The following is a 72,089-nucleotide window of genomic DNA, read 5'->3' as shown; positions in this document are numbered from 1 at the left end:
TATAGGTGACTGCATGCGACACCTCCATAGGGATGGGTTCTATGGGTGACTGCATGTGACACCTCCATAGGGATGGGTTCTATGGGTGACTGCATGTGACACCCCCATAGGGATGGGTTCTATAGGTGACTGCATGTGACACCTCCATAGGGATGGGTTCTATAGGTGACTGCATTTGACACCTGCATAAAGATGGGTTCTATAGGTGACTTCATGTGACACCTCCATAGGGATGGGTTCTATAGGTTAACTACATGTGACACCTCCATAGGGATGGGTTCTATAGATTGACTGAGAAAAACAAGCTCACATGAAAGGTCTAGGGAAGGATCCAGTGTGGTCTGGCCACACAGATAGCACAAAGGTCTCCGGCTATTAACCACGTCTGCTCCCAGGCTTCTGGGTGGATAACAGTTTATGCGTCCTTTCGTTTGAAGAGACAACCCAGTGTGTTTAGCATTCCATGTTCCCATAGTGCTTTTATGGGACCACAAAGACCTCCATGCCTCCAACAATGGAGGGTAGAGACTTTCTCTGGGTAGACTGAGAATGATGTCAAATATTGGTTGCTATCTCAAAGAATCCAATGGTAATAACATTTAGGAAGGAGACGAAAATCAGGAAGCTGTGTCATTGAACAGTCAGTGGAAGGGGTTAGATGAAGGATATGCAAGGTGGGTAATGTTTAGGCTGACAGAGGGATTGCAACAGAAATATCTTAATAGAATGTTTGAGAAGATATTAATTTAATACCGTAAGTGTGTGTGTGTGTGTGTGTGTGCGCGCGCGTGTGTGTGTGTGTGCGTGCGCGCGTGCACAGGGAAGGGAGTGAGCTGATTGTGTGGTACATGGGAGGCCAGAGCTTAACCTCTATCACTCTCCACATTTTTTTCTTCTTTCAAGACAGGGTTTTTCTGTGTAGTCTTGGCTGTCCTGAAACTCACCCTGTAAACCAGGCTGGACTCAAACTCACAGAGATCTGCCTGCCTCTGCTTCCTGAGTGCTGAGGTTAAAGGAGTGTGCCAACACTGTCTGGTGCACGAGACGGGCTCCTAAAGCCCCAGGACTCACCTGTCTCTGCCTCCCACCATGGTGGGACTGTAGGCATGTGCTACTGCACCTTGCATTTCTTCATGGCCTGAACTCAGTCTTCACGCGTTCACAGCAAGCCCTTTGTCCAAAGAGCCATCCCCCAACCCATTCCATAAAACAGTAATGGTGTCTTGTTATTATTATTTACTATTTGGTCTTCACTATAATCTAGGACTGAGGTCAGACACAAATGTGCTTCTGTAAAAATGGTTTTCTGAAGAGATTTTGGTCAATTATTAACAAAACAAAACAAAACAAAACAAAATACATGAATGAATTAGTTCTGTATAGATGTTTGTTGGCATTGTGAATATTGGACGTATTTAGCCTAAGCTAAAGCGTAAGATAAAGAGTTGGGAAAGGCTTTAAAAAGGTGTCAGAATTGCCAAGCCGGGGATACTTTCTGGCCATGTACAAAAGGTTCTCCAGCCGGCTTACAATAAGTTTGGCATGGCCTTTGCTTTTTTGGCATCCAGAGCTGTTCTTATATCACCAGGTGAGAAGGAGTAGTTGAGGAACAGCCAAAATCCCTACCAAATGGGAAGAGGTTGCTCTCCAGTGGAGTTGATGCAGCAACCAGCAGCTGTGTCTAGTTTGTTAACTCTGCCCCCTGGGGGTTAGCTCCTGCAAATGCACTGAAATACATAGGCTCTATACAGGCCTGGCAAAGGGGGCCAGCACAGCTCTTAAAGAGAACCCACACTGAACTGACCAGACAGAGAGGAAATAACACTAAAAAGGCACCTACAAAAGGAGAATCCATTAAAATAATAAATTCAAACAAAAGAACGTTGTAATTTATTGGTAATTCTCATGCCTCCAGATAAGTGTGCACTATTTGCTGGTGAATAGCAGCACCTAAGAATGCTAAGGACTGACCAGGCATTGGCTGTGTGGCAGGTACAGGCAAATAATTGCCATAGGTCCATGCCACCACATACGTGGCGTGAAGGCTCAAGTCCTAAGCTCTGGACATATTTGTATTGACAACAGACAGAATCGGTAGAAGGAAAACGATTACCTTGTCCTTTTACTTTAAAAAGGAAAAGTAACCGTGAGAATGTAAAGGCTCAAAATACGAGAAAAGGCTGCAGGGAATTGTGGGTACAGAAGGACATGTCCTTGAGAGGGTAAAGTCTTCGGCTTGGGAAAGCGTCAGTTAAATTGCTTCAGAATGAACGGTTTTTAGTTGAAATAGTCATTCCCATTAGATCCAAGCACAGATCGTGAGAAAGAGGGTCCTTACTTGAGAGCATCGTCTAAAACCCCTCAAAGAGAGCTTCCCCTTCTAGTTCAGAGGTTCAGCCATGGTTGTCAGGACAAACCTGGGTACCCACACACTATCCCCAAGCCGGGCTGTTTGGTGGATGGGGTCTCACTGTGGGGAAAGGAGGGAAGGAAAAATGCCAGTATAAATACAGACACGACAAACAGAACCCTGTGGCGACGGGTGAGGAGTTTTCCATTTCGCTTAACCCCGGAAATTAAATAAAGGACAATCAAACAGAACTTAATCAAAACTACAAAGCCTGCCAGGACATTTTTTCGAACCTTTAAAAAAGCGTATGTGTATTGTGTTAGGCATTGTTGCTAAGATACATGACCAGCTCTAATGAATAATACTGTGTCGAGGGCCTGAAATAAGTGACTGTAAACGCTAATGAACGTTATCACTGAAACAAGGAGAGACAGAGGAGGGTGCCGCTGAAAAGATTGGAGCGGCAGGATGGAGCTTGGGCTGGGAAAGATCGTAGCAGGTTCAAGATTTAGAAACCAGGCTCTTTAAAGAGAGAAGGAAAGAAAGATTTGGTTAGAGGGAAGCAAGGCTGTACATACCTGCCATGACCAGAACACAGTGCGGCCATTCACCTAAGGCTTTCTATAGGCCAGACTGTACCTACCTGCCGTGACCAGGGCACCATGCGGCCATTCACCTAGGGCATTCTATAGGCTGGACTGTACTTACCTGCCATGACCAGAGCACAGTGCGGCCATTCACCTAGGGCATTCTATAGGCTGGACTGTACTTACCTGCCATGACCAGAGCACAGTGCGGCCATTCACCTAGGGCTTTCTATAGGCTGGTTCTCCTCTAGACTCAGAAGGAGCCTCGGCTCTCAGGTCCCACACATTCCAGGGCATTGTCAGTAGCAGGATATTGGCTATTGCTGTTTGCAGTTCTTCATGTGAGAGCTGTGTGAGGGGATGGAAGTACAGGTGAAATGGGGAAAGGAGAGCTATTGATTTGGGGTGGATGGGGAAGTCTCTAGCGTGAACTTTCCCAAATAGAGGAGGGAGAAGGGAAGGAGATCATAAAGGAAGAGAGTTTGGGTCATCAGTCTTTGGCTCTTTTTTAAGTTTCCTGTTAATTTTAGCTTTGCACTTGCTGTCTCTGTCAGGGGGATCCCCACCCCTGGAAACAGATTTGAATACTGGAGCATTATCGGGTCTGGATATTTTTCACAGAATCAGGAAACTGGAGGAAATGATACTGACAGAGGATGACGTCACGTGTGATGGTTTTAATATTTGCATTTTATTCAAATTCTTAGGAGTTACAGGGGCTGCTAAGCAGGGAAGGGAAGCTTTGGGAAATAAATCATCAACTAACTGCAGAAGCGAAGGGTGCTACTCTCGCTGCCTTGTATCCAAGTTATTTGTGCTTCATCTCATTAGTGTCTCAGCCCCTGGGGGGCTGCATCTGAGTCACTGTTCCAACCCCCACGGCGCTTCAGAGGGTGTTCAGCCATCACTGTGCTGGAATGGAATTTCCTTTAAAGACAAAAAAAAGTCAGTATCTGAGGGTAGAATAGGCCTCTCAAGACAACAAGCTTTCATTGGATTAAAATGATGCACAATAACCGCATTATCTATTATTGAATCTTTGTAAATGGAGCGCTAGCGCAGCCCGAACTTTCCAGAGCAGCTTTCCGAGGCTCTAATATTAGGTATAACCTAGGGGCAAACCAACATCTAAATACACTGGTGGAACTGGAAGAGGGATAGAATTCCTTTATGGTTTGCATCTGCAGTATCTCCCCGAGGCCTATGTTTTGAATCCTGAGCTTCTGGTCTATTTGGAAGCTGTGGAGCTTTTAGAAGGCAGGACCCCACTGGTGGGAAGAGATATTTTGGGGCAAGCCTTGGAGGTTTATACTGCCTTTGGTCTGTGATGGAGGAAGGTCATTGGCTAATAAAGGCACTGCCCTGGCCCATTTTATTGGTTAGAGGATAGGTGGGAGGAGAAAACAGGACAGAACACTGGGAGGAAGAGGAAGTGAGGTCAGAGTCTCGACAGCTTTCCTCTCAGGAGCAGACGCCTGAGAGAGACACCATGCCCCGCTCCCGGCATGAAGCTCCGACCCAGGATGGACTAGGCTAGAATCTTCCCAGTAAGACCGGTTCTCACAGATTATTAGAGATGGGTTGATCGGGATGTGAGAATTAGCCTGTAAGTGCTAGAGCTAAAGGGCCAACCAGTGCTTAAAAGAATACAGTGTCTGTGTAATTATTTTGGGGCATAAGCTAGCCGGGCAGGCGGCTGGGGTGTTGGGGACGCAGCCTCACCGTCGCCCTTATTACTTCAGGTCTGGCCTTTTATCATTGCTTCCTGGTATAGCTGTCATGCGAGGCCTTGGCCAAATGTTCCTGTCATCTTGTATTGTTCCTGTTGTCACGACTCCTCTGGGATGAATGAAAACCCTTCAAAAAACCGCGTCTAAAATGATCACATCTTCACTTCAGCTCTCTGTCAGGTATTTGGTCACAGTGATACGGAAGTGACCGATGCAAACCCCAACGGAAGACCGACATGCGATCCTTCTTATTTGTTTGCTTCCCGTAGCTCAGGCAGGCCACCAACTCACTCTACAGATGAAGATGACACTGAACATCTCATCCTCCTGACTTTACCTCCCAAATTTCTGGAGTTAGAGCATGCCTTACCATGCCCAGCTAGGTTTTGGCTTTTTTTTTTGCAACAGGGTCTTACTATTTAGCCCAAGCTGGCCTCAAACTCGTAACCTTCCAGTTTTTACCTATTGGGATTACAATTGTATACGATCACACGAAGCTCCGTATACAGACTTTTGCCTTCCATTCTTCTTTAATTTGATGGATACGTCCCTCCTATCTTGGTAGTTCCTTCCTTTCACACTCTAGTCATTTGCTTCAGATCTCAGAAGGTTCTGATATTTTAAATCTGCTAATAATAAAGTACCCAAGGAGTCAGGCAAAGAAAAGTTAGTAACTTTTCACCTAAGGGACTTAAAAACAGGAACGGAAAGGAGAATAGGAGCATTAGAGTCTGGAATATAAAGTAGATATTAATGTATTATTTGTGTGCATGTATGTTGAATATGTATGCATGTGTGCATGGAGGTGTGTGTGCACATATGTGTGCATGCGTGCATGACCGTGTGTGTGCACATGTGTGCATGTGTGTGCATATGTGTGCGGAGGTCAGAGAATGGCATTGGTATATTTCTCTACTATCACTTTCTACTTTATTTATTGTTTAATTTTTTTTCCAAGACAGGGTTTCTCTGTGTAATATCTCTGACTGTCCTGGAACTTGATCTGTAAACCAGACTGGCCTCAAACTCACAGAAATCCACCTGCCTCTGCCTCCTGAGTGCTGGTATTAAGTTTTGTGTTACTACCACCCTAGTTCCACTTTATTTTTTAAAAAGGTTTTTTGTTTTTATTCTTACATGATGGGTGCTTTTCCTACCTGTATTCCTATGTACCCTTGTGTGTAGTGTCTGCAAAGGCCAGAAGATGGTATTAAATCTCCGGAACTGCACTTACAGATGGTTGTTGCAGCCATGCGGGTTCTGAGAAGCAAACCTGGGTCCTCTGAAAGGTCAGCAGTGCTCTTAAACTACTGAGCCATCTCCCCATCCCCTCCACTGAATTTTTTTTTTCCAAGACAAGGTTTCTCTGTAGCTTTGAAGCCTGAAACTAGCTCTTGCAGACCAGGCTGGTTTAAAATTCACAGAGATCTGCCTGCCTCTACCTTCCGAGTGATGGGATTAAAGGCATGTACCACCACTGCTAGGCCCACTGAATTTTTTTGAGACAGGGTCTCTACCTAAACTTGGAGCTCACCAATTTCACTAAGCTAGCTGGCCATCAAGTCCAAGGCTCTTCCTGTCTCTACTTTCCAGGATTGGGCCCATGCAGCCCTGGGCCCACAGACACCCACTGCCTGGTGTTTTATATGGGTAGACTTCACGAACTCAGGGTCTGAACTCAGATTCTCATGCAGGTGGGCAAACACTCACCATCTGAGCCCTCTCCCCAGTCCTATATCATATCATTTTGAAATCAATACTGTTGCTATTGATTAATACTTTCCTTTGGAAGATTATCTCATTTATTACATGACATATTATTACATCAATAGGACCAGGAATTTCATTTTAGAAATAATAGCAAAAACAAAAGCAGGAGGAGAGTAACTCATATTGTTAGCATATCATCCTTGCATTAAAGAAACTTCTAGTCAGTATCAGCTTTAACAAAAAAGAAGGCTGGGGACTGGAGAGATGGCTCAGAGGTTAAGAGCACTGGCCGCTCTTCCAGAGATCTTGAGTTCAATCCCAGCAACCACAGAGTGGCTCACAACTGTCTGTGATACTATCTGGTGCCCTCTTCTGGCCTGCAGGCATACAGGCAGGCATAGCACTGTATACATACTGAAGAAATAAATATTAAAGAAAAAAGGCTGAAATGAAGACAGTGGAGGGAAGACACTAGAGTTCCTCTGAGGCTAGAGAAGAACACTCAGAAAAATAACAAACACAGTAATTACGATGTTAAACTTTGCTCTTCAAGGGCAGTTAGTTACTCTTAGCCTAAAGTTTAACAAGAGGCTGGGCCTTGGCCAGACTGTCGATTTGCAAACTGTAGGGGTTACAATGTTTGTTGAGACACTGGATGGACATAAGGGCCCCAAAGAATAGATATCCCCCCCTAGTATCAACACAGAGACGGCACTTAAAACAAGATGGATTGGTCACCTTAAATTCTCAGTTTCTCCCTCTGATTGAGGGAACTTGATGTTTCTTGGAATTGTTTCTGATGGCTTTAAAAAGGAAAAAAAAAGTTGGCTGAGTGTGTGGCACATGATTTAAACCCAGCACTCGGGAGGCAGAGGCAAATGGATCTCTGTGAGTTCAAGGCCAGCCTGGTTCACATACCCAGTTCCAGGCCAGTCAGAGCTACATAGTGAGAGCCTGTCGTTTTTATTTTTTATGTATTAGGGTATAACTGATACACCATACAATTCATCCACTCAAAATCCAAGGGTTTTAGCATATTCACAGTCACATATCCATCACAACCAATTAGAACATTTGTAGCACCCTGTAAACAAAGCTGGTACTGTTAGCAGTCGCTCTGTCTCTTCCCAGTCACCTCAGCCTCTGACCTATGCAACTATTAATCCACCTCTACCTCCACACGTCCGTCAATTCTGAACACTAATAGATATGATATAACACAATATGTGGTCTTTTGAGGTGATATTATTTTACTGTTTTCAAGATATTTCTTTTTTTTTTTTTTTTTTTGGTTTTTTTCGAGACAGGGTTTCTCTGTGGTTTTGGAGCCTGTCTTTTTTATTTGTGATATACCCCATTGTAAAGCTGTATTACAGCTTGCTTACCAGTTCAGCAAGAAGTGAACTTTTGGGTTTCTTTTACTTTTTTTTTTTTTTTAGGATTTATTTATTTATTATGTATATAGTATTCTCAGTACTCTGCCTGAAGGCCAGGGTTTCTTTTACTTTTGTTGTCATGAATAACGTTGTGGTTTGTGCAGCAGCTTCTGTGTGAAAATAGGTTTTCCTTGTGGGGTCTCCATTGCTGTGAAGAGACACGATGACCAAGGCAACGCCTATGAAAGAACACATTTTACTGGCGGCTTGCTCACAGATTTAAAGAGTTAGCCCGTTAGCATCACAACAGGGAGCAGGGTAGCAGGAAAGCGGGCATAGTGGTAGAGCTATGACTGAGAGCTGCGGTCCTGATCCTTAGGCAGAACCCCCCCCCACACACACACAGAGAGAGAGAAGGGGGAGCTGGAATGAGATTTTGAACCTCAAAGCCCATCCCCAGCAATTACCTCCTCCAACAAAGCCACACCCCCTAGCCTTTTCCAACACTCCACCAACTGGGTACCAAGGATCTATTAGCTTATGGGGACCATTCTTAGTCATATACCACCATACTTTGTCTTTCTATACAGCTACAAGTTCAATTGCTAGGCCCTAGGATAACTTGATATGTAACCTTTTAAGGGCCAGCCAGACTCTTCCAAAGCAGGCATGAGTTTTATTCTCCACCAGAAGTAGACAAGGCTCTAGATCCATCATGTCCTCTTGAGTACTTACTGCTCCTCTGGTCACAGACATCCTGGTAGGTGTAAATTGGTGTGTCATCAGGGTTTGAGTGACATTTCCCCAATGGCCAATTGTGTTTCAAATCTTTTATTTTACTTATTGATATTTTAATAATTTCTTTGAGAAATAGGTATTCAGATCCATTTTAATATTAAATTTACTTTTTATTATCATTATGAGAGATCCTTATGTGTTTTAGACACAAGTTCTTTATAAGATAAATGATTTGAAAGTATTTACTTTCTGTGGCTGCAGAGATGGCTCAGTAGTTAAGAGCACTTGTTGTTCTTCCAGAGGACATGGGTTTGATTTCTACATGGTGGCTCACAACCATCAATAACTCCAGTTTCATGAGCTCCAATACCCTCTTCTGGTCTCCACAGGTACCAAACATACATATAGTACAATACATACATGCAGGCAAAGTACATTTTACATGAAGTAAAATGAATAAATCCTGAAAAACTTAAAATATTTCTCTCCTTCTCTGTGTTGTCTTTTAAGTTCTTGATGGTGTCATTAGAAGCAAAACTTTATTTTTGATAAATTTGTCATTTTGAGAGTACTGATATTTTCCTATGCACTGTGGGACAATGATATTGTACTCTGTAAAGCTTTATCAGTTGTATTATTTTAGTAAAATGCTGATTGGCCCGTAGCCAGACAGGAAGTGTAGGTGGGGTGACCAGGTAGGAGGTAGAGGCAGGACAACCAGAACAGGAGAATTCTGGGAAGAGGAAAGAGTCAGTCTGCAGTCGTCACAGAGGAAGCCAGACACAGAGGAAGCAAGATGAGAATGCCTCACTGATAAAAGGTATCAAGCCACATGGCTAACACAGACAAGAATTATGGGATAATTTAAGATATAAGAATTAATAAGAAGCCTGAGCTAATAGGTCAACCAGTTTATAATTAATATAGGCCTCTGTGTGTTTCTTTGGGACTGAATGGCTGCAGGACCCGGCAGGACAGAAACCTCTCTCAACACCTATGGAATTGTCTTACCACCTTTACTGGAAATCACTTAGACTCTTATCACAACCTTTTGATTTATCTACCCATTATTATAATAATTATAATATAATATATTATTATATAATAATTATAATATATTATAATTATAGCATAAGGTTGTGATTTACCTTTGTTGTAGGTTTTAAAATCAGGATGTGGATCCTTAAAATTTTTTGCTCCCAAATTGTTGAAGTTATTCTGGGTCCATGCTTCTCTATGTTAGTACCGATTGCATTATTTTTGAGGTTTGTGTTGAACCTGCATAATTATTTGGGGACCACTGACAACTACCCAACCAGTCTCTCATTTATGAACATGTGTGTCTTTTCACTTAGTTTTTTAAAAATTTTCTTTCAACACTGCTATTGTAGTTTCAAGAATTGAAGTTTCACACTTGTTGAACTTATTGCACTATTTTATCCTTTGGGATGGCCTTATAAGTTGAATTGTTTTCTTTAGAGCTTGAGATCTAAACTCAAAACTTGATTTCTCAGAAGTTCTTTCCTCCTTCACCTGTTCTTGTCCTGTTTAATTGCTAACATATTGCTAGTTTATTTCTTAAGCACACTGCTTAAAATCGGTAATTGTCATATGATTGTATTGTTATCTGCTTTAGAATAACACAGAATGGAGAACTTCTTTCATCACTGTTTACCCAGTGACTTGTGCACAGTGGGACAGTGGGAACTTACAGTTAGTTTTTGTGTGGAAATGACTACATAGATCTTCTAATTACAAAAACATGTCATAAAAAAACTACTAAATCTGATGAAGAAATAAACAAATACACTGACCTCACACTTGTACATGCTTTTGATGGACAGACTTTCATCAAGATTTTTAGGTTGTGGGCCAGAAAGATGGACGAGTGTCTCAGTGGGTTAAAGTGCTTGCTACCAAACTTGACTGCCTGAGTTCAATTCCCATGACCCACAAGATGGAAGAAAGGAACTAATTCCCACTATTGTCCTTAGAATGCCACACACGTAGCCTCACTCATACACAGACACTAATACATAAATAAATGTAAAAAAATATTTATATGTTGCCAAAAAAGTGTTTTCCATTTGTTTCTGGGGAAGTCATTTAAAAAATGTGACCAAAAAGTCATCACAGCCTAAGTGACTACCTCTCTCATACAACATCCCCTGTCGGTCTTGGAAAGAGCTGCATCTGTATGCCTGTATGAGACATCACTTCACAAGAGACAGAACAGCCTGTGGCATGTCCAGATGTAACTGGTGGAACACTGACTTTGACCATGGACCTATTCATATCACATATTTAAACCCATGCTGAATTTAATATTTAAATATAGCTCTATAATTTTATATGTGAACTTCTGTTATACAAGACCTCTGTAGCCCCCATAGCCAGCCTTAGTACTTGATATTCTTTATGTGGATGTCTTATTCATTAAACATTGGATTTTTTTTTAAAAAATCACTGTTTGAGGAGTGATGCTCACACCAAAGAACTATGAGAATACAATTATGATGGTTGGTTGGGAAGACTCGCTCACAACCCTCAGAGTGACCTTGAAGTCAAGGCTCAGAATTGTTTCCCTACAGACATCGGTGAGTTTATATTAGAGTTCCTGTTTAATAACTGAGCTCTTACATGTCAGGCTTGTGTGTGTCCTTGTGCCTGTTTCTGAACGGATTTTTAAAATACATATTTTAGATTTTAGTACTTCAGTTCAAAATGATATAATTTGATTGTATTGTTCCATTGACCTAACATTTTGAAAACTTCTGTCTACTCTGGTCTTTATGGATGAATTTTGGGTGCTGGGAACTGACCCAGGTCGTCTCAGCTCCCCACTCTCTACTTTCTGTGCTTGGATTCATGCAACACCCAATTAACCTCAAATCACTTGACAAATTTTGTGAAGCAGAATGTTCTAGGCACTCAGGATACACGCCATTACTTCACTAAGTTAAAAGATTTGAGAGCATTTGAGAAGTTCAAGAAAAAGAAAATACAGGTTTTCATTATGAGCCCGATGCATATTTTATTTGGATTTTCAGAAACAGGGGATTGAGTTTAGAAGGTTGGGATTCTGTGGAAAGAGCAGCTTTGTAGTGAATTTTGCAGAAAGGCTGATGGGACTTCCTGTCCATGCAAATGATCAGTTTTAGTGCTGAGAAGAACACAGGTCAGGAAGGGCAAGTAGGAACCAGTCATCAGTGATGAACACCTGGGAGCCTTCAGATTTTATGTCTTAGAAAATTTAGCAAGACCAGCTGATTTGAAAGAGTTAACAGTAGCCAGGTGTGATGGCACATGTCTTTAATCCCAGCACTTGGGAGGCAGAGGCAGGCAGATCTCTGAGTTTAAGGCCAGCCTGGTCTGTTGAGCGAGTTCCAGGACAACCAGGGCTACAAAGAGGAATATGACTGAGTTCTCCCTAAAAGTGAGCCATGAAAGCGTACAGGCAGGAGACCTAAATTACTCAATATATAGGGGATTGTGTTTATTTAGAAAAACTTCAAACATCTCATATGACTTTCAACAGTTGTCCGAAGTGTTGGGACCAGTTTCAAGGGGAAATGGGCACGCCATTTTAAAGGGTTCAGCCAATAAAGGAGTCATGGAGACGCAGAACTTGGGCTGACCCTGATTTCCGTTGGGTGTACGATGTATCCACATCCTAGCTGCATTGCCGGTCCAGGGTTGTTTAGGGTTAGGTAGACTCTTTCATACCTGAGAACGAAGTCCCTCTTTTCCTTTGTGATTTGTCTGATTTTCACCTGCTCTGCTGATGTCGGAAGCGAGGAGCTTAATGCCAAGACCTCAAGCTGATGCCTGAAAATGTGAGTTGCGTGAAACAGAAGCACAAACCTCCCTGAGTTAGAGCTCACAGAGGCAGGCTGCTTTCTTCCTGATCAAAACACTAGCTGCTGTGAAGAGTGAAATAAGACACAGAGCCGCTAGGGCTGCAGGATTTAGATTACTGATTCCTGAAGTGCCGAGGGAGTTAGGTTGAGAGAAGGAAACAGGAAGAGGTTGATGGAGTGTAGCCAAAGAAGGAATTGCTCGCTTCCTGCTCTGGGCTGGGTGTTTGTGTCCTAACATGCAGATGATAAAAGTATCCTTAGAATGATGGCAGCCAGAGAAGAGGCATGGGTGACGATTAGGCCATCAAAGTGGAGTCCTCATGAATATGATTAATGACCTTAAAAAGGGAGGCCAAAAGAGACCCTTCATCTCTTCACCCATGTGAAGACACTTTGAGAGGTACCATTTACTTGCTTTTTGTTTTGAAATTTATTTTTATTTATTTATTTATATATTTTTGGGTTTTTTTTTTTTTTTTTAATTTTTCGAGACAGGGTTTCTCCGTAGCTTTTGGTTCCTGTCCTGGAACTAGCTCTTGTAGACCAGGCTGGCCTCGAACTCACAGAGATCCGCCTGCCTCTGCCTCCCGAGTGCTGGGATTAAAGGCGTGCGCCACCACCGCCCGGCTATATTTTTGGTTTTAAAGACAGGATCTCTGTGTAGCCTTAGCTGTCCTGGAACTCATTTTGTAGACTAGGCTGGCTTCGAACTCACAGAGATCTGCCTGCCTCTTCCTCCCGAGTGCTGGGATTAAAAGTGTGTACCACCACTGTCCGGCTGACATGCTTACTTTTAATCCAGATGACTGTGATTCTTTTTTGAGACAGTCTTACTATGTAACTATGACTATGACTGTAACTCACTCTGTAGACCAGGTTGGTCTCATATTCACCTGCCTCTGCATCCAAAACTCTGGGATTAAATGTAGATTGGGGATGGAAAAAATGCCTTAGTCAAAAGTACTGGCTGCTCTTCCACAGGATCTGGGTTTGATACCCACATAGTGGCTCACAACTGTCTGTAACTCAAGTTTCAGGGCTCCAATGCCCACTTCCAGCCTTCATGGCACCAGACAAGAGTAGGGTTCACAGACATGCAAACAGATCAAAACTCATACACATAAAATAAAATAATATGTTTTTTAAAAGAAGCAGATCTTGGGACTGATAACTATTTTTATGACTCCATTCAAGTTCATTTTTATTCTGATCTGTAATGCATTCTGAATATAACTGCAGGGAGAATATAAGGTAAAATATTTTTTCCAGGCATAATGGCGTATACCTTTAATGCCAGCACTCAGGAGGCAGAGACATGTGGATCTCTGTGAGTTGGAGGTCAGTCTGGTTTACGTAGTGAGTTCCACGACAGCCAAAGCTGCATAGAAAGACCCTGTCTCAAAACAAAACAAAAAATAAAGTAATTTTTGTAATTAGTGAACTATCAAATTCTGTGCCCTGACTTCCAGAGAGAACTTTCTTTGTGTCTCTCTTACATGCCGGAGCTCATAAACACTTCAGATGATGCTGAAGAAAGCCGAGCACATGTTTCTCATTAAATCCACTGGTAAAGAGAGACTTGATATTAAATAACATTGAACAAAATAAGTCCAACTATTGCTTCTGCAGAGACAGTGGGGAGGCCATGGCCTTCACCCTTTAATGAAGGACCTGGCGCCCAGAAGCACCCTTAGGCTGTCTCACCTGCTTCTTGAGAGAATACATGTGCAAGCCCTGTAGAGAAGGTTTCCAGGGAAACCATGTAACTTCTATTCTTTCCTTCTCCCTGAATATTATTAAGCACTAAACCTGCCTGTGTGTGCCTGGGGTTCTCATTTGAAATCAGAAACTGATGGGAAAACGTGTTTGCCTGAAACACACCCACATAACCAGAGATCATCTTTCTTCTTCCCTCACTAAATGTCAACTGCACACTCTGCAGGGGAACTAGATGACCTGGGTTCATTTGTGGAAGAAAGACAGGGAGATTCACTCCCGTTGCCTGCATCGCTTTCCTTCCTTGCTATGAAGGTGGCCGGAATGAGTTCTTGCCATGCTTAGATCAAGCAGTTGTGTCTTTCCAATTAGGTGCTAAATGGTAGAGAATGTGAGTCTCAGAGAATACCTTTATGTTCAATTTCGTTGGTTTGCTTTGTTTTTCGAGACAGGATTTCTCTGTGTCACAGTTCTGGCTGTCCCGGAACTCGCTTTGTAGACCAGGCTGGCCTCGAACTCACAGAGATCCTCCCACCACTGCCTCCCGAGTGCTGGGATTGAAGGCATGCGTCACTAAATTGTGTTAGTGTAATAGGAACATGACGTGCAAGAACAATCTCAGCTTGATCTTGTACCATGTGCCCTCCCCAATTATATTCAGGTGTATCACTGTTGTCTTTAAGAATTTTCTCCCTCCCTCCCTCCCTCCCTCCCTCCTTCCCTCCTTCCTTCCCTCCCTTCCTTCCTCCATTCCTTTCCTTCAGGCAGGACCATGTTTATTCACATGGTGAGGGGTCGTCTTTATTATCTATATGTGTGGATCCAAAATGTCTGAAATCACTCATGCTTTCCAATTACCTCTCAAATAAACCAAACTTCCTCTGCCCAGACAAAAGGCCTAAATTTTCCCTTCTTCCCCTTTGTTTCTCCATTGGTATTTCTCAGTGCATCATTCCTGTGTCTTGTCACCTCTGCCATCCCTCCTGGATGCTGAGATCCTATTAGCATCTAAAGAGCTATCCAAACATCACCTTCCCTATAAAACCTCTCCTGGGCCCTTAGTCAGAATGAACACTTGCCACAGTTGCATTTTCTTGACTTTTTATTTAAACCTCTACTGTAACATACCACAGTCTATCTGGTCTTCCTAGTCAGAGGCTTGTCTGTGTATCCCTGTCCCCTGCTACAGCAGAACACTCTGATTTGTGACAGGTTTTCCCCCTTTTGTCAGGGGTGAACGCATCTGGTACCTCTACCAGATGGTGCCTGCCTTGTGTTTGCTTCTCAGTATCTTCTAGCACAGCTGAGTTTCATACACACAGTAGGCAATGAATGCAGGTCCTCTGAGGAGAGTGGTTTTGGTCTCAGGAGCCATTTCCATACAGGATTTGGTCTCAATATTCCTGGGACTTTGTACTCCATCCTTTCAGTACAACCTCCTAAATTAGCTCATGGCCTGTTCTAGCTGCCTCTGAGGGGTCTGTGGTGGTGTTGACGAAAATCAAAATGAAGACAAAATCAAAAACATAGCCAACAATTCTCCAAGTGTGCTGCTCAGATTGTCTTTGCCTCTTTCTAGTTGAGGGTTACTGAGAGCACTGCTTTGAGTGTGGGGACCGGGTGCCCTTCCATGTTTCTTGCTGGCTTACATTTGGTTTCATTCTTGCCTGTGAACTTGTACCTGACAAAACAGGAAGACAGAAGAGAGAATGGCAAAGAGTGGGTGATCTCTTTATAGAACATGGCCCTCCCTGTGTTGTCATCACTATTACCATCACCTGTGAGCTTGCTGGGCGCATGGTCCAGCTCTAAAATCAAGGAATGAGATTTTATAGGCAAGGGGGATTGCCATCATAGGCACTGAGACACTTGAGGGCATTTAGCTGTCTGAAGGGTTCCTGACGATGGGAACCCAGCATACCTTCCACACATGGCTCCCTCCTGGTTAGTGGCTTCTCTGCTTTGTTTTTTGTTTTTTTTTCAAGACAGGGTTTCTCTGTGTAGCTTTGGCTGTCCTGGAACTTACTCTGTACACCAGGCTGGCCTCTAACGAACTCACATTGAGCAATTAGTGCCTGAGGTAGGAGTTACTTTAAAAACTAGAAACTGTTTTCTCTAGTTTCTAGAACTGAGAAACTGTGGAATGAGCAGAGCCAGGGTGGGGATGGAGGGTCAAGGACTTGGCGCTTGTGTGCCTTTGAGACTTCCCCAGGGAAAGCCCTTAGTAGTCACAAGACTGGTGGTTTTACAGAACAAGTGCTTAGTGATGATGCAAAGGCAAGGCATAGTGTGTGTGTGTGTGTGTGTGTGCGCACGCGCGCGCACATGCATGCATGTACAGTGTAGACTTCACCACCAAACACATCTCGTTGCAGAAAACACTGTTCAGCTATCAACCTTGGCAATGCCTGGAAATGGTGGGTGGATTTCTGCCAGACAATAGGAACCTACTTTAATTTTAAAGTATGACCAGAAGATTGGGTTTGATTGGCAGGACACTTCCTCTGATGTGAGGCACATGGCAGTACTGCTCTGTCCTGCCAAGGGACCTTGCATTCCTTGGTAGGCTGCTGTCTTCCAGGACCTCTTCCAACTGCCTGACTCAGAACCACACTGAAGGGGTAATTCTTACCAAAGCAGCAGGCAGGGAGATTTACTCACTTGTGTTAATGAGCAAATGCTCAGAAAAGAATCTGACATTCACAAGAAGTGAAAATGAGGCTGTTTGCACCTCCCAGGGGGACCTCAGATGTGCGCAGAGAGCGCAGCTTGGCCGCAGGCAGCGCAGACGTGCAGAGCTGAGGGGCTGCAGCAGGCAGGACGTTCCTGACTGAGATGGTAGCACTGCTACTGTCCAGACAAACCAAGGCCAGTCTAAGGGAAAAGAGGTCACCGCTAGGTAGGGCCAGATAAGGAAAAAGACTTGACCATTTTCATGCCCCAAACTTCTAATAATATCTTTGATGTCACTGCTTGATAATATAGACTTCAAATTTAGGGTTTGTTTGTTTTTTGAGAACCATTTTTTTCTGAGTTTTTACTGAGGTGTGATCTCAGTTAAAAGATGTCTGCCAAGCAGAATATATTTTTTTTTTCAAAATAAAAATTATTAACGCTTCTTCCTGGCTAAGAAACTCAAATTCCCCAATATCCAAATGAAAAAGTGAATGCACAAGAAACAAAAATGACCACAATAGTATAAGCTATAACTCCCAGCCACTTGGGAGGCTGAGGCAGGAGGATCACAAGCTCAAGATCTGCCTGGGCTACCGTGAGTACAAAGCAAGTCTGTATAACTTACTGGAGATACAGCTTACTGATAGAGTACTTTACCTCCACTTGTGAGGTCTTACATTCAATTCCCTTGTGCCCTCAAACAACAGTAAGTGTGTATATCCTCCCAAATTTGTTATGTATACACACACTATCATTTACATTTTTAATTAATTTATTTTTGAGACAAGGTATCTAGCACAGGCTGGCCTCAAACTCCATAAGTAGCTGAGAATGACCTTGAATGTCTGGCCCTCCTGCCTTTAACATTCACTTTGGTAGAGGTGTGCACAATTGTGTCTGGTTTATTTAGTGCTAGGGGCCGAATCCATGCCTATGTTCACACTAGGCAAACACTATCAGTTGAGCTACATCCCAGCTCATAATTCAGCAGCACTTAGCTAATTGATCTCCTGTAGAGAGACTTTTAGGGTGTTTGCAAATTTTAGTTAAAATGAAGGCAGTTAATTATTATTATTATATTATTTTGCTTATCTCTGTGTGTACACATGTGTGCTCATGTGTAGACTAGAGTCAACATCAGTACCTTCCTTTACTTCCCTCCAGCTTAGTTTTTTGAGTCCCGGCCTTTCGCAACCTGGTGTGAGCAAGAGGGTGGGAGGGCAGAATGGGTCACAGTTCCAGTAGGGCTTTCTGGCCAGCTCTTCTAGCCAATCCGTGAGTTACACTTTCAGGGAGAGAGTCTTGAGATTTTAGTCAGAGTGCAATAGAAGCAGGCACCCAGTGTTGATCACTGGTCTGCACACACACACACACACACACACACACACACACACACACACACACAGATGCACATAGACATACATACACAGGAACCCATACACATGCACAAATATCTCTCTCTCTCTCTCTCTCTCTCTCTCTCTCTCTCTCTCTCACACACACACACAGAGGCATACATACACAGGAACCCATACACATGCACAAATCTCTCTCTCTCTCTCTCTCTCTCTCTCTCTCTCTCTCTCTCACACACACACACACACACACACACACACAGAAGCATACATACACAGGAACCCATACACATGCACAAATCTCTCTCTCTCTCTCTCTCTCTCTCTCTCTCTCTCTCTCTCTCACACACACACACACACACACACACACACATTTGCATCACCAGCATATGAAGAACACTGTAAGAACTGGGATTTAGCCCGTCTTGTTGCACACCCAATTCCCCAGCACACTGTGTAGTGTCTTGTAGGCAGTGAGCACTCAACAATGAATTCTTAAAGAATTTGAGTTTCAGAACCATTTGGAAGTTTAAACATTTTTTTAATTTAAATTAACGCTTGTAATTAGAATACAAGAGACCGTCTTAGCTGCCAGATAGGGCTAGCTGCACAAGTGCTGTAGAATTCCCTGGCATATGTCCTGAAACGAGCCTCTGAAAACACGTGAAGAAGCCCCGAGAGTAGAACTGAATGATTAAGTTGGATAAAGCCGGAAACCAGTCAACAGAATCTTTAAGAAATTCTAGCTTATTTTATTTTCTTCATACTCTTAAACATAACTGCCAATTATGGAAAACAGAGCCTACCCTACAAAAGACAATAACTGTAATTTCAGAAATGTATTTTCTAATTTATCTAAAAATATAATCGGTTACCATTAGTATAGGACCAACGGCTTCCAAATCATGCTAGGAAACTCCCGTGGCTGACCCTTCATGACTTGTCATACCCCCAGATCAGCATATCTCTCAACCCACGTCAGGACGTATCTATCTGCAGTTGAAGATGGTTACCACTGAGACTCACAAATGGCGTGGAGTGGAGAACAAGAGGCTGCAGAATATTCAGCCCTACATGAACCATCTATACCCTACCATCTCCTCCAGGCTAGTGATCATACGAAGAGGGACTGGAGAGACCGTAAGGTGGTGAACGATACAGGAAAGCAGCGTCCTCTGGACACACTGGGCCAGTGGCACAGGTGAACGTGAAGTAGTTAGGACAAGCCCCACGGAAGCTCAAGCCAGACCGAATCCCGGCATGGAGAGACGGGGTGGGTACCAAGTCCCGCCCCTAGCCAGGAACTACTGGCCATTGATAGCTGCTGGGAGAGGAAGAGTGTGCTTTCTCTAGGAGTGATGCCATGGCCGGGAGAAAAGAAAGACACACATTTGGGTAGGTAGGGAAGTGGGTGAATCTGGGAAAAGATAGGGTATTGGCTGAATACGGCCAAAACTCATTGTACACTATTCTCAAAGAACTAATAAAAATAAAGCAACCCATCTCCTGAAAACAATACACTTATTATACTTAATTTGTTTGCATTATGAATAATGTCTTTATATCCATAATGTCTTTCTGGCCTTTTCAGAGCATCACCAAACCCAGCGAAGTACAGTCATATCGGACCAAGTCTACAACAGCTGCTTTTGTGTGTGTGTGTGTGTGTGTGTGTGTTTGCCAGTCTTAGATATACATGTAAGTTGCTTTGACCTGACCCATCTGACCTGTGATATGTATTTTCACTGAGCACTTAAGATAGAGACATCGGTATTTGCCCAGCAGAAGGGGCACCCCAGATCTAGAATATTTTCAAAGGTGTGAAAACAGATCATTTGCAAGAACTATGTAAAGGAAGCAAACATGTGAATTTTGCTTGTCTGCAGGTCTACATTCTTTGGGAAATGGAAAAATGAAACCCAGTATGTAGCGTCATGTATTTCAGCTTTATGAAGACACTGGCTCATTTAAAGAACTAATTTGTATGCATGTGTGTCAAAAGCTAAATACAGATATACTTTGTAATTGTTTTATCATCAAGATGACCATTTCAGCAATTCAAATGAAAGGCAAAGTCTGTGCAAAGTCTGCATGCCTCTTCTTTGGAAGCTCAGGAATGGCTTCCAGGTGAAGGTAGACCGCACCAGTCTTCCTCCACCTACATTAGCAAACCGTGGTAAGGAAGTGCCGTAAAACATCTAATCTCCATTCATAGGAAGGATACAATTGCAACGGGGCTTGTCCCTCTGTAGAGGAGACGGCATGGTTTTAAAAGGGTTAGTTGCTAGGAATGAAGAGTATTTTTGTAGCTCGCTATGAGCCACGGAAGGTCCAGTAAGCAGGGAGGGATACCTACATCTTCATGGCCCACGTGAGGCTTCTTCCCTACATGTATTAGATTCAACTGAGTACTTAGAAACTATGCCCAGATCATTCCACACTAATGAAATTATAATCTATTGAAAGTGGGCTGATTTAAAAACGCAAGGCAGACAGCTCTCTCTGAGTTTGAGGTCAGCCTGGTCTATAAGAGCTAATTCCAGGACAAGCTCCAAAGCCACAGAGAAACCCTGTCTCAAAAACCAAAACAAACAAGCAAGCAAACAAACAAACAAAAAAAAACCAAAGATAAGGGCATTTTTAAAGTGTCCCTGATGATTCTTATTGAAATAGAATCAGGTGATCCTTGACTTCTGCAAACACAAAAGAAAGGTTGGGCTCCAACAAAGTGAAGAGTCTATATTGAAAAATTAAAAATCAGAAAAAGTTGTATCTGATTATATTTAATCTGGACACCAATAACACAGCTCTTTCTGTGGAATTAATGATGGGTAAAACTATTTGATTAAATAATTTACTGCTCTGTCTCTACAGCAGATCAACACTAATAACAAATAACATTTAAGAAATGAGAAAATAAAGGAAAATGGTTCAATTGCCTTTATGAACTTCAGGATGTCTCAAAATTAAAAAAATGACTATGCAAGAATACATTTGATAGCAGGTATCTTCTTCCATTAAAAAATAAACAAAACTGTTCAGACTGAAATGCAATATTAAAGCATTTAGCTAATAACATTTTCTGGAACTTTTTAAAACTCCATGGATCAGCTCCACAGATAAGTACCTGTGATTCTCATAAGCCTTTCAAGTCATTTTGAGTTGTTGGGAAGAACTGTCCTTGAAGATTTCACAAGTCCAAGAAGGCAGGAAGAAGAGAGGTGGGGTAAGAACAACCATCAATGTGCATCAAAGGCTCCATTTAGCCACTTCCTGTTTCTGTGCCAGAGACAATGACACCGACTGTATTAGGTTATTCACTCTGGGGAAAAGGTCTTGCCTTCATTTTTCATATCCATAACCCTGGAGCTACACCAGCAGGGGAGGGTCAAGGCTCAGGCTCAGAGCTGGCTTTCAGCATGTGTGCCTCTCAGCTGAGCACAGAGAGACTAATTGCTAAAGGCACTCAGAAGGCTATTGTGCTTGTTTCCAGCACATCACCAACGTCTGTGGGCACAGAGGGGATGCACAGAGACAAACTGTAAAGCATGCAGCGGAGCTTAGCAATGCTTGCACCCTTTTCTGTTCTTAAAGACCACATGAACGCCAAAACATATAGTAAACACACGTGACATTCTACTAAAGCACCTCCAGAGACATTCAGTGCGAGAGCATCAGGTGTAATAAGCAAGCCATCAGTCTATTTAAACCTAGAATGCTCATCAACATTATGGCGTCTGAGAGGGGAAAACAGCAAAGAAGTCTCACGTTGAATATTAACCAAGCCATCATTAATGCCAACGTTTTTTCCTCTGGAGAAGAGTTCAACTGGGGAAAAAACTGTATTTCTGAAGTGCCAGTGTTCAGAGGGTCCTATTGCATTTTAAAGCTAAGTCTGATGACTGACACATGCTGATTTCAAAAGCTTTTGAACACAAAATTGCTTTTGGCTCTAGTGCCGAATATTAAGCAGAGTGTTTCTCTCCTTGTTTGATGCCAAGAACGAGATGTAGGAACCAGTTAAACTGCACTGTCCATCCTTTGTCTCTGCAAACTTCAATCTGGTCGAGGAAATACTTCTTAGCATCCTCCTCGTTCTTCCCCACTGTGAGGGCGTCTCGGATGTACTCAATGTCTTCTTTGCTTGTTAACTGGGGCATTCCTGTCATGAGCATCATGGAGAACAGGATGATCAGCAGGTTGGTGTGATGGCGAAGAGCCAGATAAGCCCTGACACAGACATCCTGGACAAAGGAGAAAAAGATCCTGTTATCAGGGTCCCGGCTGGGGCTTAGGTGCTCGGGGTGATGGTGCCTTTGGCTGCGATCAAGGCGAGTTTCTGAAGAACATTCATCCGTGCTGGAATTTACATGTTACTGTTCATGCAAAGAACCCTTTGTGAACAAGGCAGGTCTCTGCTTCAGGGGAAAAACATGGCGAGAACTTAAATACTTTTATGATCTTGTAAATGCATCAGTGTGTTACAGCTAGTGTGCTCAAGGAAAACTGACTGGTTCAGACAAGTCTCATGCTGTTTGTTAGTGTGCCGTTCAGATTCAAGTTCTTTCATAGGAGAGTGGGGGTAGAAACACCTGTCCTATCTAAAGAGGCGTGTGCCACTTTTGAATACCATATTGGAATCAATAAACTTTATGTAAGTGAAAGCAATGTTTACCAAGAGTTAATGAAATCCAAAAAATGCAGGAAATGTGTTGAATTTAGCTAGCCCTCATATTTACTTTTTTATACTTTTTTGTATTTAAAAAAACAGATGAATTTGCTTTTTACCATCTGATTTTTTTTTGTTTTGTTTTTTTGTTTTTTGTTTTTCGAGACAGGGTTTCTCTGTAGCTTTGGTGCCTGTCCCGGAACTAGCTCTTGTAGACCAGGCTGGCCTCCAACTCCCAGAGATCCACCTGCCTCGCCTCCCGAGTGCTGGGATTAAAGGCGTGTGCCACCACTGCCCAGCTACCATCTGATTTTTTAAATTGTTAAATGAACTTAAAATTTTTAATACAAATTCCCAACACTGAGTAAAAGAGTATAGTTTTAAAAATTGATGGCTAGCCAAGCATGGTAACTTATGCCTGTCATCCCAGAACTCTGGGGGCTGAGGCAGGAGGATCAGGGTGAGTTTGAGGTAAGCCTAGGTTACAGAGTAAGTTCCAGGAAAGCCTGACTTAGAATGAGATCCTGCCTCAAGAAACTAAGTAATACTGTGAACCCAAAGAAAAACATAATTAGACCTCCTGGAAATTGGAAACAGACAAGATCTCCTGACAAAATTGGGAGCATGGGAGCAGGGGATAGAAGAAAGGGGAGAAGGGGAGGGTTGGGGAGAGCTTGAGGGAATGGGATAATTGAAATGAAGGAAGGACAGAGATGAGAGCAAGGAAAGAGATATCTTGATTGAGGGAGCCATTATGGGATTAACAAGAAACCTGGCTCTAGAAAAATTCTCAGGAATCCACAAGGATGACTCCAGCTAAGACCCTAAGCAATAGAGGAGAGGGTGCCTGAACTGGCCTTGCCCTGTATTCAGACTGATGATTATCTTAAATATCACCTTAGAACCTTCATCCAACAACAAATGGAAACAGAGGCAGAGAGCCACATTGGAGCACTGGACTGAGCTTCCAAGGTTTAGTTGAAGAGTGGAAGGAATGAGAATATGAGCAAAGAAGTCAAAACTATGACGGGTTCATCCACTGAAACAGTTTATCTGAGCTAATGGGAGCTCACTAGCTCCAGCTGGACTGGGAAGGAACAAGCATAGGACCAAACTAGTCCCTCTAAATGTGGTTGACAGATGTATGCCTGGGGCAGACTGAGGGGCCACTGGTAGTGACACTGGGATTTATCTCTACTGCAAATACTGGCTTTTTGGGATCCTATTTTCTTTGGATGTATACCTTGCTCAGCCTAGATGTAGTAGGGAGGGTCTTGGGCCTTCCACAAAGCAAAGAGGGCCTTACCATCTCTTAGGATTAGATGGGGGTGGAGTGGGAGGGTGTGTGGAGGGAACAGGAGGAGGGGAGGGAGTGGGAATTTGGATTGGTTTTTTTTTAAAGAAAATATATAATAAATAAATAAATAAATAAATAAAACCAAAAGGAAGGAAGGAAGGAAGGAAGGAAGGAAGAAAAGAAGGAAGGAAGGAAGAAAGAAGCTTCTGTCTCCATAAACATCCTTGGGTCAGGTCATGAGTCATGTCTCCTATTAAGCAACAGACTCGTCTGCGCCATTAAATCATGACAAATATTAGACTAATCAAGCAATAGAAAGGCATTTTACTAGGGTAGAAGTGATGTAGAAATTGTAGAAATGTAAACACATCCGATGAGAACTGTTAGCAATTTTTAAGAGGGAATATCAAAGAAAGCATCTATACAATGTGACAGATGATTCTCCGGTTCTAATGTACAAGCAAGGATGTGTGAAAACTCACATTGTCAAACACAAGAACAGACAATAAACCTTGAATATGTATGCCATCAGTGAGCCAATGAACAAAACACAAGGCAAGACAGAAGCCTTCACAAACCCACAGACAGAACCTGTTGGTCTGCTGCAGATGCTCAGAGGGCCAGCTGTGTCTTCACAGCAGACCGCGTGATGGCATGGGTGCTCTTGTGACAGGGCTTAGCCTTGGATGTCACATTGTCAAAACTCAGGATTGTACATGTAAAGTGGGTGAAAGTTTCTGCCTGAAACATGTTTCAAAACCTCGACTTCCAAAAGAATCTACGTGCTTCCCCCCAGGCACTTCTATTCTAGGAATTGAACTTTTAAAAAGCTGGACGTTTTTTCGATGACTTTACCTATAAGAGGAAGTTTTTCAGAACATCGTGCAAGGAGATGGCAACCTCAGTGTCCTGTAATAGGATGTGGAGTAGAAGGCTGAAGAAAACTACGTCAGTCACCTATTCTAAGACTGGTGCTAGAGATGATCCACATAACAGTAACACATAGCAGCCATTGTGAAGGAACGAAAGAGCACATGCACCATCTTCCCATCTTTGCCAATTATCACAAAATGGCTTTGTCTCTATCTATTATTTACTCTCACTCATTACCATGAAAAAGGTCTGCAGCCTACAGGAGAAAGGATTTGTTGGATCGTAGCTTCACAGGGTGCTAGTCTAACATGGCAGGTAGGACAGAGCAGCGGGAACTGGAGGTGGCTGCTTGTGCATATCACAGTAGACAGGAAGCAGAGAACTCAGGCTGGAATCAGCAGCAGTTAGAATCTTCATAAAGCCTGTGACGTGTCCTCCATGTGTCCTGAGGTTCCACAACTTCCCCAATAGTGCTGTTACCTGGGGTTAAGTGTTCAGACCCATGTGGATGGGGGACTTTTCAGTCTCAAACCACAACACTGTATCATTTGCATGTGGCACAGTAACCACAATGATAACAGAGGTCAGGCCTGTATCACAATGGATAGTGGAGGGTGGACATGTTACATGAAGTAAAACGACCCAGCTCACTTCGATACAATGACGGCAGTTTGTATAAAACACTGGCGCAGAGACCACCTAGACTGAGGGTGTACGGTGTGCCAGTCCCTTTCATTCCCATCAGAACTCCGAAGCTCTCTTTTCTGCCCACCATGAAGGAGGAGGCTAACACAGTCCCTAAAGCATGTCTGGGCTGTCCCAGCTGCAGCCCGGATTTCAACTGTCCCCTGGCAGCAGCTCCAGTACATTAGCGCTTTTGCATTCTAAATGATGCCACTGATGTCCGGAAATCATTCTCTTTGCTCATCCAACCCACCGAGGCATCTCCGGTTTCTCAGTAATTACAGAGGCTAAGTGCAGACGTCACCTCGGGCTACAGTCTCATTAATCTGCCAACTCTTGCGATTTTCACACAGACATCGGGAGACGTCTCTTGATTTGGAACCAGACTCTGTTCTGATTTTTAATTATTTTCTATCCTTCTATACACTGGGGGCTCCAGGCAAATCTCCTGCTTGTGAGCCCATTGTGGGGTCAATCTTTTTTTTTTTTTAATGAAATATTTTCAAGGAGGGAAATTAACCCCAGGCATTTATTGTCACAGCAAGCCATAGGTGCTCAGTAAGAACTTTCAGGGGAAAATAAAGCAGATTTAACTGTCCCTGTGCCCAAAGAGATACACGTAGGGAAAGGAGCTGCTGTCCTGCTTCTGTTGAAGTCCACCCCACCCTGATGAGTTAGCATCTTCTCGTGGATGCTGAAGAGGGAGCTAAGAGCCTTATGCAGGCCTGGTGGGCACTGTCGCACCAGGGTGCATTCTGGCCTGTGTGGATGATTCTTGTTGGTTCTAGCTTGATTGTGTAGTTCTGACTTTCACATCCGGGCTCTTCTACAAGAGAGAAACCTCTTTCCCAAAATTAACTGCATGTACCCTATCTGGCAGGCTGGCTGCCTGGGCTTGGTACTTGAGAGCAGATGTTAACTGTTCTGTGTTGAAGGTAGAGTGGAATGCTGGCTAACAGATTAACACCTAGCTGTAGGAACTCAAATGTCGGCTTTATTTGACAATCAGGGAAGTCATTTAGCTTCTCTGGACATCAGTGTTTTCATCTGTAGGATGAGAACAATAGTAACAGCAATAGCCATTTCATATGGCCGTGGTGAGATTTAAGAGGAGCTGCATCATTGAACGCACTCCTCAGTGCTGAGGGCATCAGGTTCTTATGCAGACCATCTGTCCAAAGTGATTCTTTAGACAATCGAGAGTTAGTGGCTGGAGGGTGTGAGCGTGGGTAATCAGGGTTTTTTTTCAACACGCATGGGAGGGGCTGTCTTCACACTGGCCCCCCGAGGAAGGATACATAGGATGTCACACACTGGTCATTTACAGGTGATTCTTTTGCTTTGGGGGTCACAGTTGGGTACTGCTCCACCCACTCAAGCCCCACAAGTTTCATTTCTGGTATTTGTACTCAGTGGCAATGCCTGTGAGCCCTGGTCACACTGCTTCAGCCCAGAGGACTGTGTGCGGCTTGAGCAGCTACAAGGATGTGGCTGGGGAGCTCAGGGGAAAACCCAGAACACAGAAGTTATGGCTGTTGAAAGTGAACCTTTTTTTTTTTTTTTTTTTTATTTCCAGGGCTCAAACACTGTTCTTCTTCAGCCTATGAGAGCCTGCGTGATCTGGGTGAAGAAGGGAGAGAGGTCTGAATAGGGCACTTGGTTTCACGAACCTCTTTAAGTGGAAAACATTCCATTTCCACTGAGGACATTAGCAGAGAACTCTCCTTTAGTAGCTAATAAATAGGTTGAGCCTGCATAGTACATGTGCTCTTAATTTCATTGTGGTTTAAATGCCTTAATTATAGCATCTAAGGCCTGAAAGAAAGAAATGTTTTCATAGACTGCCACCTCCACACATCTTAGAAACAAAGGAATTCATTACCATGTCAGGACCCAAACCTTGCCTTGATTTAAACCAGCTAATTTTATACATGCCATCCACTAATTCTTAACCCCTGAAGAGTAGCTCTAGGCTGCTCAAGGTCATACGGATACTTTCCCTAACAACGCAAACCCTGCATTCTCCTCTGCATGAACTGTGCATGTTCACCGAAGTAAAAAAGTAATGTCGAAACTACAAAACAGAAACTCCAGGGGTGAGATTCTGAGGGTGAGGGAGGGAGAAGAGAAAAACTGACAAATATTGATCACCGAACCAAAAAAAAAAATGTTGTCTCTGCCTGACAAAGGCACACAGTGGAGAAAAAAAAAATAGTTCAGGCCAAGGCACACGATACATATATTTTAAAATATAGGTCAATGCATTGGCCAGCCAGCATTCTTAGGACTTATCTATATATATCTATAAACTATATATATCTGGTTTATATGATAAACCAGAGAAGATTGTTGATTTGAAGAACTAACAATGCAGGGAGAAGCACTCTATGGTGAGGCTGAACAGAGAAAGTATCTGGCCCTTGGCTGTTCATTTATTGAGATAGAATTAGTAGTTTCATATTTATGGATGTGAACATGATTCTCAAACAAGCTGTTTGCCAGGGATAGGGATATACCATTGTCTTTCAATATTTAGATAAAAATTAATTAGGTATACAAAGGCTATAATTGTTTCCTTTTAGTCTGTATTAAGACTGGCCTCTTTTGGGGCTGGAAAGATGGCTCAGCAGTTAAGAGCACTGGCTATTTTTCCAGAGGACCCAGGTTCAATTCCTAGCACCCTCATGACAGCTCACAACTGTCTGCAACACCTGTTCCAGGGGATGCAATGCCCTCACATAGACATATCTACAAACATTAATGTAGATAAAATAAAAAATAAATTATATAAAAATAAATTATATAAAAAAATAATGGCCTCTCTGTCTGTCTGTCTCTTCTGTCTCTGTCTCTGTGTTATGGATATATCTTTCAGTCTTGTACTAAAAAGATTTGAGGACATCTATTTGGATATAAAGTAAAAAAAAAATAACAAGTGTATATGAAACAGGGGAAGAATTCACAACAACAACAACAACAGCAACACAAAAACTCCCACAGATCCTAATATTTACACAGAGTGATCTTCAACTTCATCTCTAGCTAAAGGGACAATCCGATCCATGTCTTCATCCAACTTGGAGAAGTTAAAAACAGAACAGAACAAAACAAAACCTCTTTATGAGAATCAGTGCTTTTGAAGAAATTGAGACCAATGGAAATTTCCCCAGAGGATTATCATGGAGAGCATACTTGGAAGATAATAAAACACATACCTCATAGTATTACTACGGTAGACACAGCCAACCTTTACAAGAAACTGAACATCTAGAGGATGACTTTGTTGATGTCTTGAGTAGCGTTTAAGAATACCAGGGCTCTAACATCTTGGGTGTTGAGTAACATTCCATGTGGGTGGAATAACCCATAAATGGATTGATGGGTGATCCAATGCCATGCTTCCAGTCTTATATTTGTATATTTTCCAGATTAAATTCAACAGATAAACCAAGTCCCAAGAATATGAAAGCCTCCTTTGTCTGAGGGAGATACCATATCAACATATTCAAACTCTTACCCTTTTTGCATACATCTTCCTTGGAGAGATGGGAAGTGCTGTCTTCACACTGGGGTGGAAGAGGCTAAGCTGACCTAGTTAACTGGCCGGAGGGAGAAATCCCAAGAGGAATCCATTGCCAGCTCTGTACTTCTAATGTAATAGGCACACTTGTCCTCTCCTACTTGACCTATATTGGGTATTAATTAGGGTAATTCGTTCTTAACCAATTGTGTTCCAAGTGACTTTGCTTTGCTCTCCTCTTTCCCTGCCATCCACCCAGGGCCCTGATTCGACCGATGCACATTTCCTTTCCCGACTCAGACTTCAAGGCTCACTCCACAGAGACCTATGTTGCATCCTGTCTGGGCAGTTGTACTTTTTGTTCCTAAATACTCATTGTGAGAACGTACTTGCTCGTGATGTTTTTTTCTGCTTGGATGTTCCATCCTCTCCCTGTATATACCAGATAAGATGAAACTGAATTCATCTTTAGAGGATTCCTTACAGCTCTCTTCTATCTCACAGGAAGGATTCATTCTTCCCTCTGCACACCACTCTCACTGCAATCTTCACACAAAGTGTCCCTTGGCACGGAGTGGTGCCAGTCTACCTTCTGAACCTGCCGTGCCCAGCACAATGTTCAACACCCTTCAGATGATCTGCCCATCATGAGACGGCTAAGAGCTTTCTGTGCAGAAGCCAAGTTAGGCCTTGGGGAAGATTCACTGCTTTTAAATTATAAGGACATGGAGAACAGTTATATTTGAAGGGGATTAAACTGGGCAGACCCCTTAGCCTTTCGAGAACAACACTGGCCTGGCCCAGGGCCCTGAAGCACACACAGAAGGGATTTAATAAGGGCATATTGCATCCATGTCCTGTCTTAGACAAGGTGAACATAGCTCGATGACAACAGGATGGGGCAGGAGGCTGGGGGAGTCCAGTCAGCAGGTGACAGACATATACAGGGATCAGACGTCCCATGCAAAGTAAAGGAAGTTCAGGAGGGGTAAGAGATGACAGCCCAGAAGACTGTCAGAGGGCAAGGTCTCCGCTATGTTTCTGGCTGGACTTGGGTAGCTCAATTGTATCTCCAGAGTAGCAAGCAAGAAGTCAGCCTTCCACTCCTAGAGCAGATATCTCTGGGGGAGATGCTGAGGCAGAAACAGTTAAAACAACCCAGGAGCAAGTCAGTCTGACTCTCCCAGACACGGATTTCAGTCAAGAACCTTCAGGTTCTCAGCAACTCCCGGAGTTGGGCTCTGTCCTGAGACTGGCCAGGTGCTTGCAGCTGGAGGCCAAGTCAGGTGCACTCTGATTTGGGGACAAGATGGCAGGTATGCCAAACAGGGCAGACTGGTAACGCTAGCAAGAAAACTTCAACCAGTGTCAATCCAAGTAACCAGCTCTGGGCTTCCTGGGAAACGCATCTTAACAGTGACATCTAGGGGAAAGTGCCTTTAGGGACACTCTTCAAACTTTTCTCTGTACAAACGAGTGCTGTTTGCCTCTCCAGATGTTAGATGCTTTATCTAACACATATCCTCAGTGCTGCGGTGTGCAAAGACCACCTTCCTCTCCATAGATCTGACGGGAAGAGATCAAGTTGCTCATGTTCGCAAATGAACTTGTATTGAACATGCCTTATAGGGTTGTATCCCACATCCTGATCTCTGGGTGTAGATGGTTGCTTCACTTCACACACACACACACACACACACACACACACACACACACACACACGCACACACACGCAAGCACACACACGCAAGCACACACATGACACACAGAGACACACACAACAGACATGCACACATGCACACACATATGCACACTCATACACATATCACAGGATCTTAGTAAATAGTCCACATAGTCTAGGCTGACCTCAATGCTATTATTCTTTTGCTCCAACCACCTATGTCTATTTCTTACGTTAAGTTTTTAGGGTTTTTTTTTTTTTGGTTTGTTGTTGTTGCTGTTTTTCAAGACAGGGTTTCTCTATGTAGCCCTGGCTGTCCTGGAACTTGGTTTGTAGACCAGGCTGGCCTTAGACTCACTGAGATCCGTCTGCCTTTGCTTCTGTAGTGCTGGGATTAAAGGCATGCGCCACCACTGCCAAGTTCTTACCATAAATTTAAAGCAATTTCTTACTTACCTACAACCTTTGAGAAGATAAATATGAATGATTGGAAAACCTTGAAATGTTGGCAGTATTGTCTCTGGAAGATGGGCTGAGGGTTAGATGTCTGATATTTAAAAGAAAATTGCTTTTAGGTGGCATGGTGGTTCATGCCTTTAGTTCAACACTTGGGAGACAGAGGCAGGCATAGCTCTGCAAATTTGAGGACAGCCTGGTCTACACAGTGAGACTTTGTCTCAAACAAACAAAAGAATAAACCTAAAGATTTTTTTTGGTTTTTATTTTTAACGAAAAATTACTGCTTATAAAAAAAGCCAATCCAATTCCTATTAAAATAAACAGGAGTTCAAGTATTATTTGACTTTGATTTTGTATGTTTTATATGTTTATAGCTATTTGCTGAAATTTAAAATATAGTGATATCGAGGCAGGATAGAAAGAGAGAACAAATTACAAGGACGTGGGAACAAACAGGTGGTTCTCTCCCAGAGTCTGAGTGAAACCTCTCCCTAAATGACAAACAGGAATTGCAGCACAATTAATACTTGCTGCAAACAGTGCTGGCTTCCAGGCAGTGTTCTTTTCATACACAGATATTTTATGTTTAAAAAACAAGGATCCAGGCTGGAGACTCAGTACATGGTGTTGGATTTAGCCTTGTTACTATACCAATGTTTTCTGGGAATTTTAAACAAGACTGTTGATTTTGTTTACAGTGAAGATGTCTTACCTTCCTGCACCCCGTGATCTAGAGTCTAGATTCTAGACTTGTTCTTTACCCATTGTCTCACACAGTTCAGGAGTCATCCTGTGACTCGAGGTCCCATAACAGCCTTAGAACCACCTCTCTCTCTCTCTCTCTCTCTCTCTCTCTCTCTCTCTCTCTCTGTCTCTCTCACACACACGTATATATATGCACTCATTATATATGTATATACTTATGAAGACAATGAAGCTCAGCTCTCACACACACACACACGTATATATATGCACTCATTATATATGTATATACTTATGAAGACAATGAAGCTCAGCTCTCATACACACACATGTATATATATGCACACATTATATATGTATACACTTATGAAGACAATGAAGCTCAGCTCTCTCTCTCTCACACACACACACACATATATATGCACATATTATATATGTATACACTTATGAAGACAATGAAGCTCAGCTCTCTCACACACACGCATATATATGCACACATTATATATGTATATACTTATGACAACAATGAAGCTCAGCTCTCTCTCTCACACACACACATGTATATATATGCACATATTATATATGTATACACTTATGAAGACAATGAAGCTCAGCTCTCTCACACACACATGTATATATATGCACACATTATATATGTATGTACTTATGAAGACAATGAAGCTCAGCTCTCTCTCTCACACTCACACACGTATATATATATATATATATGTATATGTATATGTATATACTTATGAAGACAATGAAGCTCAGCTCTTAGAGACCCACACCTGTGCTCAGGGATATGTCTTCCTTTCTCTACGGGTCCTTTCTTTTTCTTAATGGCCATACTTAAAATCTATATTAAAATATCTTTAATAAATTTCAGCTCTGTTTCATACTTATACTTGCTTGTCCTCAAAATACTTTGTGCAGTGAAGCCAAGAGCTGCTTTTGTCTGAGCTGCAGCACCTGAACGACGGAAAAAGTGCCAGTGAGATGGCTGAGTGCGTGAAGGTGCTGCCCGGCAAGCCTGGAGACCTGACTTTGATCCCCAAATCCACGTAATGGTGGGAGGACAGAACTGACTCCCAGCTGCTGTCCTCAGAACTCCAAGCATGCTGTGACGTGGACACACACAACAATAATGAAATAAAAAGCATTTAAGGATTAAGGCAACTCCTTAAGCTGTTCTTCAGCACAACACCCCACTCTGTCCTTGCACTGCTGTGAATCTGAAACAAGTCACCAATGTGATAAAAACCATTTACCTTGTTTAGAAAATATCTGTTCAGTCAAAGAGAGATGGAAATTGTCATCATTAAAACACATTTAACCCCCGCCTGCCGGAGGCTACCCCGAAGGCCCAAATGGTGAGCTTCAGTTTTTCTGTCCCTGTCTGATCACAGCTTTTCTCCAGAAGTAACCGATGGATCTGAGCCCAGGCTATGCCAGCTGCTTTGGAGAGAGGAGATGGGACTCAGCACAGCCATCCTCTTTGTTCCCCATTGCTCTCCCCAGTCCCATGGGCTCACATGTTTATGTTGTAAACAGAGAAGCCTCACCTCACTTTTAACAAAAAGTGTGTCAGCTTTTTTTGTACTCTGCTTAACAAGTTATTCATCATGTGGTCAAAACTAGCAAGGGGACTTTTAGTTCAAAATGCAAATGTGTACACTTCCTAGTTTGATTAAACACGATAGCTTTCTTATGCCAGACTCTGAGACACAGCTGAGAACTTTTACATTAACAAGCACAAATAAAGAAACATGAGCCCCAAATTATCAGTGTGAATTAAAAAAAAGGAAGAAAAGTAAAGAAAGAAAAGCAGCTGGACGGTGGTGCACTCGGGAGGCAAAGGCAGGTGGACCTCTGTGAGTTGGAGGCCAGCCTGGTTTACAAGAGCTAGTTCCATGACAGGCTCCAAAGCTACAGAGAAACCCTGTCTCAAAAGAAAGAAAGAAAGAAAAAAGAAAAGCAAAAAAAAAATTGCCCAAGTCCAGCGTTAAAGATAAAGCTCAGCTGCCCATCTTTGTGGAGATCTGGAAATTCTGCATGTGTATAATTTCCTGCATCAGTGGTCGGCTTTCTCTTGCTATGAGTGAAGAGGGTGAATGGGGGCAAGGGATGAAGACAGGTAGAGGTGGGGATTCAACTCTCTCTTTAACCTTTACAGGCTGTTTTGTCGTGTTTCATATATTGTCTGGACGTCATTTCAAAAACAGTGTCTTAAACATTTCCAAAGTGTGACGATTTGCCCGGTGTCAATAACCATCAACCAATGGTGATGGAGGCTTGCTGCGTCTAGAATTTCTCTGCACTGATGCTGAGCAGCGAGCTCGGAGATCCTTGCTGCATCCACAGAGTCATGGGATTGATGGGCTTGGTCTGGAACTGTCAGAACTGTGAGCTACATAGAAGGTTTCTCTTTATAACACTAACTCACTAAATAGTACCTAGGAAAACAATACGTAGACCACATTCCTTCTTTACAGATGAAGAAAGCAAGGCTCTAAAGGAATGAGTGACTGTCATGCTGGACACAACTGGGAAGCATACTCAAGTGTGCCGGACACAAAGGTTACCCTTTGACACCTGTGTTGTGCTCGTTATGTAGGTAATAATCACAGGTGTGAAAATGCTGACCAGTCTTCTAAACACAGATGTGTAGACCACAGCACCATCCACAGAAGTGTGCTTCGGGTGATACAAACTATATAGATACCATGTGACTGAGGGGGTAGGGGCTAAGGGCTTAAGAAAGATGCTTCATATTTCACAAAGGATGAAGAAATGTTCTTAGACCAAAGAGCACAGGCTTGAGAAACTTCCCATTCAGGTATTGCATTGAGTTAATTTTGCTGGGAGGGACAGGGAGCTTCTCTTGGCTTCCTCATTATAAAAAATGTTTTCATTGCAAATGTTTTTAAACTGAAAAAAAAAAAGCTGTGACAGAAGCAATAAGAAAGCCAAAGGGAGAACTGCTGGGATCTGGTGGAGTGACAGGACCTCTGTGTGGGTTCATAAAACATGAGCAGCAGCTGGACAAAGGGACAGACTCCTAGGGACATCACTCACTGGCAAAAGCTAGAGGCTGTGGTTCTATGGGAAAGAGGATACCCACGACTAACGCGAAATCCCAGGCATTTGTTTGATGCTGTGAGCTGCTATTTGCTGTTGCCATGTCCTGTCCAGAGCTCCAAGAGAGCAACACTTAGTACCTTCTCTTCTTTAAATAGTGGAATACTTCCATCTGCCTCCTGAAACATGCCCAGTTCCTGGAAACTGTTTGAAACCCAGCCGACTGTATGCAGAAAAGTGCATGCCCACACTCCTAAAACCATCTGACCGGAGAGGGTGTGTGTCATCATTACCAACCAGACAACCAGCCAGTAGATCAAGGGCCCCAGTTTCAGCAGGCACAGGTGGGTAGTTGTTCCCCTGCAGTCAAGGCTCACGGCATCGCTCAAGAGTCATGCTGGACTCTAAGGAAACCTTAAGAAAAAGCCTTGTCCCGGGGACGTGGAGTACAAACCAAACTACACTGAAGACACATTAGGAAGCTGGTTATGTGCTGACCACCCAAGGCAAAGGGACTTCTTAAGTCGTCACTCGAGGTTTCTGTTTTGTGTTTGCATTGTTATAGAATACATGTACTTACAACTTTTCTGAATTGTGTTCCTTCACAGTTATTAAATTTGTATGTACAACATGCTCTCATTGTGTGTTTGAATCTGAACACTCTCAAGTAGATTCCTGTGGGGGCTTCATTGCAGGCAGATGGAACTAGAGCTCACTGGAGAACCTGTGGTCATGCTGTCAATGAAAAAGGGACTACCCTTCATACAACAAAACCAGCACGTGCAACAAGAGTTCCCTGTTGGTAATATGATAAATGCACACACGGTAGCAAACACCAAATGAAGTTCATGCTTGTTTGTGAGTCCTGAAACATACTTGAAGTTTGAGTCTTCTAATAGTCTCGAATAGCCTAGTCTCCATGGCTGTATTTTCTTGAATCTGTCCTCACACCAGCCCCACCCAGGGCCATCCCTTATGGGATATTTTTGCTTGCTGTTTGGTTTAAGTGAGCAGGTCCCTGAAAGCATTGGTTTGCTGATACTTGGGGGAATGCACAGAGGTAAGGAGGAGGAAGTGGGTGGTCATCTCGTAAGGGGAGAAAGAGGTGAGTTCTACAGTGTGCTTGGTTGGTATTGACAGGTGAGGGACACAGAGGTCACATACCTGAAATTTCTGGAAGTGTGGGCTTGTCTTCTTTCCAGAAGTTCCCATCACAAACAGGAAGTCTGGGGTTAAGACAAATGGCACTCTCTCTTTATTAATGCCCAGGAAACTTTTATAATTCCCAAGAATGTGTCCAAAGTCTATGTGAAATAGGTTTCCTGAAGAGAAGGAAATGCCTGACATCAACACATGGCATAAGTGCTTATAAACATTTTGGCTTTTTGAAACGATTTTGCGGTTGCCCGGGAATGAAGGATCTTCAGTGAAAGCATTTTATACTCTTATATTAGCCTGTGATATTTTCAGTCTTACCAGGCATGTGAAAGCAGCAGCTGCAAATATCTGTTGATAGGCTTGTTTGTTAGACGGTTCCAAATGTCGTTCAAAAAATACCTGTCTCCAAAGTGTTCTTAGACAGGTAAATCAAAGTCTAGCTAATATTTGAGCATCATGTTTAAGAGACACCATGTCCTTCATGTGACTGATGGATTGGTGTTGTATTCCAATCCAGCAAGAGGGGTTTTAGTTTTTCACTTTTAAGTAGCACTATAGAAATGCCAGTTTGAATCTCTTTGGGGTCAGTTCTGCCACTATTACCATCATTATCCGCAGAACCACGTTAGTTTTTATTTATTTGGTCTTTTATCATTTCTATAATCCACAAATGGACTATTCTTTTGTGTTGACCTTGTCAAAGAATAAGTAATTCACTCCAAGCTTTGGTGCTTTTTCTAAACTCTAACTCTTAAACTAATTCCTGTGATAGAGTCTATGTAGCACAGGCTGGCTTTGAACTTTGCAATCCTCCTTCAGTTCAGAGTGGTGGACTGACAGGCATTGGCAAGTATGCCTGGAAGACTATAAAAATGTGTTCCAATTCCACATATGAACATTGGTACGGTGGCCATTACTGGCCATTCTCAGAGCAGCATGAACCAGTCAGGCTCAGAGAGTTAGAGACTCGGGTGTCTTAGACAGGAGGATATTTCATGTGTTTTATTATTTGTTCTAGCAGCTTTTTTGCAATATTGGCATGGCTGATACCTCCTATAACTACCAGTTTCTAGGATTTACTTCCCAATCTCTCTTTCTACCTCTTGCTGCAATGTTCTCTCTTTCTTTAGTCTCATTTCCTGCCCTTCTTCTCTTACCCATGAACCCTCTGTCTACAGTGACGATGTCCCTGTTCACAATGACTTCCAGGCCTGGGCTCCCATTAGACTCTTACTCTGTGCCAGGGGGATGGGGTAGGGGTGGGCAGTGTTTAATGAGGACAAGTGCTTCGGAGGGACAGCAGTGATGACTACAAAATAAGGTGAATGTATTTGATGTCACTTAACTGAACACTTAGGACTAATTAAAACAGAATGTTTCATATATATATATATATATATATATATATATATAAAATCAATCATGCTACTATGATAATTTTATTTCACAGTGGGCAAACTCACCTGTCTCTGAGATCATAATGTTGTCGTTGTGTCTGTCACCTATCCCGAGAACAAACGTCGCCACACAGTAGCCGGCACAGGAGTAAACAAACCTCTCCACTGCTGCCTGAAACTGAAGAGGTGGTGTGTGAATGCCAGGCGCTCTCCAAGCACAGAGAGCAGCAGAGTGGATTACAAATGCCTTCCAGAAAGACAGTGTTCTAGGAACCACTTCAGGCAGCAAGAAAGTTGAGTCCAGTCTCATTAGTTTTTTATCAAGGAGGTGCCAACTGTCATAATGTTCTACTTGTATTGAGTCAACCAGACACCTGGACATGAGGGAGACTCAAGAAGCAAAAGGCTACAGTAATTTGTTCAAAGTTCCCGTCCTCTCCTTGCCCACAACGGTACAAAACTATAGAGATTTCTGCATCCATGCTTTGCTTGTGACTACTTAAGTGGATGGATGGTTTCACAAGTCTTCATGTATAACAGATTAATAAAAGTTACTAATTATATTTTCTCCACTGAGGCTGATAGCCATGCAAATGCCAGGTGCTATTCTTGTAGGGTAGAACTTTAAATGGCACCCAGAGGGACCGACCAAACAGTTTGTGAAGGATACAGCATGCGCACTTCAGCAAGATGGACATTTTCAACATCCATAACTTACCATTGAGATCCGTAGTACACCGCAAATTATTTTGTTTTATATGAAGGAATGTGTATATGGTAACTAAATCTTTGTGTTGAACAACAAAAATAGCTTTAAAAGTGCTAACAGACTCTTTCAGAGAAACAAACTCTATGCAAAGCTTGACTGGTAAACAAAACTGAAGTAAATGTTTCCCGGGTCTAGAACTGGGCACTCTGTCTCACAGATAAGCTGTGTCATCAGGGGAAAACCCTTGAAACCACCGCTGCTTCAGGAGCAAACCCAGAGACATCCATCGGAAGCGCCTGTCAGACCAGAAGTCAGGACTCTCAGAGGGAAGACAAGCTGGAAGGAGGACTGGGCACGGGGTGGGGAGGGGAGAGCAAGCACTCACCTTCTCTTCAATAGGGCATTTCTCCTTTAGCCAGTGATTCAGCACTTCATCTTTGAATGCCCCTGTGTTACCCACTGTGCTTTGCTGAATTTGAGCAATTGTTGTGGCATCCTTCACAATCTCGATCATCCCTGTGTGAAGAGTCACAGAATTCAACGCTGCTCAGGCTTGACTGAGTGGAGTAGAGGGTTTTTTTCTTTTATCTGATGCTTTTTGAGGCCAAAGCTCTATTTTTCAGGTCTGAGCTATTTTGTTGTTTGTTTGTTTCTTGGAAAGGAAATAACAGCCAATGGCTGCAGGATTTGTATGGAATCCACTTCCAGTATCCCTGAATAAGGAGAGGAAACGGCTGCTTTTGAGGACTAACAAACAAAGACATTTATGTGCCAAGTTCAGCCTTTCTTGCTTGGGATTGGTACCTTTCCCTTTTTAGGTAACATGGCCTAAAATGTTTTGTGCAGTTCTCATAGGAGAACCTTGAATAAAAATAAGAGAGATTGAAACTAAAATGTTAAATGTCTATAAAAGTACCTGAGTGGAGTGTGTAACAGCTCCAGGAATGTGAATTCTGGAATTTAAAAAGAAGTGACAGCTCTTTCTGTCTAATTTTAAACGTTATCTGCGAGAGAAAAGTTTAGTGCGCAACAACACGAGCTGTGGTGGAGATGGGGAGAGGAGCTGGAGGAGGGCGCGGTTCTCAGGATGCTCGTTCCCTTTGTGGTCACATGGGTCACTTATCCGTGTGTCTTCATTACGCCCTCACTTTCAGCGACCTGGGGACATAGCTACCTTCTGATTTTTAAGTCTAGCTTGCCAGCTACAGAACACGTTCGCCGAGAGTGGTATGCTCATTGCCTGATGCGACTACAAACCTATTTTGTCACCAGTTGAGATGCAGCCATAGGGCAGAAGGCACAGGTCCAGAGATTCCGTCTCCCAAATGGACTCCATGATGCGTAGAATCTGGGAATCAAGTACAGACATTTCTACTATACATAGATGTTGACCACTGCATTTTCTTTTCTCTTAAAAGAGCCAGGAAGCTTGGATAAACTGGGGGGGGGGCAGTAGTAGAGAGGAGGGGACAGGAGGTGAGAATATGAGGGAACAAGATGGTCAAGTTGGGGGAGGATGGAGTGAGCGACAGCCAAGCACCAGGCTGAGCTTTGGGAGTCCAGTCTAAGAGAGGGAGGAGGGGCTATATGAGCAAGGGCAGGGTGCCAAGATCATGACAGGGAAGCCCATGGAGACTGCTGACCTAAACTTGTGGGAGCTCATGGACTCTGGACTCTAGACAGACAGCTGGGAAGCCTGCACAGGCTCTAACTAGGCCCTCTGCATGTGGGAGACTGTTGTATAGCTTGGTCTGTTTGAGGGGCCCCTGGCAGTGGGACCAGGATCTATCCCTGGTGCATGAGCTAGCTTTTTGGAGCCTATTCCCTGTGATGGCATGCCTTGCTCAATCTTGATGCAGGGAGAGGGGGTGGCTTAGTCCTGCCTCAACTTAATGTTCCAGGCTTTGTTGACTCCCCATAGGCAATCTTACCCTTTGGGAGGAGGGGATGGGGGGTGAGCTGGGGAGAGGTAGCTGGGGGCAGGAGGAGGTGGGTGGAAGCTGGTTGGTATGTAAAATGAATAAAAAAATTAAAATTAAAAAAAAAGCCAGGAATCTTCTCTGGTTACACACAGTATATGAGTAAATTTAATATACATACTAACAACTCAACTTTAATTGATCAGCCTGATACTCAGAAATTTCCTGCCATTGCAAATCTGTTAATTTCAGCCCCTGGGGTGTATGTTGAAGAAATGGATAATAGTTTTCACTTGGGGGAGGGTTTCTTGCTGTTTTTTTTTTTCCACATTTCACTGTCTCCCTTATCAAACACTCCACTTCTTATGTCTGTTTCCCCTTAACAACTTAATGGCCTTTTGCATGTTTGCTCCTCTGATATCCACGAGGCCCATGCTACAATCAAGGCAGTGAAATCAGTAATGGTGATATCAACGCCACATGTTAGCTGGTTCTTCTTTTATGTGTGATCCTTCTATCGGGAATATAACTATTGTTTCCATTCAGAGGGTAAAGGAACACAGACTTGGAGAGTTACAGTAAACAGTGAGTTTCGACAATAAAACAAAGTCTAAGTATGACCTGTCCCTCAGAATTAGAGCAACAGGAAGGCAACTTTTTGTGGCTTTGAAATGCTCATCTTTGCAAATCCAAAAGACTCTACAGATTTATTTAAAACAAAGTTCATTATAAAAAAAAGATTAAATAATGTATTTCTTTCCTTTTCCTTTTAAAAATCTTTCTTGGACAGAAAACAAAAACAAAAGAAGACAACAGCAACGAAATGACCTGTCCTTGAAAAGAAAGCTGAGCTCTATGTTAGAAATAAGCTAAAACAGAGTCTTAAGGAAAACGGAAAATATTGGTTTTAAATAGCCTGCCTTTAATGTACAATGCTTTGTCTACTCTAAATGAATCATACCAGGGTTTTGGAAACTTTCGCCTCTTCCATAATGAGGCACGAGAAGCTGGAGAGCATAGCTTTATAGACTTGTGAAGCTAAAGCCGACACAGAAATGTTTAAAACATCTAAAAGTGATACCTTCACCATTTGCCTTCTCCCTTTCATCTGTGTGACCACTCGTCCTTTTCTCCTTTGTATACATCATTCTTGAGTTGGTGTTTGAGTGCCGAAGGGATGTATTTACGGGATATGCCTGCTGATGGACTGGTATGTCTGTGAACCGGTATAACCGGGTACTACAGACAAGTACCACAGCCCATTCCTCCATACACAGAATGGAGTGTTAGAGAGCCTAGGTGAGCCAAGTGTATCGCCTGCTAGGGAATGTCGGACGCCCATCCTTGGCAGGATGGAGAGAACCATGGCGCTCGTTAGATGGCTTGCCTAATGAGCCATAGCTACTGTCACCAAGCAAGACTTCTCTATTAAGTACCCTTTGATTGCTGTTTATCACATGAAACAAAAAACAGAAAGGAAGACATGTCTCAGACTAATATAAAATCCTTTCTTCAAATAATTGCAAAACACACAGTTCCTTTACTTCAACCTACCTGTAAGATCAACATGTCTTGTCGAAGATCATCGCCATGTTTAAAGATGATTCCGATGGTTTCATTGGACAGGACCGTGGGATCAGCACATTTAAACTCCAGCCACAAGGGCTTTTTCTTGGAGGCCATCACTTTGCATTTTTCAATCTGCAAGGAAGTGGTTACAATATGAATACACGCTGCAGGGCTCTGGTTCTCTTGTAGAGCACTTCTGTATACAAGGGCAAAGTCCTGGTTGGAAAATGACTTTCATTATTTGGATTAAATATAGAAGGTGCTCTTGTCTAAACTCCTGCACGTGAGAAAACTCAGTCCTTCCAACGATGGCTCTCAGACTGTGCTCCGAGGAGCTCTGAGGTCTGTGCAAAGACCACACGTGCAGCAGGCACCACGTTCCCGCATTCCCATACTGGTTCCCCACACCACCATTACCTCAGAGTACTGATGCTCGTATCTGTTTCTGCATTCCCTTCCTGAGATTTAATCTGAAAAAGGAGTTCTAGAGCTACCACAGTGTCTGAAATATTATTACTCAAGAATCATATGCCAGTCAAATCTAAATCAGGGAAGTTTAACAGGAATACAAGGAAAATCTGGCACTTGGGCACAGGGCTTCCAGCCCAGTCCCCCGCAACCCTCATATCTAAACAAAGCACTGTGACAGCAGCCATAAAACCAAACCCAAACCTTTGCTGGGTTTTAGCCAAAAGTGAATGCACCACAAATCAAAAACATAATGTAGGGGGCTGGAAAGAGAGTTCAGCAGTTAAGAGCACCGCTCTTGCAGAGGACCTGAGATTGGTTCCCAGCACCCACACAGGGCAGCTCACAACAGCCTGTAATTCCAATTCCAGGGTATCTACCACTCTTCTTCTGGTCTCTTCAGGCACTGCATATACATAGCAGGCAAGCAAAAAATACTCATACACAAAAAAATAAAAAGAAATAAAAATATGATGTCAGTTTTTTTTAAAAAGCAAACAGTTGGAAAGCTATATTAATATATCATAATACTGTTATCTAAACTGTGACAGTGGATTGAATGTGTCTTTGTTATGCAGCCCCTTTCCTAGTAACTGTTTATAGATTTAGAGACGTGAAGGAAATATCTCCTCTTCTTTCCGTGAGGTTTAACTGCTACAAGTATTTCTGTCCTGTGAGCAACTAGACCAAGAAAGACACATGGACAACTCTTGTCAGACATTAGATGTCTTATCAGACAAAGGTATCCTTGCAGCTGCCTCAGTTTACTTCTGGGGGCTGTTTCTAGGTTAAAATATGGAGAAAAGTCACCCATGCTGAACTTAGGGCCTAGCAGTCCGTATAATAACTGAAGTCTCAAAGAGAGGGCAGAACAGGTTGACAGACAATAATAAAACAGTTTCCACGTGTGATAGAACAGACACCCACACGTGCAAGGAGTACCATAGCCTGGCACTTGATATAAGAAACCTGTGCCAACACGTATCATCACCAACCCACCGAAAACCAGGGAGGAAAGAAACATGAAAAGAAACAGGGGGAAAAGGACGTGTTACAAACAGAACATCAAAGACAAAGCTGGCGTAGTCTCATCAGGACACAGGCAAACCAGAAGAGAATGGTATGGCAAGAGAAAATGGTAAGTTAGGTTTCTCTGCCTAGTGAAAATATTGCTCAAAAAATAAATGCGTAGTAAACATTCTCAGCTAAATTAGTTCCGAAAGAATGTATTGCCAACAGCTTGTAGGATAAATTGTTAAAGATCCAAGAAAAGTAGTATTGAAAGAGTATCCAACATAATAATATGTGGGTAAATGTTTATAATGGTTTAATCTCTTTAGCTATACATATATTTTGCTTAAAGAAAAATGATATATTATGGGGTTTAAAATACATGCAGAAGGGGTGGGTTAGTGGAGATATACTGCGGTAAGAAACTTACAAGCATGCAGAGGGGTTGTTACTGCAGTGTTACTGATACTCATACAGACACTTAGATCAACAGAAGGGATTGGAGAGTGAGGTATAGATCCTCCTCCAGTATGGTCAGCTGATTCTGACGTGAAGAATCCTGTAACATTTTTAGAAGAATGTTGAGTATCTAGATTTTGCTGCTGGTACAGAAAACTCACTGAATTCACACTAGTATAAAGGATATACTAGTAACCTGATTTAAAACGCAGTAGAAGGGAAATTACTGAGTATTGGGGCATTGGGTGCTAAAGATTAGGGAAGGGCTTGATAGGACCCCATCCAGGGCTGCTCTAGGGCCCTGTGCCTTCAGAAGATCCGCTGTGAAGGCCCTGACTCTAGAAAGCATGCTAGACACTTGTACGACACAAGGGACGCACAGAGGCATCCCACTGATACCTACCACCAGGGTACCAGCTTTCAGTCCAGGATCATAGGGAACTCTGAAGCTCTTGGGGAGACTGGAATTCTGCAGGTTTTCAAGCTTTTGCTTGAGCTGTGAAATAACTGCAATTGTCAAAAGCAGACAGGAGTTAAGCCAGCACAAGACATCCGTACTATCTACCATCTCAGTGTAACCTGGGGTCACATTTCCTGTGTGGTCTATGTATTTGGTTTGGAAAGTAGTAGTAGGAAAAGGGCTATAGAGCTCTGCCTTTGGAGATCTAACTCTAGAGCAGACCAAGTAAGTCAGGATTACTGTGAGCCACTGAACTGGGAATGTCTCTTTATAGGCAGAGGATACATGTGAACACGTGGGAATCCTCCATCACCACAGCAGAGCAGGGTGTGCTGAGAGTGAGCCTCGCCCTGCCCTAGTCTTTCCAGCCTGAGACTTTCAACGGCCATCTGGTTTTTAGAGGAGACGTGTGAAGACTATTCAATAGAGTCAGGTTAGAGTTCTGTAAATTCTTCTCAAAAGAGAAAGTTAGGTTATGTACAAAAGATGTGGCAACCTCAAAATTCTCAAAGCAAAACACACGGAGTACAGATTACTGCCTGGAAAACAGGAAGAGGCCTGCTCAAATGTAAGACTGTTATTACTACCATGAGTAGTTTTGGAGGGTAGCAAGAGCCATGTGCTAGAAGACAATCCAAAGGGAAGGTTAGAAATTTTTTAAATATTCAAAAGCTTAAATCGCTTTTGGTCGGGGATGCTCGTATTCTCTTTAAGCCATAATTCTGGGTCCAGCTCATTAACTGAGTAAAAGATATTTTTCTAGGTTCAAGTTTCATACAGTTTATCTTTCCAGAAAGATGAGTCAGCGAAGACAATTTTATGTGGTATCCACCAAAACCTTAAAGGAGTGATCAATTTTCCTAGAGCAGAGGTGACATACATTTACATATGTGTATTATTCTCACCCTAACCTCTCAATATTCTGACACTCTGAAATTAGCATGAACGTATTCAAAGATGGGAGAGGAGAGGATTAACTTTTTGTATATGAAACTGTTATTGAAAATTACATCTTCTATGCACACATGGTTCTTCAATTTCTCCAAATTTCATATGTACAACTTCATTTTTAAGACCATATAAATTTATGGTCTTAAATCATCATGTCTTATAGAAGGAGAGCTTTAAATCTGCTTACTTCGTGCAAATAGGAGACCAAAAAAAAAAAAATGTCTTCTTGACTGCTTTTAGCAAAATACAACTTGAATTTCAGAAAGAAGAATCATACCAATCACGGCACTCAGAAAGAAAACTGAGAAAATTCAGCCACTGTACCTTGGGAGCTGACATCATACTTCTCAGCAGAGAGCGATTTGATATCAATGGTCACTTTTTGTAGCATCTCGATCACTTGGACCTGCTGCGTGAAGTCCTGCAGCATGGCCATGCCGCATCCCCGCAGGTATGCTTCCAGGATCACGGCGAACCTCTGCTGATAGTGTCTGGACTGGGCTATCTCACTTCGCAGGAACCAGAACAAGAAGTGGCCGATTCTTTTGTTCTGAGATGGGTACAAGATGGTTGAGGTCAGGATGACGAATGTTGTAGGTTTATCAGGCAAATTCCTGGTACCCTAAGTTGTCATGCAGTTATCAAAATGGAAATACTTACTCTCAAACCGCGCTTCAGCAGGAATCGGGCCAGAGCACTGTCATGGTATGGTTCAAATTTCACAGCCTAAAAGAAGAGCACATTGGCATTTGAAGAATTATACTCTGTGATGGTCAGTCAGAAGAAATGAAATGGACAAAAAAGCATGGTTCTGTGTGAATGAATCTTTCCAGTTAAGGTGGTAAGAATCTTCTTAGCCACTCACATCCAATCCCCTGCTTAGTGAACACTGAAGATGGTGAGGTGGGCACTTGCTTAGCATCCTAGAAGAGGACCGCATGGGCTGCAGGACCCCTGATGCCCAGTGCAGTGGTCAGCGTAATGGCAGAGATGAAGTTACAAAGGTCTTGTTCCAAGTTAGAATGAACTGGGTTACTGGAATGGGAGAGGTAGACATGGCTATAATAATTCTTTAAAGTGGAAGGCAAGAAAGCCTGTTGTAAAGCAAATAGAGAGTAGCAATACAGTACTCAAGAGAGGAACATTAGGTGTAGCTGAGTGCCAAGTGTGAACGTCCTGAAGCCTCATAGCTTCCCTTTTGGGCAACTCCTTCCTTCTTACTGTAGGTAAAAGCAGTCCCTACCCTGCCAAGCTGTGGCATGGAGCTTTGTGTCAAACACCCCTGATTGTCTTCATTGTTCGTGTTTGGTCATCTTCACAGTGTTGGTTCTGGGTTGGGTACGGATACATGAAATGACAGCTCTATTATTGAAGAAAGATAACCAGTAAGATGGAAACAAGTAAGCTAAATCTTTGTGGGTGCCTACTTGTTTTTCATGTTTTATTTTTCAATAAGCTTTAAATAGTTAATGGTTTTAAAAGCAACAAATATTATTTAACGATTGATGCGTATATTGAGTTAGAAGGTCGGTCATGTATATAAGTCTAAAATTAACTGTCTTAAAATAGTTCCTTTATAAATAGGAATGGTCATTCTTTTCCCCCAAAGAACAGAAGACGTTTCCACCGCAGCACATATTTTGAAGTCTTTTTGGTATGTTCACATTTCTCACTCTGAGTTCGCAGTTAGATCCTATCAATACTGACCTTATAATGTTTCAATCTTAGTCCCTCTTTCAGAAGAGCCTCTCTTGGGTGTGGTCAAGTAGGTGCCACAGAAGCTGCATTTAAGCCGAGTTCTGAGAATGTGGTTTCTCAGTCAACAGAGCTCACTTTAACTTGTGCTGTAAGTTTCTAACCCAAGAGCTGGTCTTCCTTCGTGTTTCACTTCTACAACAATGATGCGGATCGCAACCAAGGGGCCATTTTAGCCAGCAGTGAGTCATTTAGTCGAGGCTGAAATGTCTCAAATCGCTGCACAAATGAGCACCACTCTTCCAATTCCAGCCCACACATCTGATATTAATAAGATCAACTGACCTCTTTCACCCAAAGTCGTTCCAAGAAAAACGTTATCTATCTTTGAATCCAATAAAGTTCACTTTGGAAAGTTTTAATGAAAAATTGTCAGATCAAGTATTACCTACTCAGAACTTTCTCTAGATACATTAATCAAAATTAAGTGCTACCTAACCCCCTATTTACTCCTAGTATTCTATGGTTTTCCCAGAAGTCCTTTTCATAATTTGTTATTAAACACACGGGCGCTTAATCGAGCTGACAAAGACACACGAAGACACACACAGACGTGTACTGCAGAATCTGGAGGATTTGTCTTCTCACTGAAGAAGTTGTTGAACTAAGGAATAACCACATCTACATTGTACAATACCATTTCTATCTCAGCTTTTCTGTTCCTTTCCTGTGTCAAGTAATAGGACGTAAGTTGAGAACTACTATCATGAGCAGCGTTCTTGCTTCTTAGTTCTTTGACAACCCAGCTAAATCACGGGCATATCGCTGACCCCACAGGACCAGAGGAACATCATGGGAACTGAGTGAAACACAATCCCATGCCTGTTTGAAGAGGGCAGCTGCCAAGATTTTTTTGGTTTTTCGAGACAGGGTTTCTCCGTGGCTTTGGAGCCTGACCTGGAACTAGCTCTTGTAGACCAGGCTGGTCTCGAACTCACAGAGATCCGCCTGTCTCTGCCTCCCGAGTGCTGGGATTAAAGGCGTGTGCCACCACCGCCCGGCTAGCTGCTAAGATTCTGCCCAGCACAACCATTTAGCCAAATAACAATAGCAAGTTCTACCCTAGGGCTTATGACTTCCCCAGCCATAGGAGTACAGTACTAAGCATGGCATTTCCTCATGTAAAACGGCCTCAAAGCCATCCTGAACTCACAGTAACTGTGGTTACCTGTACACGACACACACAGGATCAAAGCAGCCCATGTCTATCACAGTTGGGGTAGAGGGCCTCTAGACCCGCCTCTTACTGAGGAGCTATTGTCAGTGGAGAGCTGACAGGAGAGGGAAAGTCACGCTTTCTGGAAGATGTGGCCACTGGTAAGATTCCCATGCTCCTCCAGTGGGTGACTGTACAGCCATAAACACATGGACAGTGATAATTGGACTTACCAGTTATCAGAAAAAAATGGACATTAACTTGAGAGAGAGATATATTAACAAGGACAAAAGATAATTTGTAGGGAAACTAGGGGTTATATATGATCATATTTCAATATATACCTGTATAAAATTCTCAAGAATTAAGAAAAACTTTTAAAAGATGTCACCGGGATATGACATGTTGTTCTATGAACTGTGATAAGCACAGACAGAAATTAGAATTTTTCTAGCCTGCATCATCCTGCCACTAGATTCATGGAGGATATTTGGTGGATGTGAACATGATTAAAGCCAGGGGTTAGTCGGTCCATTTCTTTTTAAAAATGTGTCTTGAGCTCATAGCTTAGTCTCCTTGTATCTCAGTTTCCATATGTATAAAATGCAAATCCAAATTCTAATTTGATCACCCTTATAGCTATTGGTGGAATCATATGGCACAATATACAAAATATGTGTAAATCACTTGGAGCCTTGGCATAAGGAAGCTTGCAACAAGTTCAACTCATCATTAAAATAATTAATCAGGACAACGTGACTCCCACTGGGGCAATTCTCCTAAAAAGTGAAGGACGGCACTGGTGTCTTTCAAAAGCTTGCTGGCAAACCCTCAAAGACACTGAAAAAAATAGTCAATGAGAGCGTTTACAACTTTTTGGCGTGGCTTCATCAGCTCTGGTCTGACTGATCATGAAACCGAACAAAGGGTGTGGGATGAAGGCTGCAGGGGGTGCCTGAGTGCATGCAAATCCGTTCTCTGAGACAGCAGTTCCTGCTAACCTCCCCAGCGCCTACCTGCACCAGCTGGAGAAGGTAATGCAAAACATCATCGTCCTCCAGGCTCTCCAGTTTCTGAACTGCAATGGCTCTTACGTTTTCATCTGAAAAATTGCAGTCCAGGAGCTGCATGGTTAAACCAACGTCTAAAGCACTTTGATCCCACACTTCCCTTCTGGCTAACAGCTGGTATGTTTTGGCCACAATTTCTTGTTGTCCCCATTTCACGGAACTGAATAGCTTAGGGTATGCTTTCGGATGCTTCAAGCTTTCATATCTAAAATGCCACAGCAGTTCTTTGTCCTCCGCTGTGAGGGGGTTAAGTGGATCGGTGGCTATGATCGCCTCTAGCTGCTTGCGAAGCTGATTGGGCATTTCAGCTCGGACCCTATCTCCTTCCGGGTCAGGGGTGGGCTGATGCTTAGGCAGGGCTATGGGGTGACAGTAGTTGTCCAGCAGGATGGAGATGGACATTGAGTTCTCCTTGTCAGGGTTGGTCGCAGACGTGAGCTTGTCAGCATTGAAGCTGCCTTGTTCCTCCGCCTTCCCGGTTATCTGCCACATGTGGAGGACATAGTCACCGTGGCGGAGCAGGAACCGGTGGTCTATTAACAGTAAGTTCACATAATAGAGAAGCTGGGCTTTGCTCTTGGACTCCGAGCCTGGCGTCTCTGCAGATGCCTTGCTGGACAGTGCTGGCGATTTGCAGCAGTAGATCTGGAGGTTTAACAGGGCCCCTTTGGGCAAGTCTTTGATTTTGATGCCGAATTCCAACCACACATTCCAGAGCACTTCCTCCGTGAAGGCCTTAGGGCTGGTTCGCCTTTGGCAAAGGACTTGTTGTCCGTGTTGGATGTTGGCTTCCACAAACACAGTGAGGTCGGTGTTCCGGGGCAGGACAGGGATGTCAATGCCTCTAATCTTGACCCTGAACTTTCGGTCACAGTCCCACAAAGACACCGTGAACACACTCTCGTGGTCCTTGCCGTGGATGGTGAGCTGCTCGTGGTAGCCGGTGACTCCCGTGCAGTCATCCACCAGTGGCCATTCTTCCTTCCTCACCTCGTCTAGGGCTGGGTCTGGAGGCGTGTCGAGCACCAGGTGTATTTCGTCTCCGTTCTTGAGGCATTGCCTAACCCACTGGAAGTTTTTAAGGGGCGTTTCGCCTACCAGGTACTCATCGCGGCCACAGACCCGCAGCACAAAGTCCTGCTCACTCTGACTTTCTGGGATATTCAATAGGGACTTCTTCTTGGCCATCTTGGTGAAGAAGCTCTGGAGGATGGCGCCGGGGGTATCATCCGCGGAGACCTTGATGGTTTGACTGGTGGTGCTCCGGTGGATGACGATGAAGATGCAGTTGTTGGCAATCTTCCTTGACAGGTAATCTGGAAGAGGCTTGGACGTCACCCAAGGGTGCATAGCATAGAGTCTGGCATCACGGCCAGCCACCTCTGCCATGCGAGGCGTGACCAGACGGCGGCGGGTGAACTCTAGCTCATCATCATGCACGTTGCTGACGTCAGTGACGTCGTAGCCAATCAGGGAGGTAAGCTGCCTCTGGAAAGCTAGGGTCTCCTCAGAAGGTGTGTGACGCTGTACCACGTGGATCTGACCGGGGCTCTTGTGCATCATCTTCCAGTAGCTCAAGCAGTCTAGGGTCTGCACCACTTGGTACCTGTCGTAGATCTCATACCACTGTCCCTTCTTCTGGTAGAGCAGGAGGAAGTGGTCTGGGCCCAACCGGTTGTAGAATTCGGCGGCCACGCTGGTCTCCATTGCGCGAAGCCAGACCTGGGCTTTCATTTGCTCCACGTTGCCGTGGCCAGCCACGTGCAGCAGTGCTGTTTCTGGAGTTTTGCTGATGCGCTGGCTGGTGGGCAGCACGAACTCAATTGGGATGAGCTCCATCGAGGACAGGCTGGCTGCTGCTCTGCGTGGCTTCATCCTCCGGCGCCGGCGGAGGTTGTCCTCTCTCAGAACCACCGGCTGCTCATAGTTTTTCAGCTCCATGCCCTAAGCGACCTGGGAGTGGAGAAAACAGCTTTGTCAGGAGACAGACTGCAGATTCCGGTACGATGGCCGAGAGAAGGTCGATAGGAGCACCAGGCCTAGAGGGACCGAGTGAGCTGGATGCTGTGCTGTCTTTCACAGCGTGGTTCTCAGCCATCACTCACTGTTTAGGTGATGTGGCCTACTTAATCTCCTACTTATCTGTCATTTTGGTTATTTATACTTAGGGGTGGAGGCAAAGTTAAATAAGGCAGTTCCTTTTTTTTTTTTTTGATTGGGTGATCCATACATGCTGGCACATTTTCTCTAGGTGTGTGTGTGTGTGTCATGTTTTAATTAGAAATTTGCAAAGCACTATGGGACTGTAGAAATAGCTCAGTGGATATAACTGCTTGCTGTATAAACATAAGGTCTTGAGTTCACATCCTACTACCCACATAAGCTCCAATGGGCTGGTAACCCCAGTGGTGTCTGTCTGTCTGTCTGTCTGTCTGTGTGTGTTGGAAGGGAGGAAATCGGAGATGGGAAAAAAATCACTGGGGCTTATCGGCCACCAGCTTAGGTCCAGGTTCAGTGGGAGACCCTGTCTGAAAGGAAGCCAGTGGAGCTTTTCTTCTCTGGTCTCTGCAGGTGTCACTGCTCACATGTATGGTTACATTATACACAAATACCACACTCACACGCGTGTGCACAAAGTATGTAAAACACTCATTTAGACACTCAAAATGGTATGTGCCACGAAGCCCATCCCAAAGCAATACAGACAAGGATGGAGTCCTGGTGTCTAAGGTGCAGCGTGAGCCTCTGAACATCACTTTGAAAACAAGCTGAGGTGCAGCGTGAGCCTCTGAACATCACTTTGAAAACAAGCCGAGGCATTTCCTTTCTGTTCTCACACTTCTCTAACTCAGACACCCGATCTTGCTTCATCTTCTCTATTTTCAAACTGTCTGAACCCAGAGTCTTCTCCCTAGTCAACTTCCTGTCGTTTTTTTTTCCTTTTCATTTTTTCTTTCTATTTAAGACAGCCAGTCATTTCATTCATAAAACTAAAAGAAAAAAAATCGCAAAATTGGTGAAGGCTGTAATCAAAGCCATTTGGAGGCACATAGCATTTTGAATCGTGGAATGTGGAGCATTCTAGCTATCCTTACTATATTATGGCAGAGGGGTCACCATACCTGGACTTTGCCAGTATGAACCTTTAGGTAATTTTAACTAAACAATTGGTTTGACCTGCCTCTGCTTTAAATAGAGGAGCCACAGGTAGAAGACAAGATTTCTGCCCTTCAATGACCTTATGTTTAGACCCTAAATTAATTCAGTTTCTTTTTGTCCTAATAGTTTTATCTCTGTATCAGAAATTTACAAATTTATTCTCACATTACCCACTTTTCCTGCAAATATTTAATAAATATTTAACTTAATATTTAACAATTAGCAAGTTTTACAAAGCGTTTATGGATAATTATGGCCTCTTCCACCAAAAAACCCAGCAATAATGATTGAAATTCTCAGAAACCTAAAATTGAGAAATGATTCATAAAACATTTTAATTTAATAGTAAGCATTGCTACATTGGTACTACAGTACACCCCAAACCACATTCAAACACTGAAATAAAATATTTCAGAAAATATCGTTTACTCTCGAACTGATGTTAATGAGATCCATAATTAGCATTTTTCTGAAGAACAGTGGAATATTTTTATATACAAAAAAGAGAGTTTGATTAAAAGTTATAAAAGACAGTTTCATTGGATCTCAACTTATCCTCAATTCTTGAGTTGTTATTTTTAAAGTGAAAACTCCCTCCTCTTAAAATATATTGAAGTTATACTTAGCAAATAAATGAAACCAACTGTCCCAAACAACTGTTTCTGCAGCTTAAAGGATTCTTTTGGTCTTTTGGTACTTTATAGAATAACTAACAAAAAAGAACCATAAGCTATATTGATACTGACATGAACTTAAAATAAAACATGTCCAAATTTAAGTGTACAAATATAATTCGGTATCTGCCACAGTGGCACGAAGAACTCACGCACTATCATGATACAAGGTGCAGAAGAAAAGAGACTGACCAAATACTCACTGATTTTCCTCATGGCTGGGACTAAGCAGCTCTGTCCTCTTAAAAACTACTGTCTGTCCAGTAATTTTTCAAGTACGTACGTGTAAGTCTCTGAGCACCGCCCGTCATGGGCTCTGAAGCCACCCCCTTCCTCACAAACAAAACCAGAAAGAGCTGATGCACCTGCGAGCCCTTGCCGGAACCTTGTGGATATACACAGTCTACACCAAGTGAGACAATGAAACCCAGACGTTCAGGGGTGGGCTCATCTCGAACCGGCAACGGCTCCAGATAAAAATATTCTAGCTGAGAAGGAAGTGACTGTCCCGTGTCAGGGTGAACAAAGAGCAAATTATAGAAAGCGGGAGTACCTGATACAGCCCTGGAGGTGGTGGTGCTGCAGGGTCATTTGTTTACTCCATAAAAACAAAACAAATTCAAACCTACCCAAAGCACCTCTCGACTCTTCCGCTTTTCTGGGGCTCCCTTCATATCCAGATGCAGAGGAAGTGTTGCAGTTACCAGGAAGGAAGTTTTGACCAAGTTGATTATACATGTGATTGCTCATTTTCAGTGTCAGAAATGCATTTCCTGCTGAAGCACAGAGCGAGCAGAGCAGGACGCAGAGCAGGGTTTACCTCGCTATTTTGTCTCACTCTTCAGACTAATTTTTCAAAAATTGTGAGAGACTCTGACAAATTGTGTAGATCCAAACCAAAAATATACCCAAGGCATAAACAAATGAAGCATGTGTGTGGCTATAAGTAGAAGGAGCCTGCACAGCAACAATATTACATAACTTGTTAAGAAGAGGCAATAGCTAAGTGAAACCTGTTACCTTTTGAGAATTCACAATTCACACAACTCTCATGTGTGCTAACTGAGGCAGGCAGGGTGGGGAGGAACGTTGTGGACTGTCGGGCTCAATCTGGATGTTTGCAAGAGTGATGTCTGTGAGCTTGCCGCATCCTTAGATTGCTGAGCGCTCTCTCTCTCTCTCTCTCTCTCTCTCTCTCTCTCTGTGTGTGTGTGTGTGTGTGTGTGTCAGACCATTTAGGTCTCAAACTATCACAGCCTTAAACTGAAAGCCCTGCCTCTTGCGTGTGCCTCCTGCTGTTGGGGTGTGTGTGTGTGCTGGTGTATGCCGTGGGCGGAGCTTACTATGAGCACTGATTAACCAGACAAAATAGGAGGAAGCTGGGGACACTGGAAACTGTCAGCATCAGGCTGTAATCCCTGAGAGACAGCTCCTAGTTCCACAGGCTTAGAGAACATGGAGGACATCAGTTCTGAATTTGTTTGAAAACAGTCCTGTATTTTCCAAGTAACCTCAATTACTTTTAGAACCCTGAGCATAGCCAACTCCCCTCTGTCCCAGGGATCTCTATACCAGGGCTTACTCTCCCCATTACACTGTCCTGTTGGGCCCCAGGAATAGCAAGATGGAGGCAGCCTCACATGCCCCTCAGAAGTACAGCATCGTGAGCTTCTTTGAACTACTCTGGTATCAAGATAAATGAGTCCCTGATCTGTTGTCTCCTCTAACATAGTCCTTGTGATGGCTAATACAGACTGTTAATTTGACAGAATCTAGAATCCAGGAGGCACACCTCCAGGCACGGCTATAAGCCAGCCTCCAGACTGGGTTAAGTGAAGTGTGGGAAGACCCACTCTAAACATGGGTGGAAAAAGCCAGGGGAGCGCCAGCCATGTGTCTCTCTCTGTTTCCAGATGGCAGAGGCAGTGGAAGCAGCTGCTACATCATCCTGCCACCATGCCTTTCTGCTATGATGAACTATACCCTCAAACTGGGAGCCGAAATCAACCCTTTCCTTCTTAAATTGCTTCTGTTGGGTATTTTGTCATAGCAATGAGAAAAACAGTACAGGTCCTTTAGGTCTTAGTTTTTAAAATAGTGGTCTAAGAGACAGTATCAGCAGGCAAGTTTAATTCAAGGGCTGCCTTCCAGACATGTAGATATGTAGAGGGGGCAACTCAGCTTTCCAAAGTGCATTTCTCAGTGCAAATACTTCCTTAGGAAGTACCAACTTTAGAAGTCTCAAGGTAGCCTTATTTGTCCAGAGCAGAAGAATCACCCGCAGTATGTGCTAGGGCTCACGGCAGCAGCTGAGACGAGCAGGAGTTCTTTAGAGGGAGTGCTGACATGAAGGGGCCATCAGCTGGTCAGTTCTCGAGCTTCTGGGCTTCACACACAGAGGCACAAGTGCACGCACAATTTCAGAAATGCGAGACTCTCTTGGGTCCCTTTCCTTCCACTTTTCAGCTAAGTTCACTGTGCAAATATTGTCGGTTCTATGACTAGACCATCACAGGCTTATTTGTGGTTGGGATTAGAAGTACCCTGACCGTCCTCCTATAGCACTGACACTTTACTACTGCGGTCAGTGTTCTGAGGCAGAAGAATGAGACCCACTTCAGGCCTCCCTCCTTGTGGGTGCTTCTCCGTGCATAACCTCATGTTCCTAATAAGGATATTTTGTCCTCAGAATCTTTAGGTCGGCAGATCACCAGGCTTCCTCCCTTTTCTACTAGCATGCGGCTGCCTGGTCCATTCTGTGAGCCTTACGATGCCAAATGTAGTAACCAAAGAAGTCAAAAATGCATAGACCCCATCCTACATGACACCCAGCTATCATGGGAATGACAAGACAGAATAGCCACAAAACAGAAAACACAGTAGGCAGTGTTCATCAAGAAGCAGGTTAAGAATTCGCTGTTCAGTATGAGGAATGTTCTTCGCACTTGGCCTCTAGAGCTTATTCACAGCCTCATTGGAGAGGCATTTTGTGCATTGCACAGATGCATTTTCATTTGCATCATGCAGAAGAATGTATGCACAGTAGTCCAGTCATCTTTCTGGCACCGTGGAAGCACTGACATTTGTGGTGCATATGTTTGTTCTTGTTCATTCTTTGGGGCTAATATAAGTCAATTCATCTCTCTTAGTTCTCTAATCCGCTCGAAACATCACAGTCCCCCATTTACATCTTAGGAAGCTGCTGGAAATCTTCAATTTCCAACAAAACAAAACTAATAATACCTATGTAATAGCTTACATTTTTAGGGTGTGCTACAGGACTCGTGATTCTGGGAGTCGCAGTAGAGCGAGGAAGAAAAGATCATGACAGCTTGTGTTTTGTTTTCAGTGAGGGACACTTTCCCTGAAGTGTTTCCTCAGGTCTCGGGTTAGAGTTGTGACAAGTACCCATCCATACACAGCCAACCAGTGGGGAGTGGGGAGGATTATTAAAATGGTTTGAATTAATCAGGAGCTGTCCTCTGAGTGGTCAGCCGTCCAGCTCATTAGTATCCATGACAATGCCGCTGGAGAAGCGAACTTATCATGGGATGTGGGTTGAGGGAAGCCTCTTCAAATCCCAACAACAACCGCCACAGAAGAGCAGTTATTGTTAACCAAGCCCCAGAGATTCTCAGGAGCTAAGGCCAGGTGCCTGAGGGCATCAATCACACTTAATTTTCTGTTCTGATTGGCAGAAATTGACAATGAATTGGCCTTTTCTTTGTTTCTTTGTTCAGTTCGATTTTGCTACCACAGCTTAAGGAGCACTTCAGAAATACCCAGAAATAATTCTCTTATAAATGGATTTTTAAAAATACAAATTCCTTAATGTGACCCATTGGTCTCATCATGATTTATCCTTAACCCTTTGCCTCATCATTAGAATTACCTCTACAACAAAGGGGAATGGTCTCTGCTTTCACTTTCTGGGCTCCTCCACACTCCACCTGTATGGGCAACTTCTGTCCTTTCCCTACTTTTCTTTCCCTTCTCCCCACCCCAAGTCCCCTAATCCCCCAGGCCATTTGCTCCTTCTCAGGTTAGGTAACTTCCTCTGGGAGGGATTTCTTGCTTGCAAAGGACACTGTTGAAGGTTTTTCTTACTAGTGGTCAGCACAATAACAGTAATGCCAACAACCACAAGGATCAACTTTTCTCTGACTGTCTGTGTCCTGCACAGTTCTGAGTACGTTACACATTCATTCTTGTAACTCTTGTGTGTGGGATTCTCCCACTGTATGCTTTGAATACCATTGGTTAATTAAGAAGCTGCTTTGGGCCTATTGCAGCTCATAGTAGGGCAAGGTGGGAGTTCCAAGCAGATAGAGGAGGAGAGAGTAGGGTAGGCAGAGTCAACAAGACACCATGTAGCCAACGGAGGAGAAAGCCACAAGATGCCAGTAGGAACCTTGCTGGTAAGTCTTGTGGTAAATTACAAAATAATAGAAATGGGTTAATTTAAGATGTAAGAGCTAGCCAGAAATACACTTAAGCTATTGGCCAAGTAATATTGCAAATAATATAGTTTCTGTGTGATTATTTCAGGTCTGGACAGCTGGGAACAAGTGAGCAGCCTTTGTCAATGCCCTTGCAACATTCCACGGAGAGGCTTTCTATTGATTTTCATTTGCTGCTGATGAGAGAGGCACAGAGAGGCCAAGTGCTACCCCAGGCTCTGCAACTGGTCAGTGGCAGTCACCGCATCTCCCATGGGAAGGCATCCTCTTACTTCACGGCTACTCTCCTTCCATCTCCACCAGATACTTAAGCTCTTTGATCACTGTTTCTAGGGTTTGATACAAAGCAATCAAGGACCTAGATAAATATTTGCATAATGGATAGTTTTATTTCTAGAGGGTCATTAGACTCCTTTGTACTTACAAGAATGTTAAGGCGCAGTGAGGAGTATTCCCACACCTTTTCAGACCAATCAAAATCCAAATAGCTCCTTCTTTCCTACTAACTCTCGGACATAAGCCCTGCTCTGCACCCCTTTCCAGCGTTAGAACCTGGAACTCAGGAAGAGAGTGTGAAATTAGGAGGGAACCCAGTTGGACTAACACAACACTAAGAGGGTTAACCTTTCAGACTCCCTCTGTTGATCCTGTCTGATGATCTCCAATGCCATTCTCTTGTTAATGTTGCCTGAATTTAAAGACCCCAAACTGCTGTTCTATATCCTTGTGAGCCAGAGCTACTTCTCCTTATAAAAGCTTTCCCATGGACTCCCCTGGGACCTTGCCTTCAAGATCCTCTGCAGAGTGCTAAGGATTTTATCTGTCTGTTCACAGGTCTCTCTAGTCCACTCTCTACTTGTCTACCCTCTGCCCTGCCTCACATTCTTTGACAGATAAAACTGCAGGAAGGGTCTGTAGTTTCCAAATCAGCTATGGTTTCTTCATGTGTGGGTTTCTTCCTACTCATGGACATTGACAGAAGGGTGACAGAGTGGAGCCCACTCCCAGAGCTCTGGAAGCACTGTGACAACAGCTGCTGCTCAGGCCTTTCAGAGGGCTGTTCTTTCTAAACCCATCCCACTAGAATGAAGCTCAGAGGACACCCAGCCTCTCCAGGTTCAGAGAAAGGCCCGAGATAGTGACCGAGGCTGGGACTGGGGTGTGGGGGATGATGCTGGCCAGAGCTGCAATTTCCTGGCCTTCAGAAGGTGAGAGCCCCCTTCCTCCGTGATTCCATAGCCAGCTTGGTTTTCTGCAACACAGTTGGCAACACAGTGTGCTCCACCCTGAAGGATCTGCTCAGTGAGGGGTAGCTAAGGGCCAAGGCCTTATCTGTACCTGCTAGTTTTGTGTTGTACCTAGGAGGTAGCTAATCATATGAGAAAGCTGTTCAGATCAGGAAATACTGTGAGTGTGTGTGCATAGGTGCTTATGTGCATGCATGTGTGTGTGTGTGTATGTGCACATGCGTGTGTGCAACTACTCTCTCTCTTCTCTCTTTTATGCTCACCCTCCTTTCTCTTTCCTTCTTGTTTCTCTTCCTTTTCTTTTAAAGTGGTGTGTTCTTACTTGAAGGGAGAGCCCTTTGGGTCACTGGTCTGCGGCTTCTTGTTGGGATGCTGCCTTCATTGGTGTTGAGTGAGTAAGATTCACCTTACTGCACTCATAAAGTTCACTTTTCTCTATGAGTTTTGGATACAAAGTCATTTTTCTTGCAGCTGCCCAATCAGTAAGCCACTTCCAAACTTCCTTAAACATCTGAGTAACCAGTATTCTTACAGATTCTGGATGAGTCCTGTTTCGGTGGCGGCAGTTCTTACCAACCCTGGCCTCTACACAGTTGTTGCGTTTTTGTATTAGCTGTATACCCGTGGACTAAGAAGGGAATCGTGAAAGGGACAGGTTTACTTTGGGGATTCTCTGGAGGGGAAGGGGGTCTTAGCATTCAAGCAGATGTGGTAAAGCTTCACCCACTTATCCGCTGCCCTATGCACCATTCCCACTTGTGCATGTGTTCTTGAGAGCTTGTTTGGAGGTTCTAGCAGGGAGCGCAGCTATTCATATACCCTTGGCCACAGACTGGTCTGCCTCTTTCCGGGGAAGGCTGTCCTCTCCCACCAAGTGCACAGCTTTGGGAGGGACACACGAGGGCGGAAGCGGGCACGGGCCTAGCCAGCCAGATCAGTCGAATCAACCCTGGCGATCAATGGGGTAACGGATGTTGCAGCCAGATCTTCCTCACATCCTCATGCATTCGTTTAATATTGATTATTGAGCCCCTTTAATATGTTGGCATATTTTTGCAAAGATCTGTAACTCAGCAGGACAGTGAAGACATTATTGCTTTATGATCACCCGGTGTGGAACATAAGGTGTGTCCTTGGAGGGACACAGGGGAAGGGCTGGGAGTGCAGAGCAGGGTGATGTCAGTCATTCCCCCTCAGAGGGAAATCCGCAGTGGGGACGCAAAGAAAACAGGTAGAATATGAGTAGGCAGAGGTGAGGGGAAAGAGCATTCTGGCAGAGTGAATTATGAAAGACAGTCAGCTCTTGAAAGAATGGAATTTCTATAGGAAGTCTATAATCTAAGAGAAGCTAAGAGATTGAACTATATCCAATTATTGTAGTTTTAGTTGTGTGCATATGTGTGGACATGTACATAGAGTGAAGTTGCCTGTGGAGGCTAGAAGAGGACCTCAGATATCTGTAATTCCTGTATGTCCTCCGAGCTACCCGACATGGGTTCTGGAACTGACCTCAGGTTCTCTAGAACAGTTTACGCTCTTGGCCACTGAACCCTTGCTGCAGTGCAGGCCACCAGTTCTTGACAAAGCCATGACAAGAACGGTGGCTTTTTCATTGTAGGATACAGCGATTCATAGAATTCCTGGCTGGCCCATGTTGAACATATCTATGAGCAAAACATGTATTTGAGTAGGGTGAGCTACTGAAATCTTGGGTTGTTTTGAAACCATGGTCCAATTTAACATGACACAATAGGATATTTCTTCTTGAGGAAAAGGGCTGGCATGTTTGGGATCAATTTTTATAAGGTTAAATTTTCCCTTGGTGAGATTTAAAGTCTTTTTGGTGGAGGTTTGTTGAAAATGGCATCAAGGGATATAAAAATGTTTATTTATTCATTAAATTCAACACCTCACTTCAAATAATCAGAAAGTGCTATAAATGCCTTTATTGTTTGTTACTTGTAGTAGAGAAACAAACATTTTATGTGGTGTTTAAGGTAAATGTTTTTGTAAAACAATTAGCAAATACCTCTCAACAGCAGCTTTTTAAAGAGAGTAAACAGTTTCAGTTTTCTTTTTTCTTTTTCTTCCTTTTTTTTTTTTTTCAAGACAGGGTTTCTCTGTAGCTTTAGAGCCTGTCCTGGAATTAGCTCTTGTAGACCAGGCTGGCCTCAAACTTACAGAGATCTGCCTCCCGAGTGCTGGGATTAAAGGTGTGCACCACCACCGCCCAGCTCAGTTTTCGACAGATTTTAGCAAATTAAGATATACCAAATTATTTTTTCTTTTCTTCTTGATATCTGTTCCCTTTCCTTACAAGGATTTTGTGTGTGGCTTTTCTCAGAACCTCCTTCTCCTGTCCTTTATCCTTTTGTCTCCTAAATTCTACTTTGAAAATCCCTACCACTGCCTGCAAGTTGCAGTGTTGTAAATAGGAGGCGGCGGGGCTGCATCCCTGGCACCCCAGCCACCTGGCTAGCTTATGCCCCGAAATAACAACACACAAACTGTATTCATTTAAACACTGCTTGGCCCTTTAGCTCTAGCCCTTACTGGCTAATTCTGATATCCCGATCAACCCATCTCTAATAATCTGTGAGAACCGATCTTACCGGGAAGATTCTAGCCTAGTCCATCCTGGGTTGGAGCTTCATGGCGTGTGTCTGCCCGGGAGCAGGGCATGGCGTCTTTCTGAGGCGTCTGCTCCCGAGAGGAGAGATGTGGAGTCTGAGCTCACTTCCTCTTCCTCCCAGCGTTCTGTTCTGTTTACTCCTCCCACCTATCTTCTAACCAATAAAATGGGCCAAGGCAGTTCCTTTATTAGCCAATGACCTTCCTCCATCATTGCAGTATCAGAGGTGAGCAAGTGGCGGCTAAGGAAAATCCTCTCTGCAGATGCAGCAAGTTCAGCATCTGCTTATGCACCAAATGTCCTCTCTCTGCTAAGGAAATCGGGGCCACAGTGCTCAATTCGGGTAGAAGAAAATGCAAGGACATATAGAACAAGAGAGAAAGAATTGCCTGAATCATCCCTCTGTAACTACAGGCAGTCCAGAGTGCCACAGAGGAGTGGGACAACTGAGTTCAGGCTTTACTCTTGAAACTCAGGTCCAGGTCACCCATTATGGCTTTCCCAAGTATTTGAAAGACGTCTAGAACTCTACTTCCATCAGACTGATACCCATCAACTGATGCACCGGAATTACATTAGGTCTCCTCCATCTTGGTAGATGATCTGGGGAGCAGGTCATTAAAGCTAGCACCTGCTTTGTTTAGGAACCCAGTGCTAGGCTCGTCCCAGTGAGACTCAGTTCTCGTGGAAATTGAGGACCTGCGTGCCGAGTAGATTTCACAGATGGAGTCTCTCAGCTCCCCTAGCATAATGCAGAGGCCTGCATGACAGCGGGGCAGACTTGAGAATGTTCTCACGCTTTCTGACTTTACAGTAAGTCTGGGACATACCTACTCTGCACACGAGAGCATAGACCTCTGTGACAGCAAAAATGACCCAGTATAGCGCCAACCTTGATGGCTAAGGCATTGTCGGCACCACCTGTCCTCCAACGGCAACCGGCAGTTATTTCCAGGTTAGGGTCCCCAGGGGAGCCTCTAGAAAGGTGCCAGTATTGGTCAGACGCCCGTGCCCAGCGCAATTGACGCTGGCTTCAGCCTGTCTCACATCTAGCTGCCATATGGGGACTCTGCAGCTCACTGACTGGACAAGTCCTTGAAGCTGTGAGGCTCAGATGTAACCCAGTAGGGGTCAGCCTAGCCTGACAACAGATAGACTGCCTCCTCTAACACTGCCAAACCCCAGGAAACTCAGCGTGATGCAAGACCCCATGCACTTTGGCCAGAACAGTCAGTATGCGGCTTTACTCAGAAACCGAGCTAGGCTGCTGCAGCCTAACGACCTCAGTTCCCAGGGATGCCTGAGTACCAAACTTCCAGGACAGATCAAGGGCCGGAAGAAGCCACAGAGATGCAGTTCGTGGGGCTTTCACTCCAGACAGCCTCACCTGTGGTTGCCTTCAAAGAGTTTTCCGCAGCACACACCAGCATGATCCTTCTTTACAGACAGGCTTGAGCTGGCTGTAGCAGCTTGTCAGTCACTCATTGGGATTGATCTTCACCACCAGTTCACACTCCTGTGTCTCAGTGTGAATTCCCCTTCAGGAGCATAAGAACCGATATGGCTGCCGCGATTTTTTGGGTCTTAGGAGGGGGCATCTATCCCCATCCGTAACTGGTGCCATGGCTTCAATACACTTTCCTCGGACAGGTGACTGGACTTCATCTGTGGCTGAGCCCACTATGCCTCTGTGATCTTTCAGTCTTGGGCAAAGGCTCTGTTTGCATCTTACATCTTCTCGCTGGTCTTTTGTCCTAATGTACTCTTTGTCATCAGCTGTGTTTGCGGCTGCAGGATGCCCATTTTCCCTTCTGGCACAAGTGCTCTTTCCCTTCTGCTTGTCTTCCTTCGCCACCACCTATAACCCCGGTCTGGTCCTCACTCCCACCTAGCCTGTCTGTTTCACTTCTTTTTTGGCCTGAGGACTTGAGGACTGCTGACTTCCTGTCTTATGTGGTTTTGTTTTTACCCAAAGAGTTTTGCACGACTGAGTCCTTCTGAGCTTGATTGGTTGGATGAAAACCTGGCCAGACCCTTCGCAAGTTTGCAGGTACCCACAGGGGACAGCCTCAATAGCCTTCTCCTGTTATAGAACTGGGGATGAAGACCTTTGTCCCTGTTCTCTGATGACAAGTCTCTGGCCCATGTCTTCCAGCTTTAGGAGTGTTTTCTGTGGCTGGGATATTTCCAGTTTAACCAAAACAACATGGCCTCTAAACAATGTCTGGCTTTCACAAAGCGTAGTGAATTGGTATAAAATCGTAAAAGTGCAGTAGCTTTGGCAGCCCACTCACTGGATGGTAGGCACTGTGCTCACATTGACATTTTAGTGTGCAAGGTAATAGTGAGCAGCCTTCTCCAACATTACCACGTCTTGTAGACCTGATCCGGGTAACACAGATTATGAGTGTAAGCTTTCCAAAATCCCTTTCCTCTCTCTTCCTTCAGTATTGCTCAGTAGGGGCAAGCAGAGGACTCCCTTCTTCATATGCTGGCTACGCAGTGCTCCCAATGGGTCTAGAAAATCCTGTGCAGTATCAGTTTCTTCTCCTTCAGACTACAAAATTTCCAGTTCATTCTGTGCCCTTGAGACTCAGCTGGGCAAGAAGGGTATTTGTGCAGTTGTCACAGACATGTCTCCAGGTTCTGCTCAAAGCCTACATGGCTCACCCCAAAGTGATGTAGTGAGACCCTGGGCCTCCACCGTCTTCATCGGCAGCTCCAGAGAGGGGTTCCAGAACCCAGGATGTCATTAGCCTAGGGCTCGTGGTCAGGTGTGGGGCCAAGCAGCACGCTGACCCTGTCCAGCAGCTCTGTAGTGCTGTATTCAGATCGTGCAGCTCCTGCTCTGACTTTTCATGCAGAAAAATATTCAAAGTTGCCCCCTGGAATTTCCAACAGATCTTGACCCTTGAAATACTCATTACAGCAGCTCCCACAGCTGACACAGCCTCTGGCAAGGGTTACCGTTTGAGTATAACTATTCCTGTGGGCTGATACACTTAATCCTTGGGCTACAGATGGGGGCACTGTTTTGCAAAGTTCTGGACACTTTAAGATGTGGGACATATCTAGCGGATGAAAGTAACCAGGGACTGCACCAGTCCCTTTGTGTGTGCTCTGTGAGTTACGCAATCTTCACATGCACATGTTCCTCTTCTGTGCTAGAGACGCCAAGTACAACCTGATACATTTGAAACTGCGAGCTGGTGAATTCTCTCTTATTTTGTTCATGTTTAGGTACCTTGTCAAAATGATGATAAAACTAACATAGAAAACCAAGATGCTTCCTCCCAGCAAAGGGAACCAGAAAGAGTGCGTAAATGACCCATATCTGGGTAAAAATAGTTGTAAACTATGTATCTGAGAAGAGTTTGGTATTCAGACTGTATAAAGAGTTTAAAAACTTCATCAGAAAGCTAACAAAATCTGATTTAAAATGGGCACAGGTCTAAGCAAACATACAGGGAACCAATAGGTATATGAAAAATGCAAATAAAACCACAATGAAACATCATCTCACCCCAGTGAAAATGTCTGTTCTCAAAAAGATAGAAGATAACAAGTGTTGGCAAAGGCATGGAGAAAAGGGAACCCGGCACCCTATTTGTAAGAATGTAAATTAGTATAGCTGTTATGGAAAACAGTACGGAAGTTCCATAAAGATCAAAAATATAACTATCTCATGATTGAGCAACGCCACTAAATATATACGTGTACAGAGGAAATGAAACTGTGTGTCAAGGAACTATCTGCACGCCCATGTCAGTGCAACACCATAATAGCCATGATATGGAATCAACCTAGCTGTTTATCAATAGATAAACAAAGTCTGCACTGTGTGGTATATGTATACGAAATATTATATATACACACACATACATACAATGTGTGGTACACGTATACAATGCATGGCATATGTGTAAAATGTATGGTACATGTATACGGTGTGTGGTACATGTATACGGTGTGTGGTACATGTATACGGTGCGTGGTACGTGTATACATGTGGTTTATGTATACAATGGAATATTATCCAACCATAAGAAAGATGAAATCCCATGCTGGGGAGATAGCTTTGTTGGTAAAGTGCTTGACACCCAAGCATGAGGTCATGAATTTATGACTAGAGCCAATGTAATATTCATTCTAAAGAAAGGGATGCCAGCATAGAGAAAAGAAAAAGTGATTGGTGTCCTGATGTGTCAAGACCCAATAGGATTTTTGTAATTTTGTTTTGATTTTGTGGTATTTATTTTTGTGTGTGTAGGTGTTTTGCCTGCATGTGTGCCTGTGAACCACATCCATGTAGTGCCCATAGAGACCAGAAGAAGGCATTGGATTCTCTGGAACTGGAGTTATGGAGGACTGTGAGCTGCCATGAGGTTGCTAGAAATTGAACCTGGATTCTCTGGAAGAACAGACAGGGCTCTTAACTACTGAGCCATCTCTCCAGCCCAAGACAGTAGTTTTTAAGAGTCCTTTGTCTCATGAAATGTCTGCCCTCTTTTCCCACAGGTTGGCCCTCCAGACAGTTACAACTTCATGTTCTTTTAGCAAGGCCAACTTCCTTAAGTCCCCCACACCCTACAGCTTTAGGATGTAAAGCCTTATCTAATCAATATCCTGGAACTTGGAATTGCCCCTTTTCAGACCATGGGCTCATTCACAAAGAATGAGCATCTTCTTACTCTCAGAGTTCTGAGACAAGAGTTCAGTTGCCAGACAGGGGAGAGAGTGTCCTATCCTGCCCGTCTCTGACTCTTCGGTGAACTCTAACTACACCTCATACTGAAACAGACCAGAGCAATCCATTTCTTACACAGTTCACTCAGATCCCAGTGCTGTCTCCCAACGTTCTCAGGGGTAGGGCTTCACCTGAAGCGCCTGGGGGTCTGGGGCACACTGTTCACCATGGTGTTGGAGTAAGAAAACAAGTTTTCCCAGAGAAGATAGAGTTGATTAGAGATCTGGAGGAAAAGGCAGAATTCAGAGTCTGTTGAACTTGCGGAGGAAGTGTTTCCTCCTGATGTGGATGAGGAGTGGTTTCAGCAGGGAGACAGAGCACCCTGGTTAGGGTGATCGTGGATGTGAATGAGTGCCTAGGAGGGAGGAGAGGAGAAAATAAAGATGCCTGCAGTTCTGCAAACACTGTATCACCTTTAGCCCAGAGTCAAGGGAATCACTGGCCATTACCCATTACCCAGAAATGTCTCGTTTACTCCAGTCAACGAGGAGCAAGCTAGTCATGTCTCTGTAAATCATGCTCAAAACAATGACATCACACTCGGTTCCATTAATTACCCAAGACAGCAGCTCATTAGATAGTGACCACACACTAGTGATCTGCATGTGGAGTTAAATTAATGTGTTGTAATTAAAACAACCTGGGTACTAGTCCTTTGAACATGGTGCTATCTGTTCATGGAGACAGCAGCGGCTCACAACTTCCAAAATGGATCTTTTTTTTCCCTCTCTGTGTCTAAATTCAGAAGGAAACTTCAATGGAAAGAAGGTACAGAGATTTTAGCTATTCTGTAAGCCATATGCAACGCTAGATAAGAGTCCTCACTGGACTATCATAGAAATTACCTTTGGATTAATTGTATGCAGTGCTAAGTAAGAACCCCCATTGGAATATTGTAGAAATTTGCTGTGGATTTCCTCACCAGTCCTCCCACAACAGCCTCCTGTTTCACCGGAAATAGTTGGTCACATTCTCAATCGAAAACACATTGCTGCTGGGAGGCGGTGGTGGCACACGCCGTAATCCCAGCGCTCCGGAGGCAGAGGCAGAGGCAGGTGGATCTCTGTGAGGACAGCCTTGTTTGCAGAGTTAGTTCTAGGAAAACCAGAGCTAGAAAGAGAAACTATATTTTGAAAAAAAAATTAAAAAAAAGAAGACAACGAAAGAAAAGACAGGCAGAAAGAAAGAAAGAAAGAAAGGAAGGAAGGAAGGAAGGAAGAAAGAAAGAAAGAAAACACATTGCCCTGAGTACCAGGGCTTCTCTGGGTTCTTTCCTTTCTGATGCCTCCGTTAAGTCTTCTTGGCTCTCCTCTCTCTGCTGATTCCTCAGAGGAAGCTTCCTTCCTGCTGGTGTGGTTACAGCTTTCTTCTTACTTGAAGCATATTCCCAGAAGATTACACAGCTTCGCCTAGAGTCTGAATTCCGGTGATCTCTATATGACCAGCTGTATAGTCCTAGTGGAGCGTGGTTATGCACGCATGCAATCTCACCACTTGATTGGTAGAAATGGAGAATTAGAGATTCGCGCTCATTTTTTGATACATAGTGATTTCAAGGCCAGTCTGGGCTATGTGAAAGACCACTATCCCATGGCAAAACACTAAACCAGCAACAGTAACAAAACCCTGACCTATCTATTCCTAGCTGCACAGTGAGCCACTCACCCAAAAGTAACTTGAATTTGATTAAGTTCAAAACCAGTCTCTCTGCTTGCCTGATGGTTCATCCCCCCCCCCCCCCCCCCCGCCAAACCTGTTCTACGATGTCAACCCAAATAACTGAGCTAGAAACTGGATCTTTTAGGCTTTCCCTTCCCACCACCCACATTTGCCTCCAAGTTGTGCTAATTGGCTTTAATATTTTCCTACAGCTGTCTCTGTCTGTATCTCTATCATCTATGTCAAAGAGTATCTCATACCTCATAGATAGTAGAGATACAGAGATGGATAGCTATAGGAAAATGTTAAATCTCTCTCTGTGTTGTGTGTGTGTGTGTGTGTGTGTGTGTGTGTGTGTGTGTGTAAATGTTAGGAAAGAAAATAAAACAGTAGGAGGATAGATACAAAGAGAATGATAGTAGGGCTGTCATTTCTAATCAGGGGGTTGGTTCGAAAGGCCCTGTCCAATGAGGTCACAAATGAAGATATTTATGTAGAGTGAGGTGATGATCCCGGTGGCCCTCTATACCTCAGCTCCTGCATCTAGTCTTACCTGTGCTAGGTAGATTTCAGGATGTATGCTTCATACTTCTATGCCTTTGTAGCTAGTGACCTCTCACTACTTTTCTGCCTTAGAACATGCACCATGACATCCAATGTGCTGAACTCTCGATGGCTTTCTGAACATGTCACCCTTTTTCATTTCCTGTGTGTGTTGTTTTTGCTTGTGACGTCCCTCATCTATACCTCTGTCTAGACCATCCTTCTATATCTTTCCCAAGTCCTTGTAAATTGCCTTAAATCTTTTCTCAAAGAATTGTGTTGCCAGCAGCAGCAGCAAAGACATCTCTCAGAGTAACCGAGTTCTGCTTCTGATACTAGTACATTTGTACACAAAGAAAAAATGATCTGGATGTGTATCCACTTTGAAGTGGGTTTGCAGAGGTGACCCTGCTGTTTATTTATAATGCGATGGTTATTAACTAATCAGATTGTCCTGTTCATGGTTGCTGCCGTGCACGATGCCAGTCTGCACTGTGTGTGCCACCATACAGTTCGCGAACCAGGCAAGGGGCTGGAGCTTGAAACACACAAAGACTCACAGAGACGGATAGAGATGGGTCATCTTTTATGCAGGAATGCCTCAAGACAGACACGGGTCATCCTTGAAGCCGGAATGCTCCAAGAATGCCCCCTTTATTGTGTTCAGGGGCAGCTTATGTAGGGATAGCCATGCCCAGCCAAACACACCAGAAACCATTCTCGTGCCATCAGGAACTCCTGAGGGTCTCGTGCTCAGAGCAGCTGTAGGCACTCAGATCAGGGGAAAACAAGTTGATTCAGGATCTGGGGGGCTCACGGCTCCCAACAGCTGCAACAACCAAACATTGATATCCTTTCCTACTAAAACACCACCAGAAATGATTCCCATTGTGAGGACATTTGCTCACAGTGACTGCTGCTGTTGAGGATGTGACAGACACAAAATGCACACCATTTATTAATCACATTGAGCCACGTAATTCCTATGATTTGTGCTGTAAAGTGATTCAGGTTCTACCTAGATCAGGGCTTGGAATTATAGCTTGAGAGAGGCAGATGAATTAATGTATACTGTCAAGGAGAAACCTCCTAAGATTCATGAATGGTAAGGTGAGTCCGTGAGTTCTGATATCATTTAGCTTGGAATAATGACTGCATCCCTTTGAGTGCCATTTTGTTTTGCTTCTCATGCTACTGAAAGACAAATTTTGATTTGCAGATTATACTGGATGTGAAATTGACCTTCAGCTGTCCTCAGGCAATTTTTGTTGTGTTGCTGCAAAGTGTTGAGAGACTACAGTTACCTCATGGAAGCTGTGCACCTCCACACTCATGCTCTGTAGTGTTCTGAGAGTCTACAGTCACTCCATGGAAGCTGTACACCCCCATGCTCATGCACTTCAGTATTCCCAGAGTCTGCAGTCACTCCATGGAAGCTGTACACCTCCACACTCATGGGCTGTAGTGTTCCGAATCTACAGTTACCTCATGGAAGCTGTGCACCTCCATGCTCATACACTGCGGTGTTCAGAGAGTCTACAGTCACTCCATGGAAGCTGTGCACCCCCACACTCATGTGCTGTGTGGTGTTCTGAGAGTCTGCAGTCACTCCATGGAAGCTGTACACCCCCATGCTCATGCACTGCAGTATTCCCAGAGTCTACAGTCACTCCATGGAAGCTGTACACCTCCATGCTCATACACTGCGGTGTTCAGAGAGTCTGCAGTCACTCCATGGAAGCTGTGCACCTCCACACTCATGGGCTGTAGTGCTCCGAATCTACAGTTACCTCATGGAAGCTGTACACCTCCACGCTCATGGGCTGTAGTGTTCTGAGAGTCTGCAGTCACTCCATGGAAGCTGTACACCTTCACGCTCATGTGCTGTGTGGTGTTCCGAGAGTCTACAGTCACTCCATGGAAGCTGTACACCTCCACACTCATGGGCTGTAGTGCTCCGAATCTACAGTTACCTCATGGAAGCTGTACACCTCCATGCTCATGCACTGCAGTGTTCCCAGAGTCTACAGTCACTCCATGGAAGCTGTACACCTCCACGCTCATGGGCTGTGGTGTTCTGAGAGTCTACAGTCACTCCATGGAAGCTGTACACCTCCACACTCATGGGCTGTAGTGTTCCAAGAGTCTACAGTCACTCTATGGAAGCTGTACACCCCCACATTCCTGAGCATAGCCAGCAATCAGCCAGCTATCTTTAAACGGCTTCCAAAGGATAGTGCAGTGTCTCAGTTTCCCACACAGCTGTCAGTGTCCTGGAGAGTTGATGAGGCGTCCCACAGTCCTCTCAATGATCTGGAGCTGAATGCACTAACCCCCACCCTCAGATCCTCTCCTCCTGTGTTTCCTGTGTAGTTCATGGCAACAACATCTGCCCAGATGCATATGAACGAACCCAGGGGTTTTCCCTTTCCTGTTTCTCACAAATTGCCTCAAACTGACCACAGACTTGGTTTGTTATAACTTCAAAATATTTTTTGAACTATATCCATTTTATTGCATCCCAGAGTCAAAACCCCAGTCCAAACTGCCTCTTTGCCACATTGACTTGATGGCCTTGCTTGCAGCTTTTATTCATTTATTATCCTCTTTCTCTCTCCCCATTTAATCATGCACAGTGACATTATTAGTAATATCTACCATAAGGAATGGGAAAGGCAATTTCTGAAAACTACACCATGTAAACTGTTGAGTTCCTGGCACATGGAATGTTCAGTGTGACTACTCCATCTGGCCAGCCATTCCCGGCTATGAACTGACAATCCTGGTGGCTGTGGTCTGCTACAGCTCACTCGGGTGTTGCACCATGGTGTCCTGCACCTGACCGAAGGCCCAGATCTACCATTGTGGATCTGGGGGCTGGCGATGCGCCACAGTGCATAGAGTGTTCACTTGTCATGCAAAAGTCCTGGTCCAATCCAGCACCACACAAAACTGGGCTTAACGGTTTATGCCTGTGATCCAGCACTTAGGGAATGGAGACAGAGAAGTCAGAAGTTCAAAGTCAACCTGGTGCCTTTGAGGTCCATCTAAGATACAAAACAAAATGTAGCGATTGCAGAAACTTCCAGGTATGTTGGTAGAATTGATCGTGTTTTTGTCTTCCCTCTGCTTTCAGGTTGTCTGTTACCCATCAGTTGGTTCTCCCTTCTAAGGTGTTCTTTACCCATCGCTGCGGGAAGTTACCATGACTGACCTTCACTGGGAACAGGAACCTGTTGTAGACCCGTGGCTCATGGCCATCAGGTTATAGCTACACAATAACATGGCACGGCACAACGCCGTGGATTTCCCTGCTTTATTTGTGGGCCTGAGATGGGGTGGAAAAGGAGGGGCAGCTTTCCTGGCTCTTCAGAGCCCCCCTTCACCTTTGCTGAGCTCAGCTTATCCTGACAGCAGGCAGGTAAGGTTCCCCTTCCCTTCAGCCCCAATCTAGCACCTGCTTCTCAGATGTGTGTCCCCAGGGAGATGGGGTTCCTCAGAGAAACAAAACCTCACTGTAGACATGAGTCACTGCTGCCGGAGGGAAGATGTGCGCCAGAAAATGGAAGAAGTAAGCAGCTGTTGTCAGGTTTGTAAAACAAAGCAAAACAAAACAAAAACCCAATCTGATTAAAAACATTTACATGGCACTGGGACTTAACATCTTACTGTCCTTCTGAGTCAATGTATTCGTCACAAGCTTTAAGAGCAGTGGTGTGCTTGGTTGTGAGGGCCCTGGATATTTTCAGTTAGTGTTTGTCAAATCACAGGAAAAGTGAATGAAACTAAACCTTGGTGCTTTTCTGTATCGTGTGACCTAGTTTC

At 43.8% G+C, this 72,089-nt stretch overlaps 1 protein-coding gene across 1 annotated transcript; it reads right to left on the bottom strand.

Annotated features, from left to right (window-relative positions):
* Positions 1–20,701: 20,701 nt before the first annotated feature.
* On the bottom strand, positions 20,702–53,635 carry Pik3cg (phosphatidylinositol-4,5-bisphosphate 3-kinase catalytic subunit gamma). The gene is made up of 11 exons (XM_041658461.1): positions 53,606–53,635; positions 49,090–51,096; positions 45,823–45,888; positions 45,487–45,712; positions 44,155–44,258; positions 41,799–41,945; positions 39,583–39,673; positions 38,711–38,841; positions 37,683–37,794; positions 36,226–36,383; positions 20,702–22,342 (listed from the first exon to the last, which is right to left on the bottom strand). Exons 2-11 carry the CDS (start codon positions 51,082–51,084, stop codon positions 22,064–22,066), a joined length of 3,309 nt encoding a protein of 1,102 aa, XP_041514395.1. The 5' UTR covers positions 51,085–51,096; positions 53,606–53,635; the 3' UTR covers positions 20,702–22,063.
* Positions 53,636–72,089: the final 18,454 nt, after the last annotated feature.

The sequence above is a fragment of the Microtus oregoni genome, unplaced genomic scaffold, assembly GCF_018167655.1.
Source record: "Microtus oregoni isolate MIOR12 unplaced genomic scaffold, Mior012 000009F_ref0000495, whole genome shotgun sequence".
NCBI classification, from domain to species: Eukaryota; Metazoa; Chordata; class Mammalia; order Rodentia; family Cricetidae; genus Microtus; species Microtus oregoni.
This window is presented reverse-complemented; position numbering and strand designations above follow the sequence as displayed.

Excerpts from the sequence above, each read along its gene's own strand:
- Pik3cg (XM_041658461.1), bottom strand. The coding sequence starts at position 51,084 with ATGGAGCTGAAAAACTATGAGCAGCCGGTGGTTCTGAGAGAGGACAAC. Across the intron at positions 41,946-44,154 it reads TGAAAGCTGGTACCCTGGTG|ATTGAAAAATGCAAAGTGAT; the intron begins GTAGGTATCAGT and ends ACTTCCTTGCAG. Across the intron at positions 22,343-36,225 it reads CACACTTCCAGAAATTTCAG|GATGTCTGTGTCAGGGCTTA; the intron begins GTATGTGACCTC and ends TCCTTTGTCCAG.